This window comes from Parus major, chromosome 8 (genome assembly GCF_001522545.3).
Source record: "Parus major isolate Abel chromosome 8, Parus_major1.1, whole genome shotgun sequence".
In the NCBI taxonomy this organism is placed as follows: Eukaryota; Metazoa; Chordata; class Aves; order Passeriformes; family Paridae; genus Parus; species Parus major.
In genome coordinates, this window is record NC_031777.1 from 17,612,607 (window position 1) to 17,684,695 (window position 72,089).

Consider the following 72,089-nt stretch of genomic DNA (forward strand, 5'->3'; position numbering starts at 1 on the left):
TTCAGTCTGCCAGAGTAGTGGCCAGGCAGGGCAGAGAGCAGGACCATACCTGGGCGCTGAGGAGGGACCATTTATTTTCTTTCCTCTTCTCTTTAGGCTTTAGTTCTGAATTACCAGCTCAGACTGGTGTGATTTAAAATAATTAAATCTAACTGAATAAAAAAATAATAATGCCATAAAATATTTTCTTTTCTAGCATAATCCACCACTTTTTATCTAGGTATCATAAACTCAAACCCTTCCCTTAGGTTTCTCACAAAATTAGAGGGGCTGCTTCAGCACCCATCTTTACATTTTTGTTATGGAAGAGGTTCCAGTGTCTCCAGTAGGTAAATAATACATGATAAAATCTACTGAAGTTAAAGAACCCTTGACTAGCACTTTTCTTTAAATATTAAACATTATTTTTGAAGTTGTTTGAACTATGTACGGTTTCACACAACAATTTTCCTGTTAGAAGGGAAATATGCCATCCTCAGCCAGTTTTTTGTTTGATGTCCACGAATACTAATACTATGTAGAACCTCTTATTAAGTGTAGTAGTTCAGAATAAACTATATACAAGTTCCATAATTATTAAATTCTGAATGAAGGGAAAGGAAAAACTTTTGAGCTAGAGTTACAAACCTCGTGATTGTTTCTTGTTAATGCAACTCTCAAAATAATCTGGTTTTCTTTTTTTATTCATTGCAAGATAACTTAGGCACCCACAAAATTAGGTGTTTTAAACATAAATAGACAAATCGCCCTTTTAAAATTAGATTTTGAAAGAACAATTCCCTGCTACAAAGCTACATTTGATATTGTTTATGGGACTTGTTGGGCTTTCCCTGTTTTGCTACCTGCTAGTCTATCTCAGCCTGTGAAATTTGAGGATAAGTTCCTCTGGAAAACAGAGTTAGGACAAAGAAAAAATAAGAGCTATAAAGAAACTTTCTGTAAGATATATGGCTTAATAAAATTTCATTTCATTTCAGCAGAGTACTACAGCAAACACATGCTGGGATTCCAACCATCCCCTGTCTCTGAATGCTTCAATGACACAGTCGTTTAACTCAGGGGTTTTATGTGCATCCAGCAGAGGCTGTCTATTATATTGATTTTAGAAATTTCCTATTACAATATTAAATTTCTTTGTCACATGTAAATGGTAGCTTCTTCAGCTATTTCTCAGACAAAATTCTTATTCTTTGAAAACTGGAAAAACTCCAGAACAGAGTTTATTCATTCTTTTGGGGATGGATTCACTATTAGTTTTATTTATAATGAACTTACAGTATTTATGCAATGAGATTTATTGAAAACAGATTAATGTAACAATGGGGATGGGGAAGGGTTGCCATTCTAAATATAACCCAAAGTCTTGGTTGAATGAAGAACATAGTGAAAATTAAGTTATTTTGTCAGATTTTCATAAAATTAGGCTGAGTACTAACTACAGGGATATGGAATACTTGGTTTTGGAAAAAGGAAAGAGGTATTGATTTAACTGATAAGAAGAAAAAGAGCTATTTAATATGAATGTAGATCCACCATCATGGGATATTTTTGTATTTGCATGCATACTGATAGATGTAACAACTCTTAGTGTGTCTCTGTAGGATTAGCTTTACAGTTATGCTTCAGAATGAGTTTGTTCTTCTGAGCTGATTGCTGATCTCACATTTTACAAAAGATTCCTTCCTTATGCCAGTTGTGGGGTGCTCAGATGCTGCTCTGCTCATGCATTGTAAATACATACAGTGCATAGGAGAGGCAAGTAATGGGGTCTGTGTCAAGGCATCCAGTACTAGGGAAATTTGGGTTGACATGCTAAAATCCCAAAGAGAAACAGAATATAAGTCCCAGACTGCACTAGAGTGTGTGTTGCTCTATATCCTGTATACCACCAATAAAATTTTCATCAGTGCTTCTAGGATACAGATAGGTAAAAGCAAAATAGGAAAATCATCATACATGAACTGTCATAAATAGCATGGACTCATTCCCTCACCTACTTTGGCAGGTAAAATTGATATAAAAATGCTTCTGAAATTGGAGTCTTAGGCTGCTGCATGTGTCCTTGTTGCTTAGAAGAGATTATGGAGTAGATGTGCGTAGACCTGCTGGAAATGGAATTAAAACCCAGAAAAGGACATGTTTTGGGATTCTTGTTACAAAAAATCTTGACTTGATTAATGTGTTCTTGCCTTTTAAGCCAACCCCTGAAAATGGTAAATAGGTTGTGCAAGGGAAAAGGCAAACTATTGCACAGAAGAAAATACTCAGCTGGGAAGGAGTCGGAGGGCTGAGTGGGAAAGACGTCTCCTCTGCAATGGAGTTACTCTAGGCTCAGCCAAATAGCTTGGCAGAAGTACATCCACACCACCCAGGTTTTGATATCTCTGTGAAATCAATCCAGCAAAAGAGATGATATTTTGATTCCAGTGCAATAATTAATGCTAACAAGGTTAAGGGAGCACAGATACACCGAATCTTTTCTTGTTTTGTTTTCTTTTAATAGAAGATAATACCAGTTCCCAAGCTGTTGGAACAACCTCCTGTGTCAGTAAAACCAGCTGAGGAAGCGGCCTGTATCATTTGAATTATGAGCAGGACATGAAATGTGTTTGACTGGACTGTCATTACCTGCCCCTGCTGTGTATGTACATTGCTGTAGATTTTCCTTATTTAAACAAAATTTTTAAAATTAGTGTTTCGACAGACAAAGTATGAACAACAAGGTTTGCATCATTCCTGTTCCTTCCCTTTCCTGATTCACCACAGAGAATCAGTGAATTACATGGCAGCAATAGGAAGTAAAACATTTTTGACTAGAAGGAATGGGCACAGGTAAAAAGTTGTAATATGAGTCTCTGCCTTAAGATAAATTTACTGAAAAGACACTGAAAAACTTTATAAGAGAGCATTTAACCTGAAATTAAAGTATGATTAATTTGCGTTATTTTAAGAATAAATTGACTGAAATATTTGTGTAACTTTATTATAGACATTTGAAATTAATCTTTTGCTAAAGCACTTTTAATTCTCCTTTGTTCTCATTATTTTGGCTGCTATCCCCCTCTGTGCCTTGTTGGCCTAGAAATGGCTTGCAATGTCTATTCCTCTTGCTGCTGCTGTTCTGTTGAGTACTACATTTGCTGCCTTACTTGTACAATCTCTTCACAGCTCTTTTCATAACCAGTTCAATTATAGTATGCCCAGATATTTTTTTCTTCAGATTTTCTAATTTTGGAACTTTCAATCCCCAGCCAGTAGAGTAATGAAGACTCCTTGGTCTTGTAACTGATATTCAAAGTGAGAGAGTTAGCTAGTTATTTTATGTATTCACTGTGGGCAGAAACTCATCCCACGCCAAAGGGCTTGCAAAAGGCCCCATCATTCCTAAAGCCCTCAGGGCCTTGTTCGTCGCTTCATTTTATGTCAGCGTAAATCACAGTGGAGAAATACAACTGTGGATCAGTGAATTTAATTCAAGTACTAAATCTTTACTGAGAGGACTTTATGTGGGTCAAGCACAAGGAAAACGGGGAAACAATTTCTACCCTGTGAACCTAAGTCCAAAGAGGGGCATTTCTGCATTACTTGCTACTCTGGACTGCCAGGGACTGTTACATCGTGCCACTTGCATAGAAATTTGAGTCACTACATATTTAATGGAAAATCTCTGACCTATTTCCAGCCTTTAACACTGGGCTATGTTGGTCCTTGAAGACCAGAGAATGAGAAACCTCTTCTGTGGTGCGTAAAGGTGGAGAAGCCTCTTTCCTGCCTAGCCCTCCATTTCATTAATCAAATATCAATGTGAATAGCAAAGTGTATCTTGTGTGTACCCTTAATTAATACCAGCATGCAAACCAGATCTTGGAGTGAGAGGTGACTTTTTAGGTGCACCTCTGGACCACTTCAGCTATTAATAGTAACATTTTAAAATTATTTTGCACAGACTGCAGTAGACAAGAATTTGGTCATATGAAAAGTTGCAGTATTGTCATAGCAACACTGTTTACTGAATGTTCTGATTAAGGCAAATGAGCAGAAAAATAAGTAACAGATCTGTGGATGAGCACTTTAAATAAACCTAAATAAAATAATAAACAGTAATAGAAAATTGAGAAATATGATGAATGTTTTTTGTACTTCTAAAGTGATTCAGAGTGGACTGGCTTTGAACAGATTAAAATGCCTGCAATGTAAGATTGTGATGTGAACTGGAATGAAGGGTTAAAATTTGTTGGTGCCAAGACTTTGCAAGAGGTCTACTGCACTTCTGGGTAGACCTGGCAATATTTTATAAGCTGTATGGAGAGCTGCTACTTTTCCCTAAATATTTTTTGAAGAATATCTTGATAATTTGCATTAAATCATCTGCTGCAGTGGAGAGTGAGCTTCCTAATACAGTTCTAGTTCATGAAACTGTTTCTGAAAGATCAGGACTGAACAATCTGCAGAATACAGATCCCCATGAATAACCAAACAGTGTGTCCTCACAGGGTGCTTTTTACAGCTGCTTGGCACTGTAATTCAACATAAGCTTTCAGGCAAGTGCCAGGTAATGCTCTAAAGGGGAGTATAGGGAGAATTACTAAGCTCCATTTAAAAAAATATCAACAGAAGTAGAAAATCTAGAAATAGCAAAAGCCATATCTGTATAATCAGTCAAGCATAGGATTTAAATCTTTAAAATAGTGGACAGAGAAGAACACTGACAGTTCTATTTAATGAGTTTGTCCTGATGTAAGGACTGTCACAAAATCCATTGAAACCGTGCGGAAAACATGTGAACAAGAGTTCAGTGAACTGAACGAACTAGAATTTAGTTAGCATTCCACTTAGTGTCTGTATGGGAGATGTGGAGGAAGGCATTGTCTGCTGAAAAAAAGAAGGAAGCTCAGAAAGCAGGAGCTGCTAAAATAACATCAGGATTTTGGGATTTCTCAAGAGTCAGGAAGACTCTATGGGGTAGTTTCAAAAATGTATCCCAAAAGATCCTTCAAATTACACTCACTTTCCCTAATTACAAAAGCCAAGTGTAACAACACAATAGATAAATTAGGGCCAATGTTAAAATCTAGGCAAAAATCCCACTGTTAGTTTGGCATGGAAATGAATGACCATCTGTATACTAGCAATAACATGTATTATTTGTTTTAAGGCCAGCAAAGAAACCATTGCATGCAGAATTTAGTTGCCACTTCCTTACATGAAAATGCCACACATACTCGTGTTTAATGTGAAAATCATGAACTATTTTGCCAATTAACACCCTCCTACTTAATCTAAGACAAACATCTGAACATTCTTTATCCAAAGCTGTCCTGCCTAACACTGTGCTGAGAATGCATCAAATAGATAAAAGACTAATTGCAAAATCCTGTTTGGGTGAGACTTAACAATTAAAATCACCAAATAATGCAAAATGTGTGTACACAATCTGCAGTACCCACTAATTGCTGTTAATTCTCCTTTATATTTGATATAATGGAAAATGACTTCCTGTAAGGACAGTCACCACTTTCAGGGCTAATATTTCTTTTTATCTGTTGGTGATACCACTTATTCAGAGTTAAGGTAGACCAGACATTTTTGCTATCTGAGAAAACATATTGGAATGAAGAACCTGTGAAAGGCACATGTAAGTCTGGATATGATGCAGCTCTGAGAGATATAGAAAACCAGGAATTCTTGATACTGATTTTCTCAGAAAATGTTTGTTAAAGTTCATACCACATCTTGGAGATCAATATTGATCCTCTAAATTTAAGGATCTCTTGTGCTGGAGAGGCTGGGACCAGTCACAGTGGTGAGGCAAGAGGACTTCAAAGAGCGCAGCACTTTAGTGCCAGGTCCCAAACTAAACACCTGCAGGGTGTTTAGTTGGGCAGAGGCTCTGCAAGCCCAGGCATGATAATTCCTCCTGCACCTGGGAAGGCCCTGCTCTCATGGTCTTACTAAGCAGCAGTATCAGAGAAAATGTGCATTACTTTTGTAAATCCATAGTTTTGGAGCCCCATGAGTATTATTTCACCTCTGGAAGCAATAACCTAGTGGACTATTTCCATCACCTTTATTAACAAAGTGGTCTTTCAGCCTAATTGCTCTCTCTGTCTTTCTCTCTCTCTCTCACTGCATCTTTTTTTATCAGGAAAGGTGAATTCAGCCCTTACTTAAAGTAGGGTCCTGCACTGCTGTGTATTCACATGGTCTAAAATACTGGGAGATTAAATCATTGAAATTCCTTTTAAACCCCATTGCTCCATAAAATTCGTGTTTATTCAGGTAGCTGGAGGTGTGATATAAAGATGAATATTCAACACTTAAGGGCTTTTGATAATGAGGAGGGGAAGAGGGAGGAGGAGAACCTTCCATCTCCCCTCCTCTGTGGGCAGAGGAAAAATAATCAAAAGAGTAATTATCAGTGCAAACCAACCAGGGCATAACCACAAACAGTCTCCAGTGTGGCTCTGGTGGGAAAGGGTTATGTTTAGAAGTAATTTCCATAATGCAAGTGTGAGCTTTGTTTGCATTGCAAGGGTTCCTGTGCTTTGAGGGTGTTTTAACATGCAACCACTCTGACTGCTGGGATGATAAAAGACTTCTCAACTTCCCCCTTGTCTTTCTTGGTGTGTCAGTAAAGCCTTCACATTTATCAGAAGGAAATCAATTTTCAATGTGGCAAGAATTATTTAAAATTCCAGTCAGCAGTTTAGCAGTACTCTGTTTTTGGCATTATAGAGGGTTTTTCTGTGTCCACATAAAGGATGAAGTGAAACCGCTGTTTAAAATTGAGAAAAATCTTATTTTTTTACAACAGTTAAAGGCTTAGTCTCAATGAATTAGAAAGAGCAGAAAACTTATTTTTCATTCTATTGTCTCACTTGCTTTTACTGCTGCTCCTAATTACTCAGATTGCTGAGCTCTTATTTGATGATAGAAAGATCTGTGACCTTACCAAATGAATTTTTGTTAACTCAAATCATTATCTTTTGACACAAAGTCTGAGGCACATCTGCCATTGTTCACATTCTGGGTCACCCTGCAAACATCTGATTATTATTTGATTAAAAAAAAACATTCCTCCAGTGAATTTTTGACAGAGGCTATGAAGAAAGCTGGACAACACTGTGGAATTTAGCTCCTTTGTAACCACATTTGTTGTGGTAGATTATGGTACTGAAGATGAGCCAATCACTTAAAAAACAAATAAGAAACAATTTAAAGAGTGAGTTTCTATTTTATTAGTAAAAGTAATCTGTTAGAATGTCCCTAAAGATACTTAGTGATTAGTTTTCACTTTGGAAAGCAGCACTTTAATATACTGACTGCTTTTTTCTTGTGAGTGAATACAATAATGGGGGTATTTCCTGATCCTCTTTAAAATAAAAGCAGTTCTTTAAATGTAATTCCTATCAGGTTTAATTAAAATAAAGCCAAAACAAAACACATTATAACCTGCATATGTATTTCTAGAAATCTACTGTATTCTAAAGTAGAACTTATTCCAGGTATCCTTCCCAAGATCCAGTCTCCTCCTTATATTGTTTGGGTATTTGATTTCTTATGCTTTTCTATTTGCCTCCTAAATACACCCTCTACACCCTCTTGATGATTTTATCTCTTCACTTACCTATTTGTGTTAGAATTTTTGTTCCCGAGAGTGTGAATAATGGTAAATTGCAAGATTTGTGTTTCGTATTTCTTGTTCATGAAGTCTTTCACTCCGTGAGCAGAGTATCTGAGACATGTTTTCCATGGAATTTTTGTACATTGTAAACAATAAATAAAGATTTACATGTTATGTGTTCTTTATTTTGAAAGCTTTCCATCCTCTCCTACTGTGGCTTTCAGTACTTTTGTACAAGAAATTTACCTCAGGTGTGTTTATAATTTTCCAGGTGTGGAAGATATATTGTGTACATGAAAAGCACATAGAAAATTATCTTTTCATGGAGAAGAGTTGCATGTTTAAACCCTATGAAGTAGTTGTTTACTTAGAGAAGTATTTTGTGGCTCGAGCGAGTGTCCCTTTGCACAGTAATGAGTATAATAAATGCAGTAACACAGATGAAAACATAGCTGAATTATCTGTGCTTCAATGTGGGAACTGCAGAAGTTCTCTGCTCTTGTGACAGGGAGGTATCTGCAAGCACTTAGAACTTTCAGAATGCCTCCAGTGGCAGTTTTTCCATCTGACACACTGCCTCTTTGCAGGTCTGCTGAATACTTTACACCAGCCAGCACGCTGGTGCTCTAGCTCAGTGTAAGCAGTTTTACAGGTTTTCTGCAGACTTTTATTACAGCTGTGACACTAGATTGATGGACTGTTTCCATCTTTTTCTCTGTCAATTGTACACTGAAAAGAGAACTGACAGTGTGATGGATGCATGATAGTGCCACGTTAGAGAGAGAGCTACTGCAATAACAATGGTTTAAACCCTAAAGTGCCTTTAACCTCATGCAGTTGCCTTTAATTTATTTTAATCTGAAACCTAACAAAATCTAACACCACAGAGTAGAGAGGTGGGGAGCACAGTGGGTTTGTAAAGTAATGTGAGAAAAAGATGACAGTCATTCTTGGAGGTCCAATTAGGGCAATTCTGTGCTTTAAAGGAAGAAGTCCTCCAGGAAGCTTTCAAAAGAGAGAATATTGTTATGCTCTAGACAAAGTCAAAGGTTAGCCTGCATGGAAAGAAGATGTACTTTCCACTGAGGGAGAAGGGGAAGAAGGGCTTGCTCTGTCTCAGCAGGGAATACCCAGGTCTTGCCTGAGGAACAGGATGAACTTGCCAGGGAGCAGGCTTTTGGAGGCTGTGTCAAAAGGAATGCTCTCTGAGACAAGCCAGCATTTCCTTTGAACACGTAAAGGTTTAAGGTTTATTTACTGTTTCAAAGAACTAGTGGTGTCTTCTCTAGAGAGATGAAAGAAAGTAAGAAGGAATACTTGCACTGCTGATTTAACCTTTGAAATGCCATCAATGATTTTGTTAAGTTGGTGGTTTATTCCTCAGCACAAAGGGAGAGATGAGGGTCCAGGATGGCTGCCAGGACTGTGTGCACAGTCCTGAATGTGCTTCATCTGTGTGGTGAAGTGAAGAGGCTCGTCTGGGAGTGGCAGGGAGGGAGTGGCTGCAAAAGGTCTCTAGTGTGGATTTTCAGCTCTCTACCTCACACCTTCTGTTACCCCGGCGTTGAGATGTGATAAACCAGGATCAGGCTGATGGAGAATGAAACCTATTAAATTAACAAAAGCCTGCTAGGAAGATTTGAAGGGTTCATTCCTATCTAAGTAGCTGTGTCATTTAATCCCTCTGTTTTTAAAGTTTCAGAGCACACTCTTCTTTGGTGTGATCCTCAGAATCAGTCCCTAGAACTGTGAAAATGCTACAAGACAGTGCTACTTCAATTTTTAAAGTGATTTCATTCTACTTTTTTATTTTTTGACATACTTGCTGCTTTTATTTTGGAGCATAATTTACCTTTTGCTAAAAGACAATGCAACAGTGATCTCTAACAGGAAGACCAATGGAAGTGGCCAGTTTGAGGAGAGCATTGAGGATGATGTTACAATTGGGAATGAGGACACATGGGATTTCCCTCTTAGGCTCTGTAGTCAGACAATTAAAATCTACTGTGACTGGTATATTCAGTCAAAATCCTCTTGACTGATTTTTATTGCCTAGAGAGGCTGACCTAGAACAGAGGCCAGACAGTGTTAAGGGAATAAAGTAGGTATTCATTAAAAGGCCTTGAAGGATACACCTTGGGCAGTACAAGAGCCTGGCCAGGGCTCTGCTCAAGGTGGACCCAAGATGGACCTAAGATGAACCCAACATGGACAATGGATCATGAGTTTTCACACTTTTATAAGCTTTGGTCCATTTACATATTGGGGTTAATTGTTCAGTTACAGTTTCAGGTTATGAAGTCCCATCCTCCCAGATTGCTCTCCTCACTTCGCTGTTGTTTATAATTTTGGGGCCTGAAGCTGCAATGGTGTCCTTGGTTCTCGGGCTGGAAAAGAATTGTTTTGTCTGACTAAACTGTGAGGAGAACTTGCTAACACTTCATATGAAGTTCAGGGGCACACCAAGCCATGAAAGCTAAAACTTAAGGTATCAGTGTATGAAACAAATTTTGCATGCATACAGTCAATGCCAATAAGGATTTGAAGCAGCTGATTAATACAGGCTGATAGGTATTTTTGATTTATTTTTGATCAGCTAGTAAATACAGAAGACCATGAATTAATTGGATTCATTAATCATTAAACATTATTAACTGAAATCCTTAGGGTGTTTTAGGATCACATAATTATTTGTAGCACAGAGTTTTCTAATAAAAATCTACTTTGTGACATATTTTGGGAGATGACAATAGAATAAACATGGATTTTACCCATATGGATGGACTTTTACTCGACTGCTAGTTGATCATGTTCCGTTCTAGTTTCAGTAGATTTAGTTCAGCTGAAGTTAGAACTGTACCTGCTTTTATCAGACCTGTACTTATCATGGCATGACTAAATACATAGATACCTTAAATAAAAGATGAGATACACATCCAGAGGCTTTGAATAATATTGACAAAAAGTGGAATCGATCTTGAACCAAGTTGATGTTGAAGTGAGATCTTGAAGTCATGCAGGGATCATAAGCCTTTGATAGCACAGTTAATAAAGGAACAGAGGGTAATGAATTTTAGTCTCTTGAAGCTGGTGACATGGAAAACAAAGCTGAAAGTACAGCTACTAAAGTAGTGTGAATCCTCAAATCCTCAAAGTCTTTTTTTTTTTCTTTCTGGATCATACTCCTGTGACATAAATTGGCCAAGGGGCTTTTTTTAACCCAGAGGACTACCAGAAATCTTTTCAGTTGTGGATTACTTGTCATAACATCTAGGATTTTATTTGATAATGAAGATTTTCATATATATATATATATATATGTATGTACAATTTTGGATTAGAATAAAGCTATTCCCCTGAGCAAGTATTTTCATTGTCTGAATGGTTTCCTTTATTTCTGCTTCTTTAATTTAAGTATAATGCCTTTGGTATTGTAACAGGATACAATAGGATGCTGTGATCCATTTTAAATGAGATTCCATAAAGGATTCATAGTCTTTTACTTTCCCAGAAGATACTAGTTCTGTTTTTTCTGTATGGCATGGTATTTATTGAACAATTAGAAATATGTTCTGTGTCAACATTCACAACAATAAAATGTTAATTGGCAGAGAATGAAAGAGGTGCTGAGTCAGCCTTTAGAGAGAACAACTAATAAAAATGATCTCAATTAACAGACGAAAAGGGAAACCTCTAGACTTTTAATGAATTAAAACCAACAGAATTTTAATACTTACTTAGCCAGCCTAAGCTAAAGTGAAATGGTATAGTACTGCTGAAGTCAGTAGCAAGATTACAGTGTAAAATAACAAAGAAACTGAACCAGCGTTCATAAAATAAGAAAGGATTGAATAGAATTCCAGTTCACCATAATCTGAGTTTTGTGGGCATGAGTTTTAATGGATAGGATAAGAGCAACCCTACAGAAGATGCTGTCTCACTGAGAAACCACATATTCTTGCCATCCACTCTTATCCTCTCGAGGACTGTTGCAGCCTGTAACTGTGCCAGCAATAATGAATGTTACTCACCTGTTGATTTAATTCTTCTCACTCCTTTTGGATTTATCTTCTGGAAAATGCTGTGCATTCTAAGATTTGTCCTTAGCATTTTAATTTCAAGTACATGACAATGATAAACAATGCTCAGATGATAGGAATACTGATACAGGTAAAGTTTAACTCTGCATTTTTTTTTGGCCTGCAAGACTTTATTTTCTCTAGATTCAACTGTTTATGAGCACTTCTATCTCTAAATTACTGAGAAACAGCCTTGACTTTGCAGTTTTTCATGCTTTGTAGGGAATGTATACTTGGATCTGACCATACAGGCCTTGTATTCACTTCTCCCTTGTTTAGAATTCTTGATGCCCTTGGATATCTGGCATTCAGGAGAAAGAGTGTAAATTCCTGTATAATTAGGTGGAAAACATCTAAAAGTCATCTAGTCAGCCTGGAAGCGGTGTACCTGAAAAATCTAGTAGCTTCTAAACACCAAAATTTAAAAAGCAGCCAAGAGGGAGGAGAACTGATTACTGGGTTAACTGTTTTTACAAGGAAAGGTCAAAGAATTACCTTCACCCTTGCCACAGAGATTTGAGCAAAGTTAACAGGACTCTACAGGTGCTGGGAGAGAAGAATTAATCACTAAAGGGGATTTTAGTTTGAATGTCTGTTTGTGAGTTCTGACAGAGTTCTCTGACACAGAACTCTGCTAAGCAGTGTGTTCTTAATATGAGGTTTGAATAGAAATTGAGTTGTTTTTTCTTTTGTAAGAGTCCAAATATTAAATATTGAAAATGCCACTGAGATTACATAAGAGATTGAGATACTTAAATTCTTAAAAGAACAGTAGGGTACTTTTTTTGCAGTAAAAAGATCAACTTTAGAGGATAACCTTCTTTTGAAGAGAAAATTGAGTCTTGTGTATACTAAGGAGTCTGGTGCAGTCTAGGACAGACTGAGTCAAATCTGTTTGCTAAGGGAAGAGATGTTTACTATATATGTAAATGGAGGACTTTAGCTTTGTTCAAATAGTAAACAGATCATTAATGATAGATAAGGTATAGTTATCAAGGACAGATCTAGAGTCATCTACAGTGTAAATTTGCGTGGCACTATTTTCCTTTTTACTAACCCAAATTAGGGAATGCTCTATCCCAGTGATTTGCTGCCCAACCTACAGTTGGTACATTTTCTTTCAGTTTTCAATAATCAAAGGTGCAAGGTGAAAAATATGAGTTAAACTTTGTTTCCTTTGTACAGGCAGAATTTTTCTGTGTTTAAAATGTTTCTGTCCAAATACAATAAAAATGTTTTGTAATGAATTGTATTCCACTTAAGCTGTGAGGACTCAGACGTGGTTGTGCAAGCATGGGGCAACCTGAAAGCAAAAGTGAAGAAGAAATATTCTCTGTCACTGTGGAATCCCCCCTCACCTATGTGTTCAAGATCCCTCTTTCTGATCCACAAACCAGCAGCATAAGAAACTTTGCCTTAATATTGTGCTGTATTTGCATAAACAGATGTCAGAAAGATTCCTAAAATTATTAGCTGCATCACTCAGTTACTTCAAAGTTTGGTGGGTTTTTTCATTTTGCGGATCACAGTACAAAAGATTTCATGTGTCTGCTCAAGAACAGATAGACTCTATTTCTTAAAAAATATTTTTAAAGCATAGAGAAAATGCTATTCTTTATGTTGCATCATCAAGAAATAATATTGATAGACTGCACATTCCTTGAACAACACTGGCATCTCAATACAAGTGCAACAAAATACAGAACATGGAAAACCTATAGGAATTTTAGCAATGGGAGCCTCCTGACTGGGATTAGGATCGTTTTGCAGAACTAACAATCAGAAACAAAGTAATCTTTTCGACATTGAACTGAAACATATTTGGCACCAAAATCACTAAGAAGCAACAAACATCAAACAATCCTATCTTTTGAAGTCACTTTTCAGAGTCGTGGCATTTAAAGAGAACACTGTAGAAGCTCCAACATTCAAATATACTTTAGAGTAAGCAAATATACAGGAAATGTCACCCAAATACTAACTGCATAGAGCATCTCCAGACCATAGACACTTAGTGTTCACATTATTTGTTTTTGAATTGAAAGGATTTTTTGAAAGTGAACTATATTTTTTTCTTGTAAATACAAGTTCTCACAGTGATAAAAAAAAACAACAAACCAACTTGCTTTATAGGTAAGAATTTGAAAAATGAACTTTCTCAACAAATATTTGTTATATATCTTGCAAGGCTAAAAATCTTGTTTGGTGTTCATAGGTGAAATCCATTCTGAAATGTGAGAAGTCAAATGCTATGAGTCTAATTTTAAATCTCGTCACTCAAATACACTTTTACTTCACCCAGTTTTAGACAAAGTTTCTCACTTAACCTGCAATGTACTCAATTTCTTATGTGTTGATTTTGTTCTGCAGGCAGGTGTGAAAATTTGAATTAGTATAAGAATTATTCAAAAGTTAACAATGAAGAGACACAACTAAAGTGCTGATCACCAGCTCCTGCTGTCTTTAAAGTGAAAATATTGAATCTTCTGTCAGAAGATCATTGTACAGAAAGTTAGTTACTGTATTATAGCCACCTTATTACACTGCAGTGATCAAAAATATTTGCGTAGCATTTGTGAGTCTTGCACTTTTGTCATGAGAGATTGTACAATTTGATTTACAGCATCAAAAACCACTGCAGTTGTGAGATCATTTTTCTCTGGCAGAAACATATCACACTGCTATGATATTCCTTAAATTCCAGTGCTGTTCAAAATAGTCATATAAGGCAAGTGGTTTGTTATCACTGACATAAATGTTTATATCTCGTGGTGACGAATGGCTGAGGAGTGCAGAGTGAGTGTGTAATTTTAGCTGCTGTCCCCAGGCATGTCAGGACTCTCCTTATCTCTTGAAGGTCCCTGATGAATGACTCCTGCAGGCTGGGGAGAGCCCACACTTTGCTCCAACTGGCCATTTCTAGGACATTCCTCACTGCAGGGGGCTGGCCCAAGTCCCACATCTCTGTTTCTCTATTCATTGGATATGAAAACGTATTAAATTGTCTTTTAATCCACATGATATTATGGGATGCATTTAAGAGAATGGCACTTCCCCTGCATCAAGGCAAGTGTTAACATGTGTTTCCTGCATTCTCTTTGATGCTGTAAGCAAAGACTTGGCGAATTCCTGCTGCTATTAAACATCAATTGAATATTTGGTAGAAGGCCCTTTAAAGGAAAGGGCAGTTGTTTATTCAGCCAGTCAATTAGCCATATGCTATTTTTTTCCTTTAAGACTTCTGTCACTGTAGTTGATGTTCTAGGCAAAATGGAAAGATCTCTGATCATAATTAAATCATAATCTCAGCTCTGAATACTTTCAGCAAATAAAGCATGCTGCTTCAGATCAAATGTGCAACAGTGTGATAAGGATCATTAATCGAAATAGGTCAGTTCTTTACAGCCATCAATTACAACACACTGTGTTACAAAAATGTGATACTATGAATCTGGTCGATTCTGGGGAATAGGCCACATTTGTGCATGCATCACAAGATTTGTATTATCTGTGCATTAACCACTTTTTCCCCTATACAATGATAGAGTGGAACAACATTTTACAACTCTAGCATTTCCAATAAGAAATAGTTTTGGCTACAATTATCTAATCAAGTCATGTTTATTTTCATACAATGGCCCTCTTCAAATGTATAAAAATGTGGTTTTATTTAAAATATTTTTACTTATACTTCAAATAATTTTTCAACATTTAATTTTGTTTAGTAGAGGATTAACTATCACATTCTGAGCACTTAAACACTATTCACATTGAAACAATTTTTTTTTCCAGAATTTTCAGTACTCCCTACATAGCCTAATTTTTTGTCACTATTCTGCTATGATAATGAGACTGTCACTTCTGGCAGAACTGAGGAACATGGGCATGGCCTGATAATGACACTGAGAGAATTGAGTCTGGAAGGTCTAATTTTTGTGATAAACTCTTTTCCTCTATCTTTAATGCATGTACTTCAGAAGGGAATTTTTTAAGCAGAACTACAGCCCCCTACAATTGTACGTAATTTCTAAAATTTGAGTGTTCAGGTGCTAGCAGGAAATGATATTAATTGAATTAATGCATTTAGGACTAAAGCTTCTTATGAAAATAAATGACTTACTGTTTTTTTCATATGTGTCTTCTAATATTATCCTAAATATATCTGTCAAGTTCCCAAAAGGTAGGGAAAGCCTGTGTAGTGTACAGTTCCCAACAGCAATTTCACTTTATTTTTACAGGCAAACAAACTTGTCATGCTTTAGAAGGAATTAATAGCTGTGCTAGGTAAGTGTTTGCAAACAGCAGTCTTTTATAAGGCTTGTTCATATTTCTTTTTTGTCCTAATAGTATATAAATTGCTGCCTCTTCCACTAAGTTACTCTTCAGTTTATGGATTCAACCAAATGGTTAAATGTATTCCCCAGTCCAAAAACACCCTATCAAGTCCATAGAATTCCTCCAAAAGCTTTGTGACAGAAAAGAATTCTCATTGTAATATCTTCTTTTTCACATGAAACAGTTCATTATTCATGATGGTGTATGAGCTGAATGTAGAACTTGGCTTAGGTGTGCTCCTTCCACACTTGGGTCTCTAGTGAGCTCTTAAAATGGCCTTAACACATTCATGAAGCTTTTCATTGCAGTCTGGTCCAGTAACAGGAATGATCAATCTCTATCAGGATCAAATGACAAGACATGTGGAGCCTGCCTCTGTTTAACCAGTTGGTGTCATATGTAGGGTTCTATCTGCTAGTTACATCTTGAATAAGTTTGTGTTGGGGCACACTACATTCTTCTTGGACTTTTTCAGAAGCTCTTTTACAAGGCTATGGAAATAGGAACAGATTTTTTTCCCCCCCTCCTTTATGAAATTACTTTGAAGTTTTTCCCATTGGATCTTTGGCACATGGAGATTAAATGTGTATCCATAGCTGGGTATATTTACAAAGCTATCATTTGCCATAAGTTTATTGTTTAGATCACTCATGTCCTTACCCTGCTTGTTGACATACACTTGACTATTTGTATTGACATTTATGGTCTGCCTTATATTAATGGCTGTGATTACCTTCTAAGATTGTTACATGTAAGTGAATTTGTCCTCTCAGAGGTTCTTCTATGTCTGTGTTGGTTTTTCAGATTCCTGTGCTTGCTGAGAAAGACATGACTAATGATTCAGAATGATATATGACCTGATAAGCTGTCAGTGACAGATATACATTACATGTGCTAGCAGGAGTCCAGATGTCAGTGTTATAGGATACTGTTCTCCCTTCAGCAGTCCTTAATTGAGATTCAGCTTTGTTTTCTAGAACTTATGAAAATCTTAAAAATTATTGGAACAGAGTTATTTGAGACTCAGGGATGGTTGTTTGATGTTTCATATTCTCTTGCTAACCCATTTCATTTATGGAGGACTTCTAAAAAATTATGTGGTTGACTTCTAATTCTTCATCCTACAAATAGGTGTATTTTGGTGAAGCAGGCCTAGCTCCCAAAGACAATCACAGTGATGATTGTCCTTTTATTTCTTCAAGTATATTCTGATATACTCTAGAAAATTAGGAGAGAAGTAAATCAACACTCATTCATAACTGGCTTATTTTGTATTTTGACTAATATATGACCTCTCTTTTTAACTCTGTTTTTTCTTTTTCCTTCTGTTCTTTTCATCTAAAAAAATGGTAACAAGGCTGTTTAGAGTTAGGAAGGCTGTTCTGGTAGTGAAGACACAGGAGCTGGGATCCAGGAAGACTGACTTTCTTATCCTGTTCTTCCACAGGCATTGAGGATATTATATCAGTTCATTTTGTGTTTCCATCTCTCTACTCCAAAAACCAGACAGTCTCTCAAGGATCATACTGTACATAAGCAGCCAATAACCACTAACTGACTTTCATATCCAGTGATGAAATTTATGATACAAATGGAAAATATTATCTGCTTTTACAAATCGTGGCCAAGTACAAAGTATCATTTGCTAACAAGAGAGCTTTGTCTGAGTTAAAAGAACTCAATAGTAATCTTATAATGTGATTTCTGTGTTCCAATGCTGAACATGTGTCGCTGGTTCTACCATTTCCTAAGTAGTGATTCTCTTTTCTGACTGTAAAAGTAACAAGAAGCTTTGCTGTCATGAAGGAGGTGAATTAGTTCTGATTTATACAAGATTTCATTGCTTTTCACTGTAAAAATCCATCATAATAATGAGATACCTAGATAGTAAATCTATATACCCACTCTTCAGTATAGTAGTACTTTGTACTCAGAAAAAAGTTTATGTAATTTATTTGTATTTATTTCCTTTTTCTGCCCTTTTCTTTCTTGCTTCCAGTCATGTTTAGTTGTACTTACCTTTGAAAACTGGAGTGCCTTTAGGTACCTAAATGGGGTTTTAGTTATAATTCAAAAGTTTGAAAATGATTTAGTTATCATAATAGTGTGTTGTAACTCTTAATGTGGAGAAGCCAGCTTTGAATTTCATAAAGGTATAATTTCTTACGGCAGTAAAACATCAAAGAGTTCTATATCTGCTATAACATTTGTTAATGTAGGATTTAAGTTGACACCTGCTTTCTGTTGGCAAAGGAATTCACTCAGACTTGGGTAGAAAGGTGACTGTTGATCCTCGGCACACAAAACCAGCTGATTATTTGAGACTTGTTCCCTTCTGCTTTTCATAGAAATGAAACTTACAAAGGAGTTTAGAGCTGCCCTGGAGGGACCACAGTGACAGGCATCCTACAGGCAAACACCAGCTTTTCTTCCTCAGCTGACATTCCTCTGGAAAGGCAAAGCTCATTTGATGTTTTGGATCACTAAACTAATACTAAGAAGCTTCCAGAAACAGTATTTTCTCATCTGATTATTTTCCTTCCAGGACACAGTTGGTCAGGTTTTTTTTTTCCCCCTGTGGTTTTTATTTTGTTTTGTTTTTTGTTTTGTTTGTTTGTTTAAACATGTAATGCAAACCTGGTAATGCAAAAATAAGGTGACATACAGCTCGTGTGTGCCACTAATGAGCTATTTAGTATTAAAAAAATTAAAATTCTGTCATCATTATTCAACTACAAAAAAGATTCTAAAAGATTTAAATCAAGTAACTCCTTGCAACACCCTGTGATGATGAATTTGAGACACTGACAAGTAGGCACTGGAGGGGCAATAACTTCTTCAGAGCAGCAGAGACACCATGCTCCAGCAGGTTGGCAACAGAAGTCACATTCTGCACCTTGGAATGGCCCTTCTTTACTGCTGAGGCACTGAAAGAAGGTTAGCTTAAATTCAGTGAAATTTTACTTCTAATATGCATTTGTATCTTTTACTAGGAATTTTCATACACTGCTGTGCATGAAGCAGACATAATAGGAGATAAAAATCTATAATTTTGCTCTTATCTAAAGCTCACCTGGAAAAAATAAACAACACATTTGGATTTTTTTAGTCTAAGCTGATACCAAGAGAAATTTTAACTCACTCTGTGTTCACTGACTCATCTTGAAAATTTTTCATGAGTTTATGCCTGATAATCTTCCTTGGTGTACCTGATAGAATTGTGCTGGAAGAGAATGAATTCTGACAAATCTGGGGTAAAAAAAGAACCTTATTCACCTTTCCTACACTCTGTCTGTCATCATGATATGGGATTGTCTGTGCTGCAAAAGAAGAAAGAGTCTTTTCTTTGCCATCTTTGCCATGAGGTGCATCAGTGAGGAAGCATTTTAAAATGCAGTCCTAGTTCCTGAGATGTAGAGCTGATGGTCTTTAATTTGGATAGAAGGACACTATAGAAATGGGGGTAAGATGCAAGTTTATATCATACTCTCCTCAAATCTTGCAAATTTCATGTTGAACAATAAGGAGGAGCATTGGGACTAGATGTAAAAAAAGAGAAAAGCTTAGGGGGTAGACCTTGCTCACTGTGATTCATTGATTTAGACACAGCTATATATGTCAGGTAGTGATGAAATGTTGAGACAGCTGAGATTGTTCACTTAGTGAAGTCAATCCCTTAGTAAGTGTTAGTGGTATTGAAATGAAGTGTTAAAGAATTAGTTAAAAAAAAATGAAATGACTGTGAAAAAAAAATGAATAGGTCTTTCAAATTACCTAATGGAAAGCTAAAGGCATTAGCTCCCAGCTAGGGAGTATTAAAGGCCTTGTGCTGCATCCATTGACACAAATGGAATGACTATGAATCAAGCTCTGCTACAGAAGATAAACAGCTTTCTGATAAATACTTTTGGAAGGAATCCACTATCATGCATTTTAGGCTTCCCCAAAGCAGAAACAGTTCACGTGTGCTTAGACTGCTGAGCTCATTGCTACTTTTATTAATCACTGCTCTGTAATAATTAAAGATCATCAGTAGTGTGTGTAGAATTTTAAGAGTAAAATGAGTTTAGTGCCCTTAAAAAGCTTAGAGCTTAATGAGATATTACATTTCTCCAACAAATTGTAGCAATTAGACTTCTGTTATGATCATACTTCTGAAGGATTTTCTCATTAGAAAGTCTGGGAGCTTTACCTAGAGTTCTAAACTTGCAGAGATTTACATCACACAGAAAAACTCTTCTTCTCACTCTCCTTCTGTGAAAGAAGTTGTCAGCTCTGGGCTGAAAGGCAAGTGTTGCTCTTGAGTCACAGAACAGGTAAATTAGAGTGTTTTATTAATGAATGGTTTCACTGCTTTCAATTGATAAAGTTAGGAATTTGGGTCTGCCAGCTGACAACAGAGGAAGAATAAAATACTGTCTGGAGTCATGGAAACTAATAAATCCTCCCATGACAATATTTAACAGGTTGGTAGAGGGGATAAAATTACCTTTCATAAAAATGTTGTGCAGATGGTAAAGCTATGGGAATTAAGACTACATCAAAATTCTCTAAAAACATAAAATTGTGGAAATTGTAGTGGGGATTGATTAAGTTGGTGTGGAAATTGCTTCTGCCTTATAATCCTCTGAGGACTTGTGCAAATATTTTGATTAGTTGATAAATCATCCAGTGATTTTCAACATGTGCTATGTTTTGATACTTGACTTAAACCCACAAATTTTACAAGTTAGCTCTTTTTAATGTGCATGGCCTGGTCTTGAAGGTATGCAAGCAGTGTGTGAAGGGAACTCAACAACTGGATGAATTCCTAGATTTTACCCTTTTCAGGAATTAGACACTTATTCTGACCCCTGTGTGAGTATTGGGTCCACCTGAAAGAGAGGCCTTTGTCTTTAGGAGCAGCTCTTTCTTAAGTCGTGTAGGAGATGGCATGCAGCATCTTTCTAGTTTCTGTACCTAGAGGGTGAGGGAAAAGGACAGAGGCTTTGGCTTCTGCAAAGATCTTTGCCACCAAACAATACATCCTTGACAAACCTCAGTACTAAAATATATTATTGTCATGTGCAGTCAGCTTAACTGTAATTACATCTGTAGATTTCTGTTAAATAAGATTCTCAGATTATGAGCACACTGAGAGACTGTGACACTCCATGTGACAGTGGTGTAAAAAAATACTTTAAGGAAATAAGAGGGTTTGTGTCAGAACTGTATCAGACTTTGCTGATACTCTGATGAGTGCAGTAAAATTTTACCTTCTGCTTCCTCAGTGGAGCCTTTACACCTTGTACTCATCCAGCTTTGTATTGGGTGCAAAAAATGGGAATAGCTGAGAGAACTTGGTGTCTAACTTTACAAGACAAATTAGGTACAACTGTAGATCAAATCCACATTCTTTTGATTCTGTACTCCTTTTCTTTCTTCAATACTTCCCTGAACATACTTCAAAAAGAATGTTGTGCCTTTTTAAGAGACCAAATGTATATTGACATTTGATTTGAGATAGAGTCAGTTTGAAATATAAACAATTTGTAACTGTTAAGCTGCTTGAAGGCTTTTTCATTACATTCCTCTAAAATTTGGGCCACATAAAGGTCAGCAGAGAAAAGTAATAGTTGGAAAACAAAAAAGAAAAAATTTGTTTCAACCAAAGTGAATGAAAATGAATAATTTTCTGTTAGATATAGATTTTCAGAGGGGCTGATTAAAAAAAAAAAGTGTTTTTTAAAAAACATTGCTTTTCCTACCAAAATGTTGTATATTACTAGCATGAAATACTTGTACAAAGAAAAGTTTTCATGATTTATGGTGTTTATTTTTTGCATAGCTCAGCTCAACAAAGAAAGGAGTCTATGCAGTGGCTCATGGGCTTAAAGTCAGCTGTTATTTAGTATCAACAGTCTATCAACTAATAAAAGCTACAGTGTTTGATTTACAAACATCTCCCTCCAGGAGAAAGATTCTGTTTGTTGAAAAGGACCTTTTCCAGTACTGTTAAAAGAATCACAGAAATATTTGGTGTTTGGTTTAGGTTTATACATCTGGCCTCAGTTTCCTATCAAATATTTGCACTTTTGAGCTAAAAATTGCTGGTTTCTGTCAGCAGTGCACATATCAACAAAGGAAAACAAGAACAGTAGTGGGAGTGGAAGACTTTGATCTTTCACATTTTTCTCTCCAACTGCTGATGGTGATTTTTGACCCCCATGTGCTAAAAAGGTCAAAGAATCCACTGCTAAGTTCATGCCAGGTGTCCTCAGATTGACAACAGATTTGTTTTATGGAGCACTGAAAATGGAGAGACAAAAGATGTTTGATCTGAGGTAGCACAAGAGGGGGAGAACGAGGGCAAAATGCTTGTGTGGGCATTGTGCTCAAACCATCAGAAAAGCACCAGAGGAATAAAGTAATAGCAGCAATGGTGGCCAGTGATAAGAGTCCCTGTCAACTAGGAAATCAGTTCTGTGAATATATGTTATTAAACAAATATTGTTCATAATGATATTGCAGTTTGTTTACAAGCTAAGCTGATTATAAGAAAAGAAGAGAGAAAAAAAAAATAAAGTAATGCTCATTCTGGGTCAGGAATTACCCAGAGGCTTGAGACACACCACGCATTCATTTTTTTGTTAGTCTGAAAAAAATGCACTTTATATAAACACATTATTTTTTCTGCTGCAGGAGCTGAATGATTCTTACAATGCATTGTTTCCACATATTAATTGAGTCATGTCAATACAGTGAGTTTACAGTATTTCAGTAACAGTAAGTACCTAAATATTGTGTTGTAGAATTAGAGTGTTTCCTCTATAAATGGTAATTTAAGACAATGTTGACAGTACACCATATTATAGATTTTGATTTGCAAATCTATAATGCTTTGCTTGTGCAAAGCATTTTAGACCTCCCAAATTAATGATTTTGGTCACTCTATAGGATATTTTGTACTTTCTTATAAGAGTTTTGTTCCTGTATACTTAGAGCTGTTGTAACTTTGCTACAATATGCAAAACCATTGAAACTAAGCTTAAGAGTACTTTTAAACTATCACAGCTCTCTGTTGTTTTTCTAGACTCCTTTTTATAATATACAAATATCACTGGCATAAATATTTAATAAAGTTTTTCATAAAAATATGTAATAAACATGAATGGCTTTGATAAGGAGGTATTATTTATTTATATGCATCACAGAGTTTTTGAAGATTTGTTGTGGAAGCTGCTTTTCCCAGTGCAGCAAGTTGCCTTCAATGTGTGCAACAGTAAGTACACGGGTAATTCTGCTGAAATGTGTGCACTTCGGCAGGACTGAAGTCAAAGTGAAAAAACATACCTTGATGAAAAATACCCAAGGGCAAGGCAGACAAAAAAATAAAGGGAAAAAATGTTATTATACTCATTTTAGTCATAGTAAGTAGATACACACAGGTTAAACCACTTGCCTCAGGCCATAATGAAAGACTATGAAATAGTAAGGAACATAACCTGATTTCTTTTATCAATCCAGTCTTTAGCATGAGATACCCTTCCTTTTGGAGAAAAATTGTCTTATGTAATTTTTGACAATGTCAGAGTAGGGTATTTCCCTTCTTTAAAGACTTGTGAGCTATGTTCTGTTCTGGTGGAAATTTGCAGCAACTCAGTGCTACTCAGAAATTGTGGGAATTTGATGATAGTGTGTAACTAAAATAATTATGCTAGTATAATTACTGAGAAGTAATGACTCAGTTATTAAGAAACTGGGTGTGTAGAAGGATGTGTGGATGTCTGCATAGAACAGGGGGGCAGCTTTCCAGTTTTACTTGTATGTCTTTTCACATTTCTTTAAATTTATTTTTTGAGGGGCCTAAATGTAAATCTGGCCTGGGTAATGTGATTGTATAAGAATGCAAATCATATTCCTCACTTTATTTACATAATTATTTACATGTTTGTCAACATAATGCTTGTTGATAACACCTAAATTTACCTAACACTTACTAAAAGGAAGGAAAGGCAAAGGGCCCCAAACTCAGAAATCCCTTCAAATTTAAAATAAATTGGAAAGTAGGAAAAGAAAGAGGTATTTTTCTGCTAGTTCTTAAAAGCCCCATACTGACTTGTATCCTTTTTGGGGCTTGGTGCTCATGTGCCAACTCTTTTCCTGCTTTTTCCCCGTGAAATGCATGGCTATTCTTAGACAGGTTCCACCTGTGTCATTATTGTGATAGTTTTAATTCTCTCCATGGTGGTGATTTCAAGGCAAAAGTGGTTTCCTTATGCTCATTACTTTACATAATTAGTTGTGCACCCCTTTTCTTTCTGGAGGAATCAGGGAAACATTTTTGATGTTTTTCTGATGTGCCAGGCAGTTAATTACATCCTTCAAATTCTGTCTTAATTCTGTACTTAAGTTGTGATTGTTTTATTAGTAATGTACAGAGAAAGAAAATGGAAGATAGTGGTATGTCCTGAAAAGTAGTGTTAAATTGTCACAAAAGTCCTTGAAAATTTTGAATTCCTTAATATGGTTAAAAATTGTTTTTCCTTTTTAATATCTGTGCTCAGCTTACTAGAAAAGCTCACTGTGTTTGTGACACGTGTCACAAATATGTATATGCTTTCTGCCTTCTTAATATGAAAATTAAAGATCAAATCAGCTTCATTGAAAGTTACTCACCAGTCTAGTTTTTTAAAACAAAGGACAGGATTTGACACTAACTACTGTACCCTAATTAGACTGAGAATTAAGCTTATCATTGAAGAATCAGGCTTCAAATATAAAGAAAAAAATCTCTATCTGTACTTGATATTTGGTCAGCAGATACATTCCATGGACTTTCCTTTAAAGAAAATAAATATAGTGTGTTAGAAAAAGCTTCTCCTTCCATACAGGTGAGAGGCCTTTGAAGTCAATGACACGGTTTGTAGTTTCTACTCAGCTATTAAAAACTTCTGCTAAGTATTTCAGTCATGTGAGCAGAGGCATTTTGCCACTTGTCAAACCTCCAAAATAAAGTTTGTTGCCTGGCTGGCTCAAGCTGCAATATTTAACTTTGTCCTGAAATAAACAAAGCCCAGTAATATTTGTGAGACTTAACAATTCCCATTGAATGTATTAATGAAGTGGTCTTTGGCAGTCTCCCCAGGCTTTTGACAGTCAAAGGTTGTTTAGATAAAAGGAGTATTGGTGAGAAAAAAATCAATATTAATTTAATATGGAATTATGAATTAAGCCTGTTAAACTTGCATGTCATGTTAACTTTTCACTTTTAAGTGCTTCAGATATTTTCTCTTTTTTCCATTAAAACCCAATAGTCTATCTTAATAGCTTTATCAAACCTCATGCACAGTTTCCTTCTTCTTTTAAATTCTTTCCATTGTCTCAAAGATACTAGCACTGATAGAGATTTTAAGACACAGGAAATCCTAAAATATTTCACTGTGTCTCTCAGAAAAAAAAAATTACTTGAGAAAAATATTGAGATTGGTTTCATCTGTCTAAATACTTGAACAAGGATCTTTCTTTTTTTTCCACTTAATTACTTTTTCCCAAATACTGTTTGTTTAGAGAACAGTTTCCTGCACTAAGTGGGATGTTTTTTGACTCCTGCTGAGCAAATAAAGCCAAACAACTTTCTGTCTCAGCTGAGGGTTTTATTGAGGTCATATTTTAGATCATTTCTAGAAATATCCTTACTTGGTTAAAGTTGAAGCTTTGGCTGTAGGAACTGGGGTCCTCTTGTTCCTATCATGTCTTTTCTTTAACCTGGAGCGAAAATACTTCAGTTGACTTTAGTGGAAGTGACTGTAATTAGATCAGACCGTGCTAAATGTGCAGATGCATTCGGAATGGAGAATGTTTTCCTGTAATTGCTCTATACTCGGCAGTTTATAAATATGTTCATAAAGTAGCTTAGACTGATGGGAGCTGATGAGATTCTGAGCGATGTAATTATATACTTTTGCCATCAAGTACAACCAAAAAATGTTTATCTGTTTTTTTTTTCTTGTCTATATTAATAAGCTGTAGAAGTAAATAAAAATCCCTGCAGCAGTGGAAAGCATAATCATCCTGATTGTTTATTCTGAAAATCCCATTCACTTAAAGGGCTGGCAGTCTTGTCTTGAGTAGCATCAGCAAGCAGATGCTTTTGTTGTAACAACCAGAGAGGAAGTTGGACTCTAAAGATTGCATTTTTAATAGTAGTGCAGCAGTTTTGGCATAACAAAATTTGTAGTGCTGTCCATGCATGTGTTTTCTTGGACAGCCCATGGTGCAAACCTTAAAGGAACTATTTCACAATGATCTGTCTGATATCTGGATATAGTAGCTCTTCTGAGCCGTGACCCTGCCCCCTTTTTGAGTCATTGGTGTGACTGGACCTGACAATATTAACTGATATTAATCATCATTCTTTTACCTGTCTCCTCTGGGGTTACTCCTCTGCATCTCAGCCTGCTTTCTCCTTAATTGTACCTGGTAGCCCCAGATTTTCCTTGCATTTCTGTTTTTTCATTAGATCATTTGTACTCTGCAGAAAGACTCAGCCTGCATTACCTTTGTTGGCTTTTTGCCAGACACCTAGTATTGTTTAGATAATGTTCAGGTAACCCATACTAAATCCTGCATTGCCAGAACTTGCTCTAAAAACAATTTTACAAACTCACTCAAGATCTCTGGAAAGCTAAATGAAAAAAAAAAAGAAAAAGAAAAAAAGTAAACTATCATCTTCTAACTAGTCATAATTAATTGTAACTGTCTTTTAAAATTCACTTACCAATATGGCAATAGATAAAAATAACATAAACCCAGAGGAAACTCTCTAAATGATGCCCAGGTGTACTGTAAGGGAGCATTCAGAAGAGACTTGCTACCTATAAATTTCTAATATAACTCCATCCACAGGACTGCTCACTAATATATGATGGGCAAGATGGGTAGGAAAGGAGAAAAGGACAACTTCAGAAAACATTTTCTCCCTAAACTTTACGTAAAAGCCAAAAATTTTTCACTTTCTGGCTGCTAAGACGTGTCTTTCCTTTCTTACAACCCCCAGGGAAAAAGCTGTTTTCCTCATGACAGCCTATAAACAGTCTTTGAGAAAAGAGTTTGCCCAGGCAGCCCTGCTGATGTGCCCACAGGGATAGGGAGCAGTCCCCTGCTTGATAGAGAGGGTGGCTGGAAGCTCTCACTGCAATTTTCTACCATCACAGGCTACTGCCTTCCTAAAGAATGATGAAAATAGAGTTCCCTGCATCCCAGCATCTATGGATCATGTCAGAGAGCAGAAATGGTTTATGCATGGATTACTTATTGACCAGTTGCCAAATTGTTAGTGATGCACTTGATTTCCTCATGTAAACTTAATTTCTAGTGAACAATTGTAACGTAAGGAAGCTTTCATGAAGTCAAACTAAGAACTGACTGGTTTGCAAGTGCAGAAGTTGTACCTCAGGTAAGCACCACAGAGTCAGTCACCAGGAGGCCACTGAGGGCAAGCAGGTTACAAGGCAACAGAGGTTTTTAGCAGATAGGGAGAAAATTCCCCTTGAGCAATTCACACCTGCACACAACCTGCCTTCCCTAGAATGGGCTGGAATTTGGCACATGACAGTGTCCTTGTGCCAGTTATTTCTGTTTGAGCTCAGAATTGCTGCCTTCCATGGTGACTCTCCCATCAGTTCTGCTCTGTGTCTCCCAGAACACTGCTTGCCTGCCACTGCCAGGCAGGGCTTCTTTGCAGGTTATTTAGTGCCCAAGGAGCATTGTCTGAAAAGAAAAAATAATAAATAGAGATGATTTAAAAACTATACAACTTCCTATTTTTAAAAGATAAATTTTTATTGTATTCTGTTCAAGCCAGAACTTATTCCTTGCTGATTATTTCATGAAAGAACCAATCCCCACATATTCAGATAGAGCTTCCTGAAGCTCAGCTCCTCAGTTCATGTGTGACTCAAAGTGAACTGACTTTCAGTTCAGAATTAAGCACCTGTAGCTCCCACTAGCTTCACTGGGAGCTGGTTTTACTCATCATTTGGGATAATTGGGCCCTTGGAGATTTTGGCAACAGTACTTAAAGGCATGGCCAGGAGGTATCCCTGCCTGTGGCACAATCGTGGCAGCCTGTGATTTCAAGTGTTCTTGCCTAGTCAGTAAGACTCTAACAGTGAAACAAGGGAGGAAAATTGTAACCTTAAGGTTTATTTTTTTATTTTTCTTTTCTTTTTTTTTTTTCTCTTTGGGTTTGTTTTTGTTTTTTGGGGTGTTTGGGATTGACTTTATTTGTTTTGTTTTTGTTTTTATTTTGTTTTGCCGTTTTCCAGGTAAGCATACATTTTTATGTAGCTCTATTCTCAAAGCCTCCTCCTGCCCTGCAGAAACTGGTGCTACAGATGAGCTTCCAAACTTTCCCATCTGAAGGAAGGAAAACCTGCAATCCTGCAGATTTACAACATTTTCAGACTGCTTCTTTCTGTCACAGCCAAATCACATTGCCTGACAATCTTACTCTCCCCCTATTTAGTGAGAATTTTTAGGCATTTTACCAACACAAGCCCTCAGCTGATCTGTGCCTATCATTTTTCCTTCTCTGTGGTCCACTTGTGATTTGCAGATACTATTCTTTGCATTTTATGGATGCTTCTCACAGAATTTTGGAAATTAAGCAGGTTTTTGAATATCTTTTGATTGGTTGGCAATAAACATTGATATAAAATTTTAGAAAAAATATTAAATCATCAATGACTAATGGTAATTGTGACACCTGAAAGAGATTCTGTGTCTTTTACAGGGACTTGTTAGTAGCATGGTGTTGTCTGTTCTCAGCTGTCAAAGTATTTAGTAGAATATTTAGCAGTATAACTTTAAATTATTATATTATTATTATTAAATATTAATAATAATTATATTATAATTAATAAATTATCAATAGTGAAACAAGTTTCCCATGGATGGAGGGAGTGGCAGAGAAGTCTGTTTCCCCTGCAGAAAGCTATAAAAATCTACTGCTATGTTTAAGAGATGGACAAAAGGCTGAAAGCAGGTACATAGACCCTCCTGCCAAAAAATCAGGAAAATATATCTGATTTGAAAATTGACATTCTGAACCCTTGGAGTTAGACCTCACTTCAAATATCTATTAAATATGATTGTGTAGAACAGGGCCATCAAGCTTAACTGCTGTCAGGAGATGGTTAAGAATGAGAATTCTCACAGTCTGTGTATTTTCCTATTTTGTGTTACCATGACAGAGGATTTTAAGGACGGAGCTACATTGCTTTTTTTTCTTTTTGTCTCTTGTATGTAGCTCTCAGACTGAAAATCAGGAACTGCCTGTGAATTTTTTTACATGGTTTTAGGGGAGGACAAGGGGCAATTTTTGTTGGATAAGAGGAGAAAACTCAGGTGTGTTAGAGCTGATCAGTGGGATTCTCTCATGGAATAGGATTGCAGTCAGAGTCTGTGGCTGTGTGAGCTCCCTCAGCCCTGTGAACCATGGTAGCTTCATTGGGCTCTGCTTTGGTCCATGTAAAAACCAACATGACCAGACTCTGGACAAAACTGCATGAGGAGGTCGAAGTGTATTACCCCTCATCTTTCCTTACAGGGAGTTGGATTTTTATTGCTGTGCATTTTGGAACAGGTAAGTTTGCAGACAGGCAGGTGTGGCAGCTTGCTGCTGCACAGGATCAATTGCTACAAGGAGGGTGTTGGCTTTTTGCAGCACTGGCTGACATGGAAGGATCAATATCAGATGGTTGGATGATGAAGTTTTGACAATTGTTTTTATATCAACACTTCCCTGAAGCAAGGGAGGGAAATTCTTTCTTGCTTGCCAAGGTCTGCATAAACCACCAGTCACTTGTGGCAGATTGCATATTGATCCACACTTTAACATTAGCGGTTCTCGATTCTCAGGGGTGAGAGAAGGGCTGTCTACATATTTCCATCCCTTCCTCTTCTGCTCCAGTCAGCATGTCAGCTCAGCACCACGGTTTCTTTTCTACTTCTCAACAAAATCTGTGGGCTTTAAGAGGCAGGCTGGAAGTGGCAAGGCAGGGAAGCTGGCACAGGGAGCTGGAATATCACAGCTGCTTCCTGGGAAGAGCCACGGGCCAGATTCTGCCTCTCATGCCAGCTGCTGTGGGAAGGGCACAAGGCTTGACCCGCAGCAGTCCTGGTGCCAGACAGTACTTCCAGGACAAGTCACAGCGCTGGGAGCCTGTGGAGTCACAGGGTCACTCTTCCAGGGTTACAGACCAGCACTTACAGAACACATACAGTGGTAAGCAGGGACTTACAGTCGCTGCAAGACTTTGTAGTCACGCTCTGGTTGATTAATGAGCACTTTCAATAGGAAGAAGAATGACAGCTCTGTCTAAGCTATAGGTGATGGCAGCAGCTGATGGTTGACTCAAGGCAGGGTGAGAACAGTGGAAATGGAAGTGGTGCTGGGTTGGTGGCAGGCCTTACTTTCATAAAAGGAGCAGAAAGATCTAATAGCTAGGAGAATTTAGTGAGGCTGTGCAGGACCCTTCACAGTGCTAAGCTGAGGCAGGAAGCTCAGAGACTGAACAGCAAACACTTTGAATGAAAATGAGCTAAAGCTGCTGAGGAGGGAGATGGTGCCTGCTCCCCGTGATATTCCAGGTAAGAAGTAAAACTATGAAAATTAACTTTGGGATATGTGAGACACATAAAAATAATTGGAAAATGTGACTACTCTAAAATTTCTATGTCATCTTTGTAGCCAGAAGATAAAGTAGATAAATGATTTGAAAACTAGTTATGTTATAAATAGTTTGGGAGGGATTTTGGTTTAAAATTATAGTGTTCCTATAATTTCAACATTTTTTTAGGATTGAGAAACAACTAAAAGAAAGAGAAAAGAAAGTGAAACACTGTGATAGGTGATGTTCAAGTCTAGAACTTCAGTTAAGCTGGAGAACAGTTATATTTAACAATATTAATGTTTTGAAGGGACTAGAGCAAGAAGAATAATTTCTGGTCTTAGGAGATTGTAAAGCATGAAAGAAAAAATCATCAGCCATATAAAAAGGTATCTTTATCATTTTTTAATAAAAGCCTTAGGTTAAAAACATTCTGAAACAGCAAAAGAAAAATGTAGAAATTCTCCAGACCCAAGCAGCTGAAACAACTGGTGAAGATCAACATATCTGCTATGTAAAGCAAGTAAATATTTTCAAGTAACTTCTGTCACTAAAGCTGTGGCACAGCTGAAAAGAAGATTTCCATACATGAAAAAACATGGAACAAACTCCTTGACACTGAAACTAGAACTGGACTTCAAAAATTATAAGGTTTATATATATTATATAACATTATATATATATATATATATATACATACATATATATATATATATATAAAAATATAAAATATTTCCATCTAACAGCGTGATAATATTTAAAAAGTGTTTCTATATGACTTTTTTCTTTCTGTTAAGATAAAAATGCCCTAAAAGTTGAAAGGAAATGAAAATGTTTGGAATAGCTTATTCGTATTTATCCATTACTACTTTCCTGACTAAATATTGCATAAATATAGATGTAAAATATAAATTCTAGAAACTTTTCTATTAAAATTTTACACCAGTAGACCCTTGATGAAATAAAGATTAGAAGTCTGATGTGATTGTAAGAAATTTGTGTGGCTTCTCTGATGCACAAAATATACAAGTAAACTTAGATGGTATAAGGAATTTGCACTGAAATACTTTTATCTGACTCAAGATATGTATGTAAAAGAAATTCTAAGTTTTAGGAAAAAAAAAAAATCCCTATTTAGATGTTACTTTACATAGTACTCTGATTGAAATGATGATGATGGTTAGAAAAATAAATCTGACAGATTTCTAGATTTTTTCCAAGACAAAATGCCCTTTTAAGGGGATAATTTGACAAGGAGGAAAAAGATTTTTCATACAGAGCTACTTTCATCTGAAGTTATGAAGAAACTACCTATACCCCATTATTAACTACTATAAATAAGATAACTTGTGAAGAAATCCAGCTACTTTTAAGCAGGAGCTAAGCCATGACCTGCAGTTTACAGATCTGGGTGCATGGTGTATTTTTTTCAGTTTAGCAGCAAAAGCAAAAAATGGTAAAACCCCAAACAAAACAGAAATAGATTATTGAGGTGATGAACTTTTCTACTGATGTTTCATTAACACCTCAGCATGATAAAAGAGGCATAGACTTTCTCTTTGCCATTGCCTGGGAGGAGAAGAGGGAATTGAGTTTCCTTTGTCATAGAGAATGATGCTAAGCCTGGGTAGGGGATGAGAAGAATGATGCAGAACTCTGGATTTCCCAGAGAAAACTAGGTCAAAACCATTGTCTTCAATATAACTGATATCTCAGTTTTAGTTAAATATTTTTTTCATTTTTATATAACTAACTTTGGGGGTGGGGGGGGACACATTTACCATCTCCACACAGTCAGGGCCCATGGCTTCCCATCCTTTCTTAAACAAAGCAGCTACAAAGATGAAACCAGGCACAGTTTAGAAGTGCTTTTCTAGAACTCCAGGCTGGTTTTAGGCATATGGTGACCAGCTGTCATCAGCCTTATACTGACATGCCAGGATTTGTAATGTTGTGCACAGTGCAAGTTTGTCATATATTACTTTTTAGAACAAATTTAGGGGGAATAGAATAGAAAGCAGAAAGTGCAACTATTTTTAAGGCCTGCTGTTTATCATATTTTTTCCAGGCTGAACATTCTCAGAGTTGACATAATCCCGAACATTTGATTTGAAGTTATTCATTTTTCATGCTCTCCAATACAATTTTGGAAATACAGTGATCATCCTACATATACACCTGCACCAGTCAGCAAGAGACAATTTCTGAATCAGTTCCTCTCCTCTCTCAGTGACATGGCTCGTGCAAGCATGTATATTTGCAAGGAGGAGATTGTATCTCACAAACAGTATGGCTAAAAAAAATATTGTCCTGCTTTCCTCAGAGGTGACCACAAGGTTTATGGGTCATGAGTCTGTTCTTTGTAGGAGATACATGTTAGGGAACTATTTCACTTCACTTTTCAAGTGTACAGAATCAGCAAAGAATGGCCAGTGACAGAAGTAAAATACTGGAAAGGAAATGCAGGTGTCATCTATTCGATCTCATGCTCCTGCTCCACAGCAAGAATCTCTTGGGAGATGGTTGTCATACTGCTTCTTAAAAACCTGCCAGCTGCAAGGATGTCAGAGCTTTCATACATAGGCTGTTCCAGTGCTTAATTGTCCAGGGCTTGACCATTGACAACTGCTTCCTAATATATTAAGCTCCCACTGCTGTCACTGAGTATTCATAATTCCTCAAGGAACCATGAAGAAAATCAGTCTTTATATTCCCCATTGCAATATTTCATGTAACTGAAGAATTCATAGTCTTCAGAGTTTTTGTCTCTAAATGGAAGGACGCAGCTTTTTCCCCATATTTCTGCAAAGCAAAACAATTTCCAAACCCTTCAGCAATTTTGTTCAACTTTGGATTCTCACTAATTCCTCCAGCTCCTTCCTAATGAAGCACTTCAGCCATGACATCGTCAGAGGAAAACAGAATTACCACTTGTGCTTATGGGTGACCTCCCAGATGATGTTCCTTTTCTTGCAACACCTGCATATTATTAATTTGACTTATTTTATTGCTGTGCTGCTACTCTCAAGCCTTTCTTCAGTGCTGCTGCCAGCAGAGAAATTCCCCAGTTTATGTTAACATATTTGCTGTTTTTCCATTCTAAATGACTTAATACTTTTTCAATGCTGTTAATATAGAAACACCAAGACTTATTCAAATTATGTATGTATCGAAATATGCAACTTTGCCATAAAGCATCATCTGATTTTTAGGTTTAAAGATCATTAATGTTTATTTACCAATCCCTTGTTGTTTTATTTATTGCATTTGTCACTGTGCTCTGCTTTGTATATACTTTTGTTTGCTCATGCATACTTTATGAATATAGAAATTAGATCTCATTAGCTTGGTAATTAGACCAATGATAAACAGCTGTTTGTTTACTGTGCAGGGCAAGATTTCTACAGACTTTCCTTACCTTTCATGCACAGTTGTTTAGAATCTCTGTTGCAATAAGAAAGTACATGGACCTGTAATATTTGCTCTTAATTGTTATTGCCAGCTCAGTACCATATCAGACAGAGACAATAAAAGAGAATTGGAGCATCTTTCAGACATCCAAGAATCCAGGATATGATGTGTACTAACTAGTAAAAGACTTAGATCTCCCTGCATTAAACTTGAGTTCTATAGGCTGTACAAACATGCAGAAAGAACTTCCAAAAACCAGCAATGGAATACAGACAGAGGGATGCACAGGAGTATTATATGTAATTTCTGCAAATTGAGCTGGATTTAATGTTAATAACATGCAGAAGCCTCTTGAAATGTAGGTTTTCAGAGCTCCTACTTGCCCTTAGGTTTCAATCCGCTTTTGTCTTGGACCCCCACTTCCCCCATACAGAACACCCCCAGGACAAGGAGTTCCCTGTGGATTAGTGATGAATCAATCCCTATGACAGAGGAGCTAGTCAGAAGAATCAATATTAATCTTTTGGAGGGCACATGATAACAGGTATGTTTTAAGATCAGAATAATACAGTGCTGCAATACTCGGAGAAACGAAGGCAACAAATCAGTGTGGGTATCCAGAGTGCTCTGAAAAAAATCCCAACTGGTGGAACTATTTCCACATTCCTGAGTTCATTGATCAGGGCATAGGAACCTGTAAAAAACCCAAACCAAACCAAACCAAACCACCCAAAAAACCCCACAAAACCCAAATAAAAACAAACCTCCCCCACAAAACAAAACCCAGAAACTTACCCTTATTTTCATCTATCTGAAACACCATGTGTTGGTTGAATTAATCACCTCTTCATCCTGTAGAATTTGCTGATTATCAAACTGGGAAGTAACCATTGGATATGTAGGCAAATTCTTGAGGGAAAAAACTGAACGTATATACATATATATATATAAATAAAAATAGGGGTTACAGAGAGATACTTCCCTTTCCTGCCTCCTTGGAGAGTTGCAGAAAGTAGAGCAGGGAAATGTAAGAAATCCTTGCAGAGAAGGTTTCCTAAAATATTACCTTCTCATTTAAGGCAGTACAGAGAAAAGATCAACCTGCTCGTAGAAAAACCATTCTTTCAGTTTCTTTATCCAGCAATAATCTGCTTAGCTAGTTGAGTCTTTAGGTGGTTAACAGCATAAACCAAAAGCTCACTTAGGCAGGGAGGCCTTCAATCAAGTGTTGTCTGTATGCTTTTTCATGATGAAAAATGTCAGTGTTAGAAAGGAAGTGAGCATTACCCATATGATTATTTGTTGAAAAGTTTACCAGAATCAGGCAATTAGCTGACTATCTCATTAGTCAGATTGCCAAAATGTAATTGGTATTCTATGTTTTGTGCTGTGTTTTTTTATTTTTTTTTTTCACATTGATTTCTCTGGCCTTTCAGTTTATTTTTAGAAATAGAAAATGTGTCATTCTGGCTGCTTTTTTCATTTCTGAGAAAACAGAATGTCCCACAGTGGGAGAGTTTTCAGGTATTCATCAGCTATTCTTGAAAAAACATATGATCACACCATGGCTGCTCTGAATCTCAGTAGATGAAAGTGGGGAAATAAATTGCAGAATGCTTTAGGATGTGAGGAGTTGAGAAGAATACGTATATTTGAGTCTGTTTTTTATAAATGGTAGCTGTCTTTTCTGAAAAACTTTATCCATAGTGCAGGAGAAATCTTTGCTGAATGATGTAGGATATTTTAATTCAAAATTAAAGTTGTCTGAAAAATAGTTTTTCCAAATCTCCAAACGCTCCTGAGTATTCTCAACTATAAACAGAAAATTTTCTGCATTGATAATTTTATTTTAATCTTTGAACAAATCAAGTACATAGTAAGGGGGACTGTGATTTCAGGACTTGGCATTTCTAAAGTGCTTGTACTCTGGCACAAGTGGCTAGCTTGAACTTGATTTTTTTCTTTGAAATCAGTGGAAGTCTTATGTATTATTATCTCTTTCTCTCCTCTTTTCCCCTCTGCAAGTTTAATGGATACTTCTGTGGGAAGTATCCATTCTATATTATAATGGATTATAATATATATACAATCCATTATATATTATAACTATTATGAGAGACTCATGTCTCCATACCTCAGACTCCAGAGTTCAAAGGTCAAATATTTGCAGCTTTTAGAGGAGAAGGCAGAGGCCAGAGCTGTGCTCATCCTCTGCTGAGTGAGGGCTGCTATGAGCTGTACGCCACATAAGGCTCCAACACTCTTCCAAATCCTGCCTCAAAGCACTTCTATGGTGTGAGCCTGACTTAACAGATATGTTCAATTCAGCTACAGAATCTGTTGTGTGAATGGCTTGGGAATGTGCTGTCAAAGAGCAAATGAGTGACCAGGAGCTGGCCAAGACACTGGGGCTTCTCTGTAGTTGTTCCTTCTGGTTTCCTGGTGATCTCTCAGATTCTCTGGCAGGATTTCAAAGACTGTGAAAGACCTTCTAAGCAGTGAAAAAATTGAGAAACATTATTTTGCAGGTGTTTTCTTTCCTTGACATTTTTGTTTATGAGAATGTGATTGAAATTTGTACTATTAAATGCAGTAAAATTTCCCCAAAATGTTCCACAGCTATTGTTTTTAGTCATATCATTCTGTTCTCTGTGTATTTTCCTCAATTACTCAAAATATGTGTATATGAAGAGGTTCAAAAAGTCTTCTTTTTCTTGAAAGCCCCTCCTCTCTTAATAAACTCATTTAAAACTTTCATTCTCTGAGAATTGTATATAACATAAAAAGCAAAATTTAAAGAAACTATTTCTTAGATGCTCTCTGTGACAAACCAAAATTATAAATGATTTCAACACTAGCTGGGAAAGAAAGTATGTATTCTTTGAAATAACGAAAATTTGTAAATTTAAGAGACCAGTCACATTTGCAAAATGTATGGAACTCCAAAAGTGAATTCTTTGTTGTGAGCTTTTTTCTTCAAGTCTAATTAGTATTGCTATTGGCTGTTATGTTGTAAGTAGAGAGTAGCTACGTATCTAACAGTTGATTACATGCAGCAGGAGACCGAGTGCTGGTTTCCCAAAAACATGATTGTGTGGTAACTATCACTGATATTTCTGTGTTAGAATATCTCCTGTGTTCTTTTCCAGGCTATGCTTCTATTTCCAAAGCAGTATTTGATTCCAAACTTATAGATTTCAATTCATAAGTATCTTGTGAGGAAGTCTAACCAGCCTTTATGACTGCATGTAAAGGAGGTAAGTTCCTTAGCTTTCGTTGTCTGTGCCATGTCTCCTCGTTACAAATGATGCAGCCCAGGAAAATGAGACTGGACAGGCTCCCTCCCTCTGTGATACTGATAACATTTGCTGGGTATGTTGGCCCTGCACTAGATGAGGCACTGGCAAAGCCCCATCTCAGTGGAGTAGCAGTACCCAGTGTTGAAGCAGAAGTCCATCTTCACTGGAGGAGGAATTCAGGGAAATTCTAAGCTAGAGGTGGCACAGCTGGAATAGCCCTGGTTACAGGCTGGGGTCAGGACCTCCAAACTGAAGGTAAAAATGACTGGAGCTGCTGTCTGCACACTGCTTCACCTATTACACCAATGATGAAGACAGCTCTGTGGAAATCTGCTTTGACACAAATTCCTGATTCAAAAAGTAATCAGCAGTCAACAGGAGCAGGCCATATTGACAGGACTCTACTGTATCTTAGAAGCAAGGTCAAATTAAGTAACATTTTAATATGAAAAGGAAATTGCTGCAGCTGATTGTAGAAAGACTCCAGTCCTTATGGTCTTTGCACCATGAGGTGCTGCATGTGGCCACAACTTCAAAGCAACATATTTAAATTTCTGGTTTCCTGTATCTTGTAGGAGGCAGGGGTGCAAAGTCAGAATCCCTGCTACTACTGTTGATGATAGATCCTGAGTACTACAGTCTGACTGCTTGCCATTAATTCAGGATAATTAATGAAAAGGAAATCTCATTGTAGGGAGCAGAGATTTGATCAAACAAAAATCCAGGAAAGACACATTGTGGAGTCATCCCATTAGGAGGTGAACGTGGGTCCAAAGAAGAGCACAGCAGGTGAAAGAGAAGAAGATGCATGAGCTGTTAATGTGGTCTTTTGGACAGCTTTACTTTGAAGGGAGTATGTAATTTATGTGCAATTATGAGGAAAGCTGTGAAAAGCCACTGCTGGAAAAAAGGGAAATTGGGACATTTTCATTGCCATACTCCCTTCTACTTTAAGAAGTGACAGGTCACATACCAGTGGGAGAATTGTGGTTTCTGCTACAAGATCTATAAACACCCCAAAAAGTTTATGGCAAGTGAAAGAACTGTGAAATTTCCCTCTGCTCTCTCCTTTCAAATTTATAACCTGAAAATGATCCTGTACAGTAGTGCTGTGGGAGAGATGAGTATTAAAGCATCTTGCAAGGCAGAAAGATTTCTCTGGATTGGGATTCCTTTATGTAATGAATCTCCATCCAAGCATGACCCTGAAAAAATTACAGAAGATTTATCTTTTGATCCTTACTAGTTCAGCTCATGATTCTGTATATTTTACGTCTGTATATTTTACTCTCTGCTAATGAAAGTTGATAAAGGTCCAAAATTTTGTGGCAGGGATGACAGCACAGGAGATGAAGGATCATGTATGTTACTCTTCCTTCATATCTGCATTTGGCTAGTAAAGAGTGCTTCTTGCATGTTGACTTCATGGGCTGTGTGTGCATGGTTAAAGTACTAGGAAAGGAGAAGTGTCCTTGGATGTAAGTTTGAAAAAGCACAAGTGATGAATTTCTAGTTGTGAAGCAAATAGAATTTCAGAAAAAGTTGGGTGGCTTTAGAGAAAATCCAGGTTGGTGTCTTTGGCAGACTCTGCTTCTACAAAAGCACCCTAAAAAAAGGGAGAAAGTCCTAAAAATTAATTATCTGATACATATTTCTAGCAGGGATTGTCTCTTTATTTTCTGAGAGGGCATAATAGTAAACTGATTCCTGGTTGAGGTTTGAAGGGTAAAAGTATATAAATTAAATATTAATAGTTCTGCACAAAAGGAATGTCACTATTATTGTAGACCTTTTACAAAGTAATTAATTCCATAAATTAACCCTTTTACTTTTTGACAAAGGAATGACAGGACTGTCTTTTCTATAAATAAATATCTTGATTTATTTTAATATTCTATCTTAATAAATTTTAGCTATGTGTTAATTTAATATTAATTCTTCTTTTTTTTTTATTATACTTGTTATATTTTCACCACATCTGATGGCAATCTGGAATGAGCTGGTTCAAATGCCTAGATGGGAAATCAGTCCTGTCCTGAAAATCTGACAAACTAGACCTTACCAATAAAAACACCTGTAGACCCCAGAGTGTATGTGGGCCTCCAGGGAAGACACCACACTCCAAACCATTGGGGGAATCTGCTGTTGCCAGTGGCCTCTGTGCAGAACAGGAGGTTTCAGCTGAAAAATGGAGTGGCTGCACTGTAGAAGTTATTTCAGCACTGTGATGTTGGTGTTTGCAAGGGAAAGGAAAAAAGTCTAATTTTTCTCTTAAATGTCTTGAATGGTCAAATACTTGCAAAGAATATGGAAAGGACTGGAAAGCAGATATATAGAATGGGATAGCAGCCTTAAAATATGATTTGTGAAAGGTGTTTGGATGGGGTACGTGTCATGGAAGGTGAAAGGAAGGTTACAAGTGGAAAAGTAAGAAAATACCAAGTCCATCTCTTGCAGCTAGCTGTGCTCCTTTTCAGGTGCCACTCTTGTTCAGCAGCTGGCAAAGCTACTGCTGCACACATTATTTTTATAGAGCTTTACAAAGTTTCAAGGTGAAAGGTGTTAAAAATGAAAGAAGATTATTACTACCATTATTGCTTTCCCTATGTTCTTTGTTCAGAATTATCATCTGAAGTGTTTTCTTTCTTTTCGCAGTCATTTTCAGTCCCAAACAAACCCCTAGTTTTTCTGCTCAGACTGAGATAGAACTGAGGACTGTTCTGGCTTGGAAAATGTTACAAGCTGACTATGAGAATTACTGTAGCATTGGAATGTTCTATAATCAGTGAGGAAAGTAAAAAAAAAAATAAAAATAAGGACTACTTGATTTCCCTTGTGAATTCTGCTATCATTTATGTGAGATGTAATTAATTCATCATTGAAAATCTATGCAGTGGAACAAGTAAAACTTGTCTTACACTGTGCTTTCCAAAGCATAAGGGAATCTTAGCATCATGCAGGCTTTTGTTTTGTTTTTATGACAATCAAAGTGTACTCCTGAGTTTATTAAGTATTCTTCATACAGAGAATCTAACCTTCATGGCAGCAACAGCAATCAATAGTTTATTTTTCAGATTAGTATTTTTGTCACCATCCAAGCTGATGAGTACATTTATATCCTTATATCCTGTGTAAAGTGGAGCTGCTCTTTACCCAAGACTTGTCCCTAGATTTTGACCTATAAATGGACAAACACATGAGCTGCCTGACAGAGGGTTGAGAAGGGACACTTAGCAGTGTCTGGTTGGACTTGTGGCCCTCCTTATCACTTAGCTGCGCTGTGGTCCCAGTCCTGCTGGAGACAGAAGGTCACTGCTGTGCCATGGCACTGGGCAGAACCCTGCCTCTCTTGCCTGCAGAGCTGTAACCATTTTATGCCTTCCCTGGACTGGGAGCTTCCTCTTGCTGGGAGGCTGAGCAGGTAACAGCACTCACCTGTGATGGGGAAAATGGGTTCTCCCTGTGAGACACTGAGAGGCAGAAGAATATTTTTAATACTGGGGGAAGAACGAGTAAAGGGGACATCTGTGTCCTTATGCACACATTCAGGTCCATATAGAAATTAAGTGATAGTATGAATCCTACTTATTCCAAAATTTTTCTTCACATGGTATTATAGAATTCTGGTTGTGGTTCTTATAATTTGCCTTTTCTTCAAGCTGTCTCTGTAACCACTGAAGCGAAGAAGTTATACATGTGAAATACTAGTACTAGTACTAATATTTTAAAGTTTGGGGTTTTTTTTGAGAAGATAGCTGGCAGTACTCAAGCCTGATGAATTTTTCTGGTTATTAGCTAGCTGACCAGTAAGTACTTGCATATGGAAACTAACCTCAACCCTGCTGTTTCTTCCCCAGTCATATTTTCAGGTTTAAAGAAGCACTTGGGATTAGTGTAGGATTTTGCAGGTAGGAATTAGACAAGGATACAAAACTGTAGGAAATCAGTTTTATTTATAGTATGTGGAAACTGAGCTTATCCTGCGGTCATTCAATTCCAGATGCTGGGGCTTTAGTTAAAATAAATCACAGTATTCACACAATAATAGCAATAAAGCAAGAAAGAAGAAGCAAAGTAAAAACATAGACAAAATAATACAGTGAAAGGAAGAAAAGAAATGAGTAAAGGAAAGGAGAAGGAATGTAATACCATAAAGAAAATTCTGTTATATAAAATCCAGTTTTTAGAGATACGACAGAAACTTTTCAAATAAAAACTTGTTTCAGTAATGTCATAATTACACAGTGTAGGTGGAGTAAAAAAAGATTTTTTTTTTTTTGCATCTGTTTCAATTTATCCTCTATGCTGGATATTATAAAGAAATCCCTTCAAAGGATCACTTTAGTTCATAGACAGCACATATGATTTTTTTTTGCTGTATGCTCCAAGACTGTATCAATAACTGTGTACTTCAATAAAAATATGTCTTCAGAGAATTGCTCGGTCCCTTCCACATCCTTCTTCAGAGGGCTTTATTTCCTTCTTAACTCTTCCCCTATTTTACTTGGTAGTTTATGGACTGCTAGAAAGATGATGCCTAAGCTATTTCCTTCTTGTAGTTCAGCCTTTCTGATTGAAAGTGCATGGAAAATGTTGGAGTGCAGAACAGTCATCTGCTCATATACTAGTGGACATGCCAAGACAGACTTAATACTGCAGCAGTCAAGAGCAATGGTAGTTCTTACATTGAAATTCACGGGGGAAAAAATATAATCCTTTGCTAGATTTTAGACATCCTGTCAGAGAGTTGATGTTTCCAATAGCATTCTGCACCAAACTCAGGTCTGGCATATAATTTTCTTCAAGCAATTCCTAAAGTAAGCAAACTTCTGTATTGCTGTAACAGTTGGCATTTTTCTGTAGAAGTCTATGTGTTAAATTTCATGGGCCAAATGAGCCTCAACAGTCAAACCCAAAAATGTTATACATGGGATATTAAAACAATATGGAAGGATTCTATCTCAGAAACCTTTACCTGCTTAATTCCATGTTAACTAACCATCTCTAAACAGTTTCTCACCTCTTTAAAAAAGGAGAAAAGAAACATTTTAAAAAAACTATTAAACATGTTTAAGAAGCTATTTCAAGCAGAGGTACTAGTCAGCATTGAATCATGCACTAAATTAAGACAAGTTTAATTCAAAGTAGCTGTACTACATTAGCAGTAGTTTGAAGCTTTAAGTCTAGAAGAGTTTCTTCTATCTTCTCAACTACATCAGTGAGATGATCCTATTTCTGTCTACGAAATTTTGTGTTGCTCATATTCTTAGCCTGCCATAGGTACCACATTGTTACTGCTTGAAGTAATAAATAAAACTGAAAGTGTATTTTTTACACTTTTTCCTTTAACAGCAGACAGCTTTCTTGATGATGTTAATAATTTTAGATGATTAAGAAGTTTTTTGTGTCTGAGGAAAAATATATCTGATTGAAAAGAGCAGGAGTTTGGGCTTTTTTGCTATGTTAATGTTTAATGGGAAAGCAGGAAACTATGGTAGAGACCAGCAGGGAGTCAGAGTTATAAAATCATTTCAGTTGGACAAGATCTTTAAGCTCATTGACTCAAATTGTAAACCTAACACTGCCAGGTCTGACACTAAACCTTGTCTTGGAGTGTGATGTCAGCGCAGCCACTGGTGAGCCAGTCTTTTGAAATTTGGAAGCTGGGACTGATTGCAGTCAGTGAGGATTTTCTGTGTATGTTAAATATGAAAATAAGGGTGATGCATCAATGGGTCCAGAGCTGTGTCATGAAGGTGTTGATATCTTGGTTTGTTCTGGTCTTTGTTCCAGGAGTCTGAGTCACTGAAATTAAGGTTGAGGAAGGAAGTAGATATACCAGCAAGCAAACTTACCTATTAATAAAATGGTTATGCTGCCTTCCCCTTTATTTCCCCCTTTCCTTGTTTTTATATGCATGTCCATTCCTGTCAATCACTTATGTTATCTGAATTATTGTGTGAGATACCTTTGTGGTGCTGGGGGTTTGTTTCCTAAAGCTGATCCATATGGACAGAAGCTTCTGCAGTCTCCCATGTTTTACTTCCCAGTTTGTGAGAAGACTCGATGGCTGGAAATCCTTTTGATTACAGTGTGTTGGCATGTGGAACGAATGCATTTCCACTAGAGTTGTGGAAATCCTCTGCAAACAGTCCTCCACCATTTTACAAATATTTAGTAATAGAGCTCCATGAAAAGATTGCTTTTTTTGGGGGAGGTATTATATGACTGTATTTTGGGATGTTCCCTGTTGCCAGCGCTGTTTTCAGTTCTGGTGTTTACATCAGTTTTCAGAGCTGTGGAACACATTTATGTCTGACCCTTAAACAGAATGAGTTCTTAGGTTTAAGTGTATTAGACCAGTAATTGCATAGAAGAACCTCTCCATGATATTTTTTAATTTTATTTCTCATTCAAAATCTTATATCTTCTTCTGAAAAATTAGTTTTTAGCATACTTAGATTGAATTTTCTGTCAAGAAGGGCTATTCCTTAGAAAACACTGGATTTTCCACTAAAAGATACTGTAAAGCTGACAAAGTCTTCCTCTCCCTACAAAATACATGCCTAAAATATTTATCTTAAGAGTTTATAATTTTGCCAAAAATTGTTGCAATATTAAAGCTTTTCTGGCTCATACTAATACCACAAATATCTAAAAAGTTCTGTTTAGGTAGGAGGCCCAAAGTTTCTGGGCTCTGGGAGATCATTCTGTAACAGATCAAATGAGAAGTGCAGCTTTTCTTCTTGGTGGTGCTGGTATGAGGCATAGGAATTTCCTGCTAATGTGACAAGAAAGTTAATGATATAATAAAATTGAATGGGGAAGAATAATGCCAGGGTTGATTTAAGGAATTCAATGCAGAAAAGACCCTTACTGATTACACAGCTTCTCCTTAGCTCCCTGAAGTCTTGCTGCAGCTTTGAAGGTACCTTTTGTGTCCCTTTGCCTGAAAAAAACCTGAAGTCCAAAGCTTGAACTGAGTTTCATGGTATGCAGACTTTAAAACAAAATAATATAAAAGAGGGATGAAAATACATTACTAAAAAAAGAAATAAAGAAGAAGTAATTTTCAGCAGGGGTAGGTGGCAGAAGCTGCACAGGCTTGCGGAGCTCTCTAGGCAGTGTGGTGTGAGCAGTGTGAGCTCAGCTCTTTGAGGAAAGGGCAGAAGTTTTGGGTGCTTTGAGGGACATCTGACAGGACCTGACTCTTCTCAGCTGGCATGGTGACACCCTTTTTCTGTGAAGTTTGGGCCTCTCACCCATTCTTCCCTTTCTCTGTGTGTGGCTGCACTGTGGGAAGGCTCAGATGCCATCAGTGGGGCCTCTCATGATGCCACACAACTACGGGAACAATTATCATTTATGGAATAGTGTAGACTTCCTTAAGGAAATAACCAATTTTAAAGTAGGGAGAACTTTTGTATGCCATTCAGTACCATGCCTGTGAAATTTAAAAAAAAATGAAAATCAGTGAAATACAATGGAAAAGACAGACCTTGACAAATGACAAAGCATTGTTCAATAACAAACAGTAAAAAAGCAACTAGCCTTCTGAAACCAAGCTCCTAAAAATGCCCCTGGCAGTGGAGATGAGAGTAGCATGAACAAGATTTAGGGTAAAAAAAACCAAAACTAAGCTGGTAACATCTAGTGAAAGTCTTCTGTTTTTTATGTTAAAAAAAAATTAAAAAATAAAGTGGACTGGTGGGGCACACCAGCCTTTTCACCATGTGCTCATTAGACACCTCTATGTGCTGTGTCCCAGGGTAAGCAACTGAGTGGCCTGCAGCTTCAACAGCCTTTTGGCCTCTGGGAATTACCTGGAATGTCTCTTATGGGAAAGATAGTCAAGCAGAGCTGCAGAAACACTTTGTCTTGCTAGATTTAACAGTTGCAATTAATGAATTTCCAGCTTAGCCCCAGGTAAGCCAGTCTAGGGCTGGTTATCCCCCATCAGTCTGTTCCTTTTTCCAAGAGGAGCAGTATCACATCTGCTGGCTGGGTTTGGTGCTGGGGATGTCAGGAGGTGTCCCCAGCCTGTGGGCACAGCTTTGTGCCACGGCTGTACTGGGCAGGGCCAGGGGCTGCTGCTCCAGTCCTGCTGTCAGTGTGTGGTGCAGCACATTCCTCCCTGACCCCTGGGCCTGCTCCCTTCTGAAGGAGGTCTACCTTGTCCTGTTCCAGACTGGCCAGCTCCTTGTAGCAGCTGCTCTGGGATTGTTTGGTCTCCCCCAAATAATCTGTCTTTTGATGAAGTGTGACCCCTTGATAGAAGCAGCAGTTTCATTCCTCACACTGTCCCCTGTGACCTGTGGCTGCTCTGCTGATTCATCACCATATATTATATGAGACAATTGTTTCCATGTTTAAGTGAGTAATCAGCCTTTTTTTGCCATAAATCTGAGTTTGATTTCATTTTCAACTTCAGTATGCAGCCAAGACATTTCTCATGTGCTCTCCTATTCCTCAAAAGAACCTCTATTTATTTTTTTTAAGAGAAGATGGTGAGAGCAATGAATTGGACAAGGTGTTTATGAGACATGGCAGCCTAAAAAATGCACTGTTTTACGTTGTTTGAATATTGCTTGATTTACTACTTTATTTACTACATAGCAGTTGAAAAACAACCTGACCCATCAACCCTGGGAGTATTTTTTATATAGCTGTGAAAAGATGGGTGCCTTTTGCTCTATCTGGAAGACTATCTGGCTATTCTCAGCCTTGTTTAGTGTGAAGATTATAAGCAGAGGATCTCTGCCCAGGGGAAGCCGTCTGCTGTCACACTTGGTGGAAAGCAGAGACTTGCAGAAAGGGGGAAAGAAGGGAGGGAACAAAGGAAGTATTTTCATAGTCCATATTTAAATGTTCCTTAGAAGTCTTAGCTAGGTTATCTCATTAGAGGAGCAGCCAGTTATATCCACTTACCATTTTACCAGGACTAAAACTCTTACTAATATGTAATATGTATATTATCAGCCAAATGCAAGGGTTCAAGGTTTTTCATTGTTTTATGTAGCTAATCATCTCATTAAAAAGGTCTCATACTAACCAGTTAAGCCAACTCTGATAAGCCTCCAAAGTCCTAGATGACATTTCAGATAATATAGTGTAATTTGGCATTGAGCTGTGGGAATATAATTGGGGGAGAAGCCTTCAAACTAGCAATTTAGCCAGGGCTAGGAGTAATTGTAATTACAGATTTTCAGGCTGAGATATGTGAATCATCCCAGAAAGACACAGGGCAGAGCTGGGAGTCAGCTTCTAGCAAGTCATGTGTGTGAGCAGGGAGAAACTAGGAGCTGTCTGCTGCCCTCTTTTTCTGCAGGTGGTGACAAGAGGTGGCTGGAAAATTTATGACTGTGTTAACCTGCAGACAGTGATGGGAACTGGACACTGGCTTGTGACCACTTGCAAGCAGGCAATGTTATGGATACCAGTTTTTGGGTAGATCTCTGGGTGTAAGAGGAAAGAAGAGACAGAATCATGCTTTCTCTGGTGGGGCACAGTGTTGCATTGAGCTGAAACCTGAAGAAAATTATCAGTGGGGAATGGAAAATGAGAAAACTATCTTTGGGAATGACTGGGCTGAGCTGCATGCTCTAAGGAGATTGGCCTGAAGTAGATTCCTCATTTCTTTTTGAGCCACATCTAGAATTGGTGACATCCAGAGATCTTGGGGCAGGTACAGCTGAGCTCCATTTGTTTTTTTTTTATTGGCAAGACACGTAGATGTGGCACACAGGGGCATGGTCCAGTAGTGGACTTGGCAGGGTTAGATTTATGGTTGGACTCAATGATCTTAAAGGTCTTCTCTAACCTCAATGATTCTATTATTAAAGGAAAAGAAGACAAACAGGTGACTTAAGTCCATCATAAAGATCTTCACTAAAAGGATTTGTCTGGCATCTATTATCTGATTTATGCTGATTATAATAGAAACTCTATGGTGTCTTTGTTCCTCACTTAAGAAGGAGGAAGGAAAAGGGGAGGAAACACCATGTTGGAACTTCTGCAAGCAACTATAGAGTAAGAAGCAGAAAATATTTGGCTGCAAAAGCTGTTGCAAAGCACACCATGGCACTCCATATCTATCATACGTGCAAATTTGCTGTTGATATATATGGAGAGGGTGATGACGCTTTTTGAATGGAAACCTGATATTTTTCAGGCTGGTGAAAGAATAAGAAAAATCTGAGAAAAGTCATGAATACCAGTAGCTGTGAATGTCATGTTTTAGATTATATTTAAATCTGTCTTTGGATTTGCCATGTTCACAATGCTCAAGACACAGAAGTTAATCACAGATTGTGCTGCCATTTTTTAATTGTCTTTTTCTAAGATAAGGAGTGTTTGCTAGCTATGATGTAAGGCATATAAACTCTCATATGAAGCTTCTGATGCTAGTTTATCTCTTTAGCCCTTAGTAAGGTTCCACATGGGTAGTCTTATTTGGTCTATCTGCACATAATTTCTGGCAACACATCCGCTTCCTATCATCGCTCTTTTTTTTGGGGGGCAATACAGAAAATGGCTCACAGGATCCCTCTCAACTCAAAACTCTACCTTTTAAATCAGCTGTTTCCAACTCTCGCTGTTATTCTGTTCTTAAAACCCAGGATCTCTTTATGGCTCTTTGCTGGGTTATGGTTTACATTTCTTCAAAAATTTCATCAGTTTTCTTCAAGGCAGTGGAATTTCAGTGGATAATTCTGACATGTCTGGCTTATCCTGCCTTTCTGAAACTTTTTTTTTCTCTAAATGTGAAAGTTGTTGGTTCTGAGAGTCATAGCACCAAATTCATCATTAAATAAACAATTTTAGTTCATAATTTACAGCCTTTCTGCTGGTAATGCAGATAGACTTCTGGCACGTGAACTCACGTGTGTTGGAACTGCTGGAGTAGCCAGGTTATTTCTGCTTGAAAATGTCAGGTCTTGTCAACCAGCTCGATTTTCTGAAACATATCAGCAGTCATCCCAGTCTGGGAGCTCATAATCTATAGCCAAAAATCCAAGTTACTCTTGGCTCTTCAAGGGCAGGCAGAAGAATAGAATGAGACATTTCTAATTGTAAAATGCTTCTGCATGACCACAATCTGACTTCTGCATTTGCCAAATGTTTCCTTTGCAGCAACATTTCATTTTTGGGTAACATTCCCTTTCAGTTAAGTGTGCTGATCAGCATCTTGGGTGTCTTATTTCATGAAATAAAACTTAGCACGAGTTAGAGCTACTTAAATGGGAGAGAGGAAAGACAATAACTTCTGCTTACATGAATTGGACAATTATCTCTTTAACAAAAAGAGGAATTTAGTGTTCAGCTTTACAAATATGGTAACAATTATTTATAATCATAAAGCTGATTTGAAATGCTTACTGAGTGGTAGATGGTTTCATATTCATTGCCTTTATTGTCCTGTCTCACCCATGAATCAAAGCAGAATATCAGGGCTGTCTTTTCTGCCTGGTTCATTATCTACAGACTGTGGCATATCAAGAGAATGTGCTTACTTTCATGTAAAGTATAAAGAAATCAAACTTCAAGCTGTTTCCATTTTGAGGATTTAAAAACAGGACCCAATTCTTAGTTTTTTCTCTTTTTACTTTTTCTTGCAAAGTATTTTACAACATTAATAAGGATTTCTGATAAGCAGCATTGCTACTGATATTGCCAGACACAACTGAGGAAAAGTAGCTCTAAATTGTTCATTAGATTTGGTTCAGATCATTTCTGTGTGAAAAATGTGTTTATGGAAGACCGGCTTTCCCCAGGAGATGGTAGCCTTCCGAAAATATTTTGGTGTGTCTGGACATGATCAGGTTTTTTGGCACAGAAAGGCTGTGGTGGTGTTCCATCAAGGGAGGAGTTAATTCTTATCTGAAGTAGTGCATATTATTTCGTAAATAGAGAGAAAGGTTTATATTGGTGATGCCTACTGCATTCCCTGACTACTGTGGCAGAAATCTCCTCAAACAATCCCAGCAAGTTAGCGAACCATGAACCCCAAGCTCTCTCCTCTCTCTGCTCTTATACTGTCAATTCTTAATCAAGCTGTGCTTCTTCAAGTGTTTTCCCATTTGATATTCTAGGAGTTTCTCCTCCTTTATATCAAGCTAACTGGTCTATGGTTTCCTGTTATGTCTCCAGGCACTTTTAAAATAACTTTGTTATGTTAGCCACTTTCCAGTCCCCAGGGGTCTCTTCTGAACTAAATGAACTTGTGAATGTGCCTGCTAATTCCTTTGTTTCTTTCTCCACTTCCTTAGCAGGTTTGGATATTTGTCTGACCCTCGTTTTTAAGACTGCCTAAGCATTTTTGTAATACTGCTACCATTAGAGACTTAACAACACAAAAAATCTTTCTCCAACAGCAAACTCCTGACCTCTTCATAGAAAAGACAAGCACGATGCATCCTTCACTTTTATTTTGTTTTTACCTCATACTATTAAAAAGGATTTTCACTCCCTTGTCCTTGTTGGCTGCACAGTAAATCTGCTGTGTGTGAGGAAGGAGTAGATACAATAGGCTATCTTTCAGTGTACCTGGCGGTGTTTACATTTTGTTTTCCTGGTTGTGAATGAGCAGGGCCGTGAGGCAGGAGTGATCAGTGACACTGTCAGTCACCCCAGCCACCTCTGTGCCACAGAGCCCCTGTGCCACCTGCTCAACAGCGCCTGTCACACCCAGAGCCCTGCCAGAGATGCGCTGGGACAAGGCCAAGCCCTTTGTGGGAGACTGGGCTGATAGTCACACCATGGGGTGGCCTGTCTAATCCACTGATACAGACTTGCTTTTTAGAGCTATTTCTATTTTTTTTTTTAAGTTGTTTTTTATTTTTTTTTAATTTTACTTAAGCTCATGAATATTTTGTTGCATTTTTTATTGTCACTTTGAGGCTAATTATTTGTTTCATTTTTTCATGCATAATCTTTCCCTCTTTGTGCTCTATGAAGAGATATATAATATCAAAGTTATAGTGTAAAAATCAAAGTTACAGCTGCTTGTGAGAAGTGTACTGGCATAAGTCACTGTCATGAGTTCTTAGGATGAACATCTGAGCATTATTTTAGATACAAATGTGGGGGAAGCAACATATTGGTGAGAAACAACTGGTGAAAAGGAGTAAATATAATCTGTGTAATTCAGGCAAAATCTGATTTTCTGAATACCATTTAGATGTAAGGGAAAAATATATATGCTTGTATGTGGCTGTGGTCAAGAAAGCCTGAAGTATGGATTGTTTTCTATAATCTATTTCTCATACTCTTTAAAAACTTTTAGTTTTTAAGGAAAAAATTAGTATGTGTTTTTCTTACTGATGCTCGTACAATTATACTTTTGTAATATGATGACATTCATTCTTGCAAAAACATATACCATTTCTTTATTAATCAAAGAGGGGGAAAAGTCTACATTTCCTTAATGAATTGATGCTAAAATGAAAGGATGAAACATACCAGAAAGACAAAGAAATAATGAAATAGCATCTACAGATAATCAAACCATACCCTGTAAATATAAAAGCTAAGTTCCTCTTGGAAATATGCAAGCAATATGTTTGCAGGAAGAATTTTGCAAAGCAGGAAATTTCCTGCAATACTGAAGAGGGTAAAAAAAAAGGGTGCAGTTATAAACAGAAGATCCTGTGTAACTCTCTAGTGAGCACCGGGATCAGAGAAAGTCCTTTATGTTTTGGTCAGTATATCTAACAGCACTCCATCCCAGGAGTAACAAGCTTTTCATTCCTGTCTGTGGTGTAGCTACATCTGGAAAAGTGATCTGGGTTCTGAAAAATGCAATGTCTGGAAAAAAAAAAAAAGAAATTGCATATGCCTCTCATCTTATGCCTTCTTGTGTATGTTCAGCTTTCTGAGAACATCTAAGAACTGGATCTGAATCTGCTTATTGTCATTGTCTGGGCCCCAAAAAATGTATGAATGTATTTTAATTGATTTAAAAATCTTCATGCTGTTTTAAAATCTGAACAAGATTGGGCACATTCCAAATTTCCAATTTTTGTGTGATTTTTTTTTTTTTTAAAGAGGAAAATGGGCCACAGATATCTAATTCTGCACGTTTTTAAGTGAGAATCTTGCCTCCCATTCCACTATCACCAGTGCAGGGACAAGGCAGTAGGATAATAGGACACTAAGCCCCAAAATCCTTTGTTCCCTGTGCTCCTGTGCTGGGTGCATCCCAAGCTGGGGGCCCCTGTGCAGGCTCTTCTCCACACTGGCAGGGTCTGGGGTACCTTTTTGGGGTTCCTGCCTGCAGGACACCCTCTGCCTCCATCCCCCCTTCACCCTGTCCCCTATGTGCCACACTGCTGTCACACCAGGGGCAGGCACCCAGCCTCTGCAGCCCTGGCAGAGAGCCCAGCCTCCAGCTGGCTTAATTTGATAATTTCCCTGATTGTCCATGCATTACTCAACTGTCCTTTGCAGCAAGGATGTGGCCCCAGAGCTGCCAAGTGAAAAGCCCTGACAGCCCCATTTAAGCACACTTTACAGGATTTCAGGCAGGGGGAGTTTGAGTACTGGTTGCTGTAAATTACAAGATTTCCAGTAACTGCAAATGTACCCCCACAACCCATGAAAACACAATTTATCACTTCAGTTTACCAAAACAAATAGGGAATTGGCCTTGAACTTTGAAAGGAAAATGACACTTAATGATTAAACCAGCTAGATTGTTTCATATCAACACGGGATTGTTCTTTTTTTCTTTTTTTTTACTACTTACAAGTGGATGTTTTTCTTTACTTCTTACACTTGAATTCCATGATTTCCCGGTTTAGTATTAAAAAAAGTAAATAAATCTGGTGTAAAGGCTGGAAGATGTTGCAGTGCTCCCTCTGCAATAACCGGATGTCCATTTGAACTTAGAGGGGAACACAGTGCCTCAGCTAATGGCCATTGATCAGTTTATGACATGAAAACCTTGCCAGAGATGAAGTATCAATGCAACAGCCAGAGAAAATATTATTTTGTTTGGTGTTTTTTTGGTCATTTCTGCCTGTCTTTTCCCACTGGATGGATTTCTGACTCTTTTCCAGCTCATGTAGTAAACAGCCAAACACCACAACACAAAACTGTCTCATGTTGAACGTTTAGAAAAGACAAATGCATAGAGTTATCTAAGAAGGGAACAAGAGACAGAAGTTAGTATCTGCTCAGTCTGAAGTTAAATTTAAAATATGGAACATTCAAAATGCCACTGGAGGCAATAGGATGTAGAGGGGAAAGTATCTGAAGCTGATAGTCAGGGAAGACATGCTCATTGGGACTACCAGTCGTTTTCAGCAAAAATATTGAGCACTTTATTTGTGTCCAAATATAGTGTAACTCTAGTTAAGAAAGCCTGTACAAGTTTGATTTATCCAGGGTGAAAATGGGACAAAGAAGAATAGGAATGGAGGGCAGAAGACTGAGAGAAAAGTGGACTAAGAATACGGATATGTGAAAGCCTGGTGAAATAATAAAGAAAAATAATGCAGTTTGAACCTTCTGGAACTGTTGAACTTGGGTTTAGAAATATCTGCAAAGTGTAGACAGAGTGGTGAGTCTTAACTGGAAGTGATGGAAGAAGGTGCTGGAAAGTACCCTCAACTTGGGTACTGCATTGCATGAATGCTCCTAATTCAGCATGAGGTTAACTAATTCAGTTTATATCATACTGTGGCCTTCAGCTAAGACACCAATGTGTTATTTATAATATTGTAAAGGTTGGTGCTAGCAGGAGCCTCTTGGAAACATTTACTCATTTAAGGCTCTCAGGTGCAGAGACCTTAGTGCAACAGTGTCTTCCATTAATTTATTTTAACATTGAAAGGTTGGTAGCACAATTTTAATGCTGCTGAAGAGTGCACAGGGTTTCATCAGGTTCACAGGATTTTCAATGCAGTGTGTTGTTTCTTATTTAAGTAAAATACTGTCAGGGATGAGAACAAATGAAAGCAAAGTACGAGTTATAAACTAAGTGAACTGCACATGCTTTCAGTGATTTTGAAAGTAAGTTTGACATATGAATTCTGTTAAATTACTTTATCTGCACAAATATTTTTATCTGTTAAAGTTTTACTATTAATGTGCTTTTCGGTTTTGTGGGATTTTTAGCCATGTATATTTGAAACTGTGTTCTCAACACTAAACTATAGGTATTTGCCCATTTTATTTGGTTTAATTCCTTAAACTAACTCCAGAATGTCTTTGCAAACCTGTTGACTCTGTCCCAAGTCCAGGGAAATGAATGCTTTCTTTGTAATCCCACAGTTGGGCCGATTGGAGAAGTAATTGAAACCTCTCATGGGCAATAGACCAGCCATTTTACATACCTCTCTTATCTATGTAAACATTTCCTGATCTGCCTTCTTCTCCATCCCTTGGGGTCAATAACTGTTTCTTATGATCTCTTTATTTTAAAATAGTCAGATTCCTCCCTCCCTCCCTTCCAAAACTGTGAATTGAGCAGAATTAATGAATATTTTCTTTACTGTTCATTTTTCACTCCCTTCCTTTTCCTTTTATTGTACCCTGATCTCCCACTCATAGGAACACTTGTGGGTTTGGTTTTTTTTTTCTCTGTTGGAGCTGGACAGCCCCTACCTTTAATTTTTGTAACCTGCAAATATTTCTTTTGCTTTCATAATGATTTTTTTTTATTCCTGTTTCTCTCTTTATTTCCCCTCTTAAATATTTCAGAGAATTACTGTAAAAAAAATAATAAAAAAATGAAGACATTGACATAAGCCATCAAATTACTCTCTTCTCAATAGGCATTTGAGACTAATGTTCTTTCTTCCATGCTAAGGATGGACAGGTGGCATGTGACTTTGGCTCCTGACTAATAAATCTGGGCACACAGTTAATTATCAGCAAGGTATAGGTGACAATAGTCTGACAGTGTCAGTGAGTAAAATGATTATCATACCAAGCTGTGTGCAAAAGGTTCTGCATTGACAGAGACAAAAATTTTGACAAAGATAAATTTATGAGTTATTGTCTCACCCTGTGGTTTGTTTGGGGTTTGTCATTCTTGAAGGTATCAATTGAAGAGCTGATCATTTGCATGTCTCTGGGCAGAGGGCTTCTCTGCCTGTGCTCAGCTCCACACCTCCAGCTCCTGATGGTGAAACTCACTGGGTTTCCAATGAGCTTTGCTGCTTTGCCACCTCTTCCCCTCCTCATCTCTTCCTTTTCGTATATTAGTATAATTTAGGGTGCTGAGGGGTTAGGAAGAGTGAAATCTCACGGCCAGCTTCATCTAGTCCTGGTGACAGCAGGAGCAGAGCAGTGGCTCCAGCCATGTGGAGGAAGCTGATGGAGGAGCATCGAAGAACATCTCCTGGGACCCTGACAGTCTTTCTGCTTCTCCTCTTGCCAGTACCAGGCTTCTGAGTATGGGCCAGACTGTTAATGCACTAGATTAAAATAGATCAGAGTTTGCCCGTTTTATTGGGGCTCATAAATCATGTTAATGGTTATAACAATAAAATAGCTCTCCTCCTTCAGAATTTTCTGTTGGAAACTGTGCTGAGGCTGCTGTGTTACTAACACTTTCCTGGACCTCAGATGCTTTCACCAAGAATAAAATGGTCAAGCCATTTACATATATCGATCCGGCCACATTCTGTATAAAACATCATAACATTTATGATCCTCATTTAGTTAATTATAGATTTTATTAAAACAGTTAGAAAGATATTAAAGTATATTTGGAACTTCGTACAGACATTGAATTTTAAGGCAATAGAGCTGATGGCTTTTACAGCTCTCCAGTCTTAAAGCAGCATGTTGAATTGAGAGATGAGCTGGATGAGACTGCCTTGAGCTGGTTTCTGTTGACATTGAGCTGTGCTAGGTGGGTCTAAATGCTGCCACATCTGAGCTTTACACCTGCTCCATGTGGGTTTGAACAACTGCAAAAGCTGTGGAGGGGCTGTGATTCAGGTTTTAAGAGCTTCATACTGCAGACCTTCGTAAGAATTACATTAACCACCTCTGGAGGTTTTTCTTCAAATTCTCTTATTTTAACCACCTATATCATTACTTCTAGTTCTTGTGTGTATATACAGATCATTTTTCTTGGGTGCAATTTTTAATTGCAGGTTCAGCTGTCTGAAGGAATACTGAGTCATAAATATCAGGCATTTTTTTCAGCATTTTTATCAAGGCAGGAAATAATACTGAGTTGTGATGAGCACTAAAAAAGTTTCTCTCACCAGCCATGAGCTTTAGATTTGCATTTATATCTCTGTGTGGTGCTGGTGTGTTTTCATAGGGTGCTTTTTATGCCCCATTCTTAAAAAATGCTGGTGGGAGAGACATTGCATTAAGGTTTGCTTCAAATCCATGGTGAGCTGGAAAAGACTTTGCAGTTTTGTTGGGGAGAAAAAGGAGAAATGTGCACTCAGGGTCTAAATGATACTTAATACTTTTCATGCCAAAAGCTGTAAGATTCCCTCCCTAATTCTTTATTTTTGTTTTCTAATATTTCACTCTTATTACACCATAATAAAGCTGAGAGTTTCTTTGTCATAAACTGTTTAAGTTTCAGTATATCTCAATTTATTTCATTACTCTAACTTTTTTAAAGAATTCTAATATATTAAACAAAATTTGCACTTATAGAAAGTTATGCTGATTTGCCCCTCAGGTACTTTATAATGACATCTGTAATGACTTTTTCAACAATTTTCTTAAGTATTTAAGTGAGGATCATGGGTTTATAATTCCCTGGATCAACCTTATCATCTTTACCATCTCTACAAGAACAGTGTCTACCTTCAGATTCTTCTTATTATAGCTAATTTTATAATTAATTTAATTACAAATTAAATCACGTTTATTTGGGGGTTGTTTTTTCCTGGGAAGCAATTCAGCTAATAAGAATAGAATATTTTAGTTGGAAAGGACTTAGCATGATCATCTAGTCCAAGTGACCAATTCAAATTTGCTGGCTGCATTCCATTGTAAAATCAGTTATTTCTTCAGCTGCTGCTCAGTTTTGCATCAAACATAGAATAACTAGGAGAAATGCTGTGACTATAAAGCTGAAATTCTGATTTATTCAGTCATTAACAAAAAAAGCCCCATGCCATTGCAATGGTAAGAGAATGAAAATCCAACTGGTGTTTTCTTTCTCAAGCTTGTTTTCCACAGAGACTCCTGCTCTTAGGCAAACACCTATTTAAACCTTTGAAATTATAATCTTAACTTCATACAGCTGTAGGAGCCTAAATTTGTTAATGTTTCATCCCTACTTGCAACAGCATTACAATTTAAGTTTCAGTAATATAAAAAGCATTTGTGGAGCAAATACTAGGAAAATATCTTTCTGGGAATGATGTTACAAGCATGAAATAAGGTTTAGGTGTTTTTTATTATTATCATCAAAGATTTTCTTTGCTGATGCTTTTCAGCCTGTTAATAAAAGAACTTGATATAAATCTTATGAGATATAGCAGTAGGTGGTCAAAAATCATTCCAATGTGTTTCTTCTACATGCAATTAAGAAAAAAGGAAATCAAACATTCCAGCTGCAGTCACAGACGAGTTAACCTCGAGAAAGAGCTCTGATTATTAAAAGCAAAACCAATCAACATTGTAAACTTAGTGTGATAATGAATGCTGATATGCTTGTGCAACATTAATAGTCCAAAACCATTAAATAGTGTGGCTGCTTGAGGATTGTCTAGGTAGGATTGACCTTGGGACAGCATGGCATACAAAGGCTCATTTTCACTTTTTCCCATTTCTCATCGGTCAAACTTGAAATACGTGTCTTGTTTGTGTTTCCCCTTAGATTTCTCTCAGACCTGGTGGTTTTACTGAAGTTTTATTCATTTAATTAGGGTACTGTGTCCCAACAGTGGCTCATAAAAAGTGTCAGAGAAGATGGGGAAAACATCCCCCATGGATTGTAGAGCAAATGTGCAAGAACTTTTCTAGGGCAATAGTGTGAGCTGGTGTCACTTGTGAGGTGGAGGATGGAGTGGCCTCTGCACAAATGGCCCCTTGTTTCTGTGAGTCTGCTTCCTCTGCTGCCAGGTGCAGCTCTTGCCAAAAAGCTGTGTCTGGCATGAGGTGTTGCTGAACAGGAGAGAGCCACCACGCTGAGCAGGACCTGGCAAGGGCTAACAAACCTCTCTAGCTGGCCAAGTCCCCCTAACAACATCCCTCTGAACTGAGCCCCATGGGCATGCAGCTTGTAAGCCCATCAGCAGCCTATGTCAATTCTTGAAAGAAAATAAAAAAGAGACAGAAGAGCACTTGTTTGTGAACACAGGCAAATACGATGCAAACAAGATGCAGTCGGCTTCATGAGCCACAGGTGAAGTTTTAGGTGACTATGCATCATCCTCTTTAGGATGGAATAAATATAACTATCTACTAATACAAAAAATATAAAAGCAAAAAATTATACCCCCTGACCCTTAATTTATGGCTTAGCTAAAGCTGGGTTTATTTAATTTACTTGGGGTTTTTTTATTACTGTGTTTGTTCTATGATTCTTTTATGCTAGCAGCATCTTATTAGGAAACTCCTATATTTTGCAAAACTGTTGGCCTAAAATAATACTGAAGTTTTGATTTATTTCTTTGTGATTCTTTTTCAAGTGCTGTACATCACATTTTGGTGTTCATTTACCTTTGCATTCCTTTTTGAGCCACTGGCACTGAAGCTGACGGATGAGAATCAAATGAAGTGTGCTAAGTGTTGTTGCTGTAGGCTTTCATCTCCCTGCACTTTGTGGTATGATTTATCCTGGTAATACATCATGTGCCTCATTTTCTTTTATTTATTTTATTTAGTGTTGTCACAAATAATATCATTTGCCCATCTACTGTTAGTACAAAGCAGTTGTAAGTTAATTAAATAAACTGAATCTGTGTAACTCAACTGTCCCAAATTTGATTAGGAATGCCAGTGTTGTACCAAGCCACTTACTACACATGAACCTCATTTATTAAGAGCTTTGAAGGATCTTCACTAACTGTGGTGAATTGTTGTGTGTAGTATTTGCAATTATTTTAATGAAATGGTTAAAAATGACTTTTTTATATCTCATTTATCGTTGGTGTTTTATGTTTCTAAAACTGATAGTTTTAGAAACTCTGTTTCATTCTGAGTCCTTGGCATGCATCCACATGAGTACCTCTCCTCTCTCTCCCCCTGAAATGGGATGTCTTGTGAGTGGGAGGTATTGAAAGATAATCTTAAACTGCCTTAAAAACTAGGATTTAGTGATCCCCCCATTATGATTTTGGATATTAATTTAGGGTATTTTTTACTACTAACTGCTGTACATAAGGTGTTTAATCACTCTTCCCCCTCTTGGTGTGGCCCCTGCACTGTGGTGTAATGAGATGATATTGAAGAGCATACCTGAGCCAAACCCAGGATGTAGTCACTCTGGGAGAGTGAGGGAAATTCCTATGTGTTAGTGAGAGTTAGTAAGAAGACAACAAAAACTACTACTCATGTGGAATGTCATTTAAGACAATGGCACACTCAGATAAAAGAAGTTAATATGATAGTATGGTATTTTAATGGCATGTAAAATATCTGATTAATACTGAGACTTATGTCCTGGCTGTAAAAGCTGAGCAAAGGTTAAAAATGGCACAGGGAAATTCTGAAATTCATATGCCAGGAGGTGGCTGAGCTAGACATAAAACACTCATATGTTCTGGACTAGGAATCATGTTTAAAAGAGTAGTTGAAAGAGCACACTGGACACACAGGAGAAAGCAGGGAAAGGTTGGGGAAGCAATGATAACTGAGAGGTGGAAAGTAAAACTGACAAAGGAGAAGATCAGGAGTGTAGAGGTAATGTTCCTTGGAAATAAGAATCATACGGATAAAAGAAGAATTAAAAACATCTGAACCAAGGTCTTTTTGTGCTATGGATGGCCAAGGGTGGTGATGACTATCTAGAATTCCCTTGGAATGATTCATAATCCCACTTCATTATGTCAGATTGGTAGGGTAATGTATGTTGGGAGTCATTGTACCAAAGGCAAAATGAAAATACAATACTTCAGCTGAACAAATCTATCATCGATCTCTAAGACAACTCCTTTTTTCACCTCTGAGTTTTTTTCTTCTATTAAATTCTCAGTTTAAAGCATTTGGGGATAGACTTCAATACTTGTTCTGGGTAGTTTGAATATGCACTCCAAATACACCACCTTGCAGAAGTTGTGATGAGAACATTGGAGGATGTAGGTCATAAATAGCACATGCAAATGAAACTGCATTCAGCACTGTTGCATAATGGAATATTAAAAGAAATTATATGTACTATTCATTTTAATAATGTTTTATCTAATTCTTTTTTTTAAAAAAAATTACAATTTCTGAATGGCAATTGATAATGGCTTATAATTGGTTTCCAAAAGAAATTGGGATATACTTTCTTTCTTGTCTTGAATTAGCTTAGGAGAATTATGGAATCATTAAATTTAGAAAAGACCTGCAAGATCAAGTCCAGCCTTTGACCTAATACTACCATGCCCATAGTTGTGTAAAATCAAGATTACCTTAAGGTAATAATTAATTAATTAATTAATTAATTAATTTTTACATTTTTCCATAAAAGGTTTGAGAATCAAAGGTAACTACAAAATTTATGAGTGCCACAGCACACAGAGGTGCTTGCTCTTTGACAGAGCACTAACAGCTCTTCTGTATGGATTGTGTACATAAAGTTTTGGGATTTTAACATTATATTAACAGCTGAGGGTGAAAAGACACAGAGAAACACAACTATATTCAGGAAAAGTATCTTGGCAAATTTGAAGCCCTCTTGATAATGGCTTATAATCAATCTTGATTTTGAATTGCTGTTTGATGGGATTCCAAGTACGTGTGTGTGTGCTTGGCTGGATATCTATGTGCATGTTTGCATGTGTGTATGTATATATATTTATATTTATGTATGTATCTATATATCTATATATCTATATATATATTTATATATCTATATATCTATATATCTATATGCACACAGAAAACCACAGGACAGGGGATTGCAAATGTCTATGCAGACAGCTCTAGAAAACATCTGCATTATGTAATGTAATGACAGATTAAAGGTAAATTACCAGAAGGAAAAGGGCTGCCTTTATTCCCCTGTGAATGACTGAAAGAAGTTCTGATGAGGTAATGCTGGACATGATGAGTTCTTTCTCCCAAGACAAGTTTAAGCTCTCAAAAAGGATTTCTCTATTATAAAGAGTAACTCCAGTCCCACAATCCATTATGTTAAAGTGAGGTCTTTGCTCTATAACAGTCTGGAGCAATATTGTAAAACTGATCTTGAGTAAAACAGAAATGATTTTAACAGAATTTCCTGACTTTGTACAGTCTGTATGTTTTTAGCAGGCAATATTTTTCCTATGATATATATTTTCCAGCACATATATAATGGATCATACTGTTTACTCAATTTCTTTAAAAAAAAAGAGAAGAATTTAGTTTTAGGGTCTAAGATTTAGATTTTTGGTCAGCCACTTGGCATATTTCTATGCAAAGTACAAGAAAAAATTTAAATTTAACATGTATGCCTTGCTAATGAACCCTACATGAAAAATTTAATGCCACCTTGTACCAAATTTAAGGCATCTGAAAACACTGAATACCATACCATAAAATACCTTGCTGAAAATAGTTAGAGAATTATAATGCATACTCAGCAGGCTAACACTAAAGCAGAATTTTCTTTAGTATATAAGCACTGAAGTCTTATGCATAACACCCCCAAGACAACTGTAATAGAGTCTGCCACCTATGGTTCACATTGAGATGGAGGTCAAGGTGTAGAACCATTTAACTTAAATCCTTACTCAAAGTTATTAGCTAGAAGAAGAAAAGGAGGAAATATGCAATGGTGATGTGTTCTACATGACCAGCATAAAATAAATTTTTACTTAGAGGTGGTGGTAGGTAAAACAGAAAAGGAGAGCATTAGATTGTTTTAGCAGAGCTTCAGTTCTATTCCTTATAGCCTGCATGAAATCATATAATTTAAAAAGGAAAAGAAATTGCAAAGAGAAATGTGTGTATAAAGACAATCTACTAGTAACTACAGATAAGGGCCTGCTAATATTTTTGCATTAAACTTTTACTTTCACTGGTTTCTTTGTGTGAATATTAAATTCATATTGCACTCATCACACAGCCTGGTACAATGTAATAGTGCAACACTTGTCCCCTAAATTGCTTGCATTTTGTAAATACCTTACTTTCTATTTTTTTTATTATATTCTATAACTTTTCTTTACTTCTCTCCATAATCAGAAAATTAAAAGAGTATTGCATATAATGGAGCATGGGGTAGTGAATGGAAACCTGAGCAATTATCCTTTTCTTGTGAGCTTGTAAATAAAGCACTTGTAATATATGCATTTCAGACCAAATATTTAAGTATTTTACTTACAGGCAAAGTATCAAAATTTCATCCCTGTCCCTGCCTCTGCTTTCCCCCAACCCCCCATATAATCTTCCCCAGCAAATTATCATTAGAGAAAACATAACCATTACCATGGTAGAGTAATGGTATAGAGGAATCCAGGCCACTGGGTACTCCAGACCTATAAAGAAAGCTCCTAGAACCTAGGTATGGAATTCCACATCCTCACAGAAGGATGGAGTAACATGCCTTTATGGGAAGGTTAGGGTATGTGTGCAGTGCATGCAGCATGTGTGTATGGAAAGGCCTAAGGAGAAGTTCAGCAGTGAGAATCAACAAGACTGGCAGATAGATCTGATTTTACTTGAAATGTGACCGCTTTTATGAATTTATGAAAGTATCATAAGCTACAGAATCATAAGCAACATACTGTAGTTTCTTCTCTCAGTAAATGTTTTGATGCAGAAGATTCTCCCTTTTTTCTTTGCACTTGGGAACCTCCCAGGTACTTGCCACTGCACCATTTGTCTAGAGAAAGAAGAAGAACAAGAAATTTGGAGTGGATACCTCATTTGGAATAAAGGAAGAAATCTGAAGGGATAGGTTTGCAATATTCCCTGCTGGGTACAGGAAGGGTTGATGTCGTGATTACTTCCTGCTCCTGAATGTTACTGCTTCTCCTGGTGTCACAACAGCAACAGGGTTCTGGCACAGACAAAAGAGAACTATTTCCAGGTTTCTTCCCTGATAACATCCTAGCCTAAAAATCTGCTGTTTTGCTTGAAAGATGAACTACTTTGCACCAGTAGTGGAACATTGTCATTGATCAAATTGGGTTAGAAAAGGTGAATCCTACTTGACTTCACATGCTTTGTCCCTTTATGCTGTCACTCCCCTGCTCCTTCTGCCAGTCTGTGCAGGTCTGACAGATTGGTTATTCTGTGCCCATCAGTCCATACTCTTCAGTGTGAGCTCTTGGTAACAGCTGATCATATCAAACCTCAGTGCTCAGTAAGTACAGTGCACTCGACCTTTCTCTGGCCATCTGTGCCAAAGTGAATATTACTCCATTGATCTGTCATTTCAGTAGTATGAAAACTGTCATTCTGGGCTAGAATTATTGCCAGGCTGAGAACAGTCAGGGTTCATTGCATTAGTCTCAGCCAGGAGTGACAAAAATTTTTCATTTTTACTGAACTGATAAAACTTGATCAAAATTGCCAAGTGTGAACAGTTAAACGACAGAAATGCAATTAATTCCAGCCTGCACCCCAGTCCAGCAAGGGCTTATGAATGTATTTGTGTGCACAGGGAGCAGTGTTTTCCTGGAGATGATTGGGCTTCCTTACAGCACACAGAGCAAAGCTCAACTCTAAGGCTTTGCAGAACCTGAGCTTCAGTGCTTTTCCACTCCTGAGACGTAATTACAACCTTGCACTGCAGTCACTGTTGAAAGCTCAGTTAGTGAAATCAAACTAAATGAAGACATGCTGCTAGAGCCTAAAGGAGCCCAGTTGTCTGGTAAGAGATGTTTTTGTCTGTCCTTAGGCAGCAACAACCATAGGCATGAACTGTGCACACCACTGACTTCCTGCTCTATAATTCTGTAAGCAGATGCACAAAGAGATGGATTGTTTGCAGTCTTATGTTTGGCATTATGAAGGTCATTGAGTTAATGATATATATATATATATATATTTATGTATATATGAGGCATATTGAATAAATAGAATACAAAAATTGACTAAAATCGTATTTGGTAGAATATTGTTTTGCTAGGAATTATTTTAATAGCTGTGATTTACTGAATGTGATAGGTTTCCTTAAAAATATTTTGAATGATACATCAGGTCAGTTGCCCTGATCATATCATGACTCATGTTTGATATTCTGCTATGATCTGTCAGTATTATAAATTAGCTGATTCACTGTTTCACTTATTAAATTTTAACTTCATTCTACTTTTTGTCTTGCTTAAAAAGAATGATGTAGAGAAACATCATCCAAGATTTTTTCTAAATCTTTCTTTTGATTCTGCCTTTAGTGTCTGAAAGAACTGTGCCCACATCAGTAGTGTGCCAAGCACAGACTGTCTCAAAGTATGAGAACATTTGTTTAAAACTGGAGAAAGTACCTTTCCAAGACATTATACCTCTTTTGTATGTATGGAGTTTTTCAGTGAAAAAAGAGAGAACCCCTCCCCCCATGCAGTCAATAGGCAACTTTTGGAATATTAGAAATGTACAGGAGAGACAAAAATTAATGAGCTGAATCTCATCTGTTTGTCCTTTTGCTACACGTGGTAATGGCCACTTATCTGACTACATGTGGATATGAGCAGGTATTTGAAATGATGGAGAACTCTCCATTCCATGGTAATGACAATAACCTGTGACATTTCTAACCTTACCAGCAGGTCAGAAACTATTTGTGTACTCTCCCATTAAGAATTTTACCCCTTCTGACACATCTGTTTAGTTCTGTTTGAAAGAGAAAATCACATTAGTATGACCTAAAACCCACAAGTTTAAACTACTTTCTCCCAACTAATTTGCATATGTTTAAGTATTTATGAGCCACCTGCTGGGGATATGAGTTGGTTATCAATCTAATAACACCCAGTGTTCCTTGAACTCTTTGTGAGCACCAAGGCACATACGCGTTAGCGCTCAATGAAACCAAGAGTTGATAGGAAAATATTGAATATGTGATATTTGTCTCTTTCTCTATTTTCCTCCTTTTTCTAGAGTTCTCAAAACTATCTAAGCAAAATAAAGAATAAACAATCTTTATGGATCTCCTACCTGGAACGAGTGTGTAATATATTTCACTCAGCATGCTTTAACATTTTGCATCAGAAATGTCATTCTTCTTTTATAAGTAGGGTTACAATCTTGCTGTATTTTTAAGGCTTACAGTGGTTTTCATTTAAGCATTTCAATAGACTCACAAATGTTTATCCATATTCTCTGGATTTTAAGAATTAATTTTGGTCGTGTTGTCCTTTCTTTACATTTATTTTTGTGCTGTTGTTTTCAATTTCAAAGAGTAAGAGGTATTGTTCAATGACAAAGGCTGAAGTTAATATTGTTGTGTTTAAATATCCCTTTCAGTGCCTACAATGTAAAGACTGCAATCTAGTTGAAATTACTGTTGATGCTAGTGAATAAGTTATTCATAGTTTTGCAGAAGAAGTTGTGCTTCCAACTTGAGTGCCTCACAAATAGGTTTTTTTTACATCTTTGGATGTAAATTATCAGCTATTTTAATCTAGGAATATATCAGAAACAAAGCTGTAGGACACTCTGATTTACTGCATCATTGTCAAACTTACCAGTATTCAGCTTATTTTCTCAAATTTCATGGGTCAAATAGCAAGAAGATTGTTTAGGATACATACAGAAAAAATATATTTAGAGATCTAATTTAGTTTCTGACCACTAATGACGAGTGAGGTCTGTAGTTCACCAAAATACTGTTACTGTTGTCCTTAGCAATCAGCCTTTACTTTAGGTAGGAAAAGTATTATGGATTTAAGGCTTTATTTAAGTGCCCTGTAAATTCTCTTACATCCAGAAAGATGCCGATTGTGATAAAAATAAGCTGTTTTTCAGTGTATCACTAACTTTGAATTTATGTTACGGTGCATCAGATTTTGTGCTCCATATTTAGTAATAAATAACCTGGCACTGAAATAGGAGGAGAAAAGGAAAAATATACATTTCAAACTGTTTTGTTGGAGTTCTTACACTTGGATTTTTTTCCCCATACTTTTCATTTCTGTAGTCCTGATGTGAGATTTCCCAAGTAAGTTACTTTTTAATCTACCCATGGACTAGATTCTAGTCTTACTTGCTCCTAGCCTTGAATGCAAATAAGTGCAGACTGCAAATAACTGAGAAGTTTTTATTGGAGTAACTGTTTTGTTTTTGCTACTTGACCCATTGTCCTCCAACAGACAAAAATGTCCTGGGGAAAAAAACCCCAAGGATGATGACAGAGTCTAAAACCTTACAGAACTGATTTACATGTGCAGTGCTATATCACATCACAGCTTTGCAAATCTTACTAATAGAATGGTGTTATCTAATTTCTGAAAGCAATATTTTTCTTAAAATCTGCATAAGCATGGCTTGAATATAAGACAAATTTTAATTTCTTCTATATTTAGCACAGGCCTGGCAAAAGTCAGACAGGAATATTCATAGAAATATGGATAGCTGATAGAAATTTTTCACAATTTAAAACTGGTAGTAACATGGTAGAACTTGCCATCTGACACAGAAGAATACAGAAATTCCCTGGGTGGTTTTAGATCCAAAATTGCTCTAAAGCCTAAATTGTATTTGCAATCCTTATTAAAATATTCAAGAAATATTAATAAATAACAATATAGTAGTGCTACTTCTTAGAGCTTTTTCTATATCCTCAAAAACTGTGTTAAAATAAAAATAGTTGAGCAAGTGGGAGAACAAATACTGCATGTTTTATGACAATGTTGGTTCTTAAATATCAATATTCACTTATTTATTTATATTGTTTTGTTTACATATAGGTGAGGAAAGGTAAAAATATTTCTCATCCACTGGAGTAGGACATACCTCAGATTTATTTTGGCCTTTCAGAGTGTGAGTATGTTTTTGGAATAGAAATAGAAATGTGGGGGTTCAGAATTCATGATGTTAGTTATGCCTTAGTTCAGCAAAGCATTTGTATGAGAACTATACTTCCCTGATTACAGCAAAGCCAAATTTAAGTAGTTAAGTGTTTTACAGAGTCAAACCACAGCTTCTTTAACAACCTTGGCAAATGTAACCAAAAATGCTATCAGGGAAAGGAAGCTACCAGTAACAACAGTGAACTGCAGATAAATCAATATTTTTCTTCATGAAAAGTATCAAGGAGTACTGCATGGGAAAAGAGAAGAATAACAATTACTGTAGTACAATTAGGATACAAAGAAGGTTAAGGAGCTATTTAGATATTTAAATTAGGTTCAAAACTGTAGGTCATGTAAAATGACAGTGTCTTCAGGTCTTGTAGTAGTCCCCTATTAAAAGAACCTGCCTCAGCTGAAAATCACCAGCCTGTGTTACAAGTTAATAAGTTTCTGTTAACAAGTGGAGAGGCTTTGTGGTGCCTTGAGCTGCTCAGGCTTCAGAGTCCGGAATGCAAAGGCATTTCTGGGTTAGCTTGGGGTGACTTGGTGGGCAATTAGCAGCCTGCCAGCTGCTCTGACCTCGGTGGATAAGCTGTGTGTAATTTTGCCCACCTGTGTTCACAGGGTAACTCACTTCCCTTTCATCAGCAGGCTCACATCCATTTACTGGGGAGTAATATCAGCTCCATGGGCAAAGCAGCTCTGTGAGCTGCTCCTTCAGACTCTAATTTGCCTCATGTTGACATTTTTGTGTATTCATCATGGGGAGTCACTCACTGTTTTGTTTTCCTTTTTTGACAAGTGATGAATCAGTTGATGTTTTTTCTATTCAATTTAAAATCATCTCATAATAAATGTATGTTTTAGGTGTTTGGAGATATTTTTAGAAATTAGAAAGTGTATATAACAAGTGGAAAGTTTTACTGCTTTCCTACTACAGTTAGTAGCGCATGAGGCTGGCAATAAAGACATAAATAAAATGAATATTCGTAAGTAATAAATATTAATTACGCAAGGCTTGTGTTCCAATGTGCTGTTGCTTGTAACAGGTCTCACCTGCATGGCAGAGTGCACTTGTTAAATGAGAATTGCTATTGGAAAAACACCTAGTGGGATTTCACTAGAGAAAACTCTTTCATCTGCAGTAGATGTTTACTTTTTTTTTTGGCTCCAGCTTGAACCAAAAAGAATTTTTAAGTCTGAGTTTCTTCCTCAAAGCCAGGTATGATTTAACTGATGTCTTCGATTCTAGGTATTCAGCATGCACTACATGAACAAATTACCTGCTGGTTAGTATTTAAATCACACTCATAAAATAAAGTTAATATGAGAAAAGGTCATCCAAGGGTACTTCTTCTAATGTATGCACATATCTGTAGCCAGGTCTTTCATTTTGCTTCTGTGGCTCTAAAAGCAGCTGTTCCATGGGGTGGCTGGGGCTGTGTGTGGGGTTTGGTTTTATGGGGAACAGTGAGAGCTGTAATTCCCCATTAGCATGTCCCTGGTTGTCATGGCTAGACCTGGGCTGTGTGTAAGTGTATCTCATCATACATCTGTTTGTCTCAGAGGTTCTATTATATTACAAAAAAGCAGTCCTTTTGCCATCAAAGATGAAAAGAAAGATAATTGTTCCAAGTAATTTCTTGACAGTGCCAGAGCTGTAGTGTACTAAGGGGTTATTTTGGCTTATTTGCTAGCTCACAACTCCTCCTGGGTGGGGAACAGGTCACAGACTGTTTCTGGCCCAACACTGAGCACACAAGTGCAGTTTTACTGCAGAATCCCATCTCAAACCTGCAGTGTGAAGAATGCAACTGCTCAGAGAGAGACCAATGTTGATTTTGTCCTTTGGCCAAGACAAATTGCAGAAAGATGAAGTTATGATGACAAAAAGCCAACAAGACCACAAGAGCAGGCAAAGAGTTTTTAAAAAGCTCCAAAATCCAAACCACCAAACCAAGACATAAAAAAACCCCAACCTCAAAAACAATAAGAGACCCAAAAACAATACGTAATTTAAAAGGTTTGGTGAATTCACTAAAACTTAAACAAAATAAATTAAAATTTAAAAATTATACTTTTACCCAAGAAAAAAATCATGCACACACCAGGTGCATACACAAGGCAGAGAACAAAGGGTAGAATATTCTGAATATTTATAGGAAGCCTGAAAGGTGCTTCATTCAACCCTGCTTGGTAGCTAGCAAGTTTTCTAACTCTTGTGATGATTATTTTAATTTTTGAGAGAGATATGACAGCATACCCAGCAAGCTGTTTCCTTCCCAAAGCTCTCTCAGCTCTACCTTTTTCAAACATTTGTACTTTGATTAATGCTTGCTTATTTCTGGTAAAGCACTATGGATCATAATTCAATAAAGATGGCATTTACTGCCATCTGTCTTAACAGTCTTTGAATAGAAAATGTGAAAGGTGAAAGGTTTACTGGTAGGCCTTATTGCCTCAAGCATACATAGAATAAGAAGCATTAGATATGGTACACAGTAATCCTTGCAAAAATGATTATCTTTTATTCCCCATCTTCTCCAAAACAGCTGTGCCTTCTTTGAGCCATGATTTTACCAAAAAAGTTTTTTTAAAAGATAAAAACATGGCAATATTGAGCTGTAGTCACTAACCTTCAATGAAATGCTGCAATCAGAACTTGGAGGGTGGCCACCATGATTCCAGATGTTCTACCACTGTTACACAGTAGAAAGCAAACAAAGATATATTGTATATCGCCTTAATGCTTATTCTGAATGGTGAATGTTTTGGGTTGAACACCTCACTATAATACATATTTGTCTCTTTCTGGAAAGTCACTGCAGGTATTTAAAAAAAAAAAAAACACACCCAAAAATATGTTTATGTTTTTATTCAAAGCATACTTAACACATTAGCTTCTTTAATTATTGGTATAATTCATTGGAGCTGAATCAGAATGTTTAGTGTAACTGAGTAGGATCATAAATCCATGATAGATTATCCTAATAATTCTTATTCCTGTAGTGTGTATGGAAATAGCCTACAGTTTAAAAGAGACAGGGGAGAGTTCTGACAGCTTTAAACTAAAAAAAAAATATGCAACTGAGGCTTGATTTTTGCCCACTCAATTTCTTTTCTACCACCTATTTTAAGTATCAGTCTGGTATGAGGCAAGTCTGATTTTAAATTGCCTGGAGTGCACAAAACATGAAACACTCTTTTCAAAAGATGATGTATAAAAACCTATGTCATTACTTTGCTAAAAATAAAGAAATCAGAAAGATCAAATTGTTCTCACTCCTAAAAGCCAAAATACAAAACATACTGCAAAATTTTTTTTACCACACTGTAGAGAAATGATAGCAAGTGTCTTATTTTTAATTGTCACTGGACATGATTAATAGAAGAAAATATTACCATTTTCTTTCTTGTGTCTTTCTGTTTCTCACAATGGGAAAAGTGAAAATACCCTCCCCTTCCATGTCTTTGATACAGTTCAAGCCAGCATTAGTGTGACCACAGCATCAGAGTCCCTGATCGTGCTGTCAGTGATATCAGTTTGATTCTAGGCCACTTGCTTTCCAGATTACTCTCTAGTAACAGATCAAAATCAGATCAAAGGTCAGGCAGTGAATCCTGAGTTAAGATTTTTTTTTATAACTGTCATGAAACCCCCAAAATACTCTGAATTTTATTGTCAATTGTAAGTAATTGTCGACCCAAAATATCTGAGTGGCCTTTTACCTGAGCACTTAGACTCAGTGCTATGGGAATACTTAGAAAACCTCATTCTGAAACCAGACCCCCTTTCAGGGCATCCTTATCTACACAGTCCCATCAACCCTAAGAAGGATGTACCCTTGCACACTGTTCAGTGGAATTAAGATCTTAGATGATAGCATGTTGCTTGAATTCTGTAATTACTTTCCTCTTCTTTCATCTCTTTGAAGGCAGTTTAAATTCTTTCAGGTGATTGCATGATGAATTTTTTTTTTAAAAATATGTTACAAGGTGCATCTTAGCTTTACAGCCTGCAGCTAATTACAAGGGAATAACACGAAGGACAAGGATACGTGTGAGTTGCAGAGGCTGTTGGCAGTGTCATATGAAAAATACAATATTTCTAACCCTTGATCAGCTCTTCACATTTAACTGCTTTATTGTTTTGTGATCTTTAGAGGTTAACTTCTTTTAAGGATCCAAACCAAGCTTCTTTAGGACAGGGGAAGGCTTAGATGAAGCAGAGATAGAACTTTTCTTTATGTTAGTTTTCTTTTCCCTGTATCCTAAGTTTTGGATCAGGTCTAGACAATTATTATCAAATTAAAAACTTCACTGATAAGGTCAGACAGAGCTTGAACTGTAGGCAGCAGTGTTTAGACCACATTGGGGCCTGATGTAAGTATGTGTAGCTCTGCTGGTGTCAGTGGAGTTACATCTGCTCACACTGGGTCTTCAGCCTGCAAGCTGGAAACATTCTGATGTACTGAATGCTGCGTGGCAGCAATAAATAAAAGAATTTACTCAGACAAAGTGTCTTCCATCTGAGGACCCTCAAGCACTTGGAAAGCATTACTTTCTTTCATGGGAGAGGAAAGAATCTTTAGGGCTACCCAGATATGTATTCTTTATCCACTTGAGAACAGCGAAGGTTATGCATTGCAGGAGGGGGGTATTTTCTTTTAAAATGTAATGATATATTTAGACATTAATGGTATAATTTTATATCATCAAGAGCTGAAAATTTTCTGTCCTGCCCAAATGTATTTTGGAAAGATGATCTGTGGTATACATGAGTTTGCAAACAGCATGAATATGTTAGCCTTTGCTGCTTTATCCTCTGCCAAAAATGTAGAGACGATAGCATCTGTTTCCACTACCCACGCTATCCAAATCATTAAAAACTCACAAGAGTTGGAAAAGAAGTTCTGAAAGCTTTCACATGTCTGTCTTTGCTAGGAAAATCACTCTCTTGTAACCATGTGTTCAGACAGTCTTTTTTGCTTGTGGTTCCTGAATTTCAGGTGATAATGAGCGATGCCTGGAAAGGTGGCATAAAAATTTAGGTAACGAAAGGTCTCAAACACAAATGAATCCTGAGTGCATGCTTTAATAAGTGCTGCTTCAGCAAGTTTGGAAAACATAACTGCACTTTTCTCTCAATGCAATGAGATGTGGAAAAATCCTATCAGACACATAGGTAGCTGAGAATGGGAAATGTGAGAGTTCACAATCAGGTCTTTCTAGTATGGATCTTGGATATCTGAGTGACATGTTGGTCTCTCCATTGCTGGAGATGAAAGAAAAAAAATGTTGGCCTTAGAACATATGAAGATTTGGAATGGGTTCACTTTTTTTCCCTGATAGTTTGCTAGCAGCTATTAAGAGCCTTCTAAAATAATCATAGTACATTTCCTTTTCCCATCTCTCTCCCACATTCCCTTTATTTCTCCCATGCACCACTGGTAAGTTATAGGTAGAAGGAATTCTATGTACTAAATTGACCAAAATACAGGAAATAGTGGTCTCTTACTTGTCTTTTCTTATTATTTTTGAACCATATTGCTCTTGCACAATGCAGAACAATTTGAAAATGCAAAGAAGCCAAATCCAAAGTGACATCC